The sequence below is a fragment of the Lingula anatina genome, chromosome 7, assembly GCF_051362555.1.
Source record: "Lingula anatina isolate TDL-2025a chromosome 7, LinAna3.0, whole genome shotgun sequence".
Classification (NCBI taxonomy): domain Eukaryota; kingdom Metazoa; phylum Brachiopoda; class Lingulata; order Lingulida; family Lingulidae; genus Lingula; species Lingula anatina.
This window is the reverse complement of record NC_141773.1, coordinates 8,400,110-8,472,198: the sequence shown is the minus strand read 5'-3', so window position 1 is coordinate 8,472,198 and position 72,089 is coordinate 8,400,110. Positions and strand designations below refer to the sequence as shown.

The window sequence follows — 72,089 nt, the reverse complement described above, 5'->3', positions numbered from 1 at the left end:
TTGTTGTTTAGCATCATTTGTGCAAATTTCACAAATATTGGACCAGATTTGTCAAAATTATCATCGTTTAACTATTCTAAGCAGAGTCACTTTTTATGTACAGACACAGATGTGTCTGTACATATAGCCATCATCTGCGTCTGTCGTCGCCGTCGCCGTCGTCGCCGTCGTCGCCGTCGCCGTCGCCGTGCACTTTTACCGATAACACGATAAGTGGAAAACCATTTTGCCTTTTGATTTGAAACTTGCAGAACTGATGAATATTCATAATATGCAGGTCAAGTTCGAAAATCAGCATGATCGGGTCACTCTTAGGGAATTTATGCTGTTTTTTCACTTTTTTCAACATATATGCAGCACCGATAACACGATAAGTGGAAAACCATTGTACCTTTTGGCTTGAAACTTACAGTACTGATGAATATTCATAATACGCAGGTCGAGTTCGAAAATCAGCATGATCGGGTCACTTATAGGGAATTTATGCTGTTTCTTCACTTTTTTCAGCATATATGCAGCACCGATAACACGATAAGTGGAAAACCATTTTACCTTTTGGCTTGAAACTTACAGAACTGATGAATATACATAATACGCAGGTCAAGTTCGAAAATCAGCGTAATTGGGTCATTTTTAGTGAATTTAGGCTATTTTTTCTCTTTTTTCAGCATATATGCAGCACCGATAACACGATAAATGGAAAACCATTTGACCTTTTGGCTTGAAACCTACAGAACTGATGAATATTCATAATACGCAGGTCAAGTTCGAAAATCAGCATGATTGGGTCATTTTTAGTGAATTTAGGCTATTTTTTCACTTTTTTTCAGCATTTTTGCAACACTGATAACACAATAAATGAAGAGCTGTTTTACCCTTTGGCTTGAAACTTACAGAACTGATAAATATTCATAATACGCAGGTCAAGTTCGAAAATCAGCACGATCGGGTCACTTATAGGGAATTTATGCTGTTTTTTTTCACTTTTTTCAGTATATATGCAACACTGATAACACAATATAAGAAAAACAGATTGGCCAATTGTCATTATACTCACAGGAGGGGCCAATCTTACTAAAACGCAGGTTGAGTTTGAAAATCAGCATAATCAGTCCATTATTTTAAAAGGTAATGCTGTTTTTTCACATTTCCTCACATTCAATTCATAGGCATGTTAACAGTCTCATTATTGAACTAATAAGATATGTAAATGTGTTTGTTTGGCATTTCCTGCATCTTTACAACATTGTTAGTTGATTTTGTAAAAATGATGGTAAACTTGTTATCATGTATTGTGTAATAAAGTGTCAAAAATGGAAATAAACTCATATCATTGCAGTTTGTCAGATGCATTCATCCACTATGTTCAGAATCTCAGAATGGAGGAAGTTGGGCATTTAAAACTGTTCTATTGATACTTTTCCCATCTCATCAATTTTCTTCATTGGTCATATAAAAATGGCAGTAAACTGTTTATTTTGTTTTATGTTTAAAAAGTGTTAAAAATGGAAATAAACCCATTTCAGAACAGTGCTGTATTGTTTACATTTTGGCATTTTCAATATGTGACTTTGAAGTTCCATGGGCCTGAAGGCTTTTGCTAGTCACATTTTCTGAATAACCATGATACTAATATTTTATAATTAAAAATTGATGGTCATTATGCTGTAAAACATTATGTAATATTGCATGAAAATTTGAAGAAACCCCTATTTTGGGCACTGCTCCCATGATGACCATTTAAGGAAAATCATGTCACTTACTGTTCTCAAACTTACAGGAAAGAAACATGGGACTAAAATACAGCTCCAGTAGGCAATGCAGTCTGTATGGTAAATTTTTCTGGCAATTAAACAGTTTTTTGTGAAAATTTAATTTTTCACTTATTGGCATTTTCAAGGTGTGACTTTGAAGTTCCATGATCCTGAAGACCTTTGCTTGTCACATTTCCTGAATATCCGTGATACTAATATTTTATAATTAAAAATTGATGGTCATTATGCTGTTAAACATTATGTAATGTTGCATCAAAATTTGAAGAAACCCCTATTTTGGGCACTGCTCCCATGATGACCATTTAACAAAAATCATGTCAATTACTGTTCTCATACTTACAGGAAAGAAACATGGGTCTAAAATACAGCTTCAGTAGGCAATGCAGTCTGTTTGGTAAATTTTTCTGGCAATTAAACAGTTTTTTGTGAAAATTTAATTTTTCACATATTGGCATTTCCAAGGTGCGACTTAGAACCTCCACGGGCTTGAAGACCCGTGCTAGTCACATTTTGTGAAAATCCATGACACTTATATTTTATTATTAAAAATCGATGGTCATTATGCTGTTAAGCATTATGTAATGTTGCATCAAAATAGAAGAAAACACAATTTTTGGTGCTGCTGCCTTGATGACCATTATGGAAAAACCGTGTTACTTATGACTGTCAAACTTTCAAAAAAGAAACACAGGACTAAAATGCAGCCTGAGTTAGAAAAGCAGTCTAATTGGCTTCTTTTTCTGGAAGTTATACATTTTAGTGTTATATTCATTATCTTTTTTGGCATATTCATTGTGGGACTCAGAGCTCCCATGGACATGAAGCCAAATGGTAATCATATTTTCTACATGTCCATCCTATTTATAGTCAATAAACAAAAATTGGTGATAATTATTCTCTAATTTATTATGTAATGTTACATCAAAATTGACAATCTTTTTGCACTGCTACTGCAAACATTATGAAAAGAAAACTGTGCTACTTATTATACTTTTAAACTTACAAGTACGATTTTTAGGATTGGCCTTCAGCTCATGAGAAAACCAGCTCTATTGGATTATCATGTTTATTGTATTTATGCATTTTTTGTGAAATTTTCATTTTTCTCATTCTGGCACTTTCTTAGTATAAACTTGAACTCTGATGGGCCTGAAGCCTTATGCTTTTACTTTCGTCTGTGTTACCTGTTGTGCATAAGTTGATGTTGACTGTGCAGTTAAACATAATGTATTATTGCATCAGGATTGGTAGTCTCCTATTTTGGGCATTATGGTTTTGTGCTTTTCTTAAGGTGTGACTTATGGGCCTGAAGACCTTTGAGTGGGTCAGTCTGTAAATTACCCTTGGGTATCACTAGATTAATTTCAGAGTTATAAAGTCATTTGCTTTAATAGGCCATTAAATGAGATTACGTAAAGCACACTTGTTGATATTTCCCTGTAAACTCCCAAAGGTAAAGCTCTTTGCTAGATTAATAATAAGGAAGCAGTGAAAATTATGCAGGTAAATTTTGTTTAATATTGCAAATAAGTTTTAAATATATATATATATATATATATATATATATATATATATATATATATATATATATATATATATATATATATCAAACTGGAAGATTAAAAGTTTGAATAGCAGCTTCATTGGAATTATATTTACCTCAAGCTCTGCCAAGGAGGTTATATTTTCACCCCTGTTTGTCTGTCATCCACATAACACAAAAAGTTATGGACTGATTTTGCAGAAATTTTCAGGAACTGTCGGAAGTGGGCCAAAGAGGACAATGATTAATTTTTGGTGGTGGTCCGGATCAATAATCAATCAATTATCAATAATAATCAACAATTGCTGCCTTGGCAGAGGTCTGCACTCTCAAAGTGCTTTTCTAGTTTTGTTGTTTTCCTTTATAATTTTTTCTCAAACACTTGCATTTGTGACTTTTAGCCCCAGGCAGGCTCTCATCTGCCTGGGGCTCTGCACATTTTCTGTATTTCTACATAAGCAGTTGTATTGTTTTTTATGTCTTTAAACATTATGTAATATTATTTTATGCACTGTCATCATTTTTCAAATATTGAGACTTTCATAATGTGAATTTGAACTCTCATGGTCCTGAAACTGTAATCTTATTGAAGGGGTGGATTGAGACCATCTTCTGGGTCTTCCGGAAGACAGTCAGGTTATTAAGTTTATATTGACTGGTATCTATTTTTTTCTGTTGGAAGACCATCAAAATGGAGGATGGATCAACATAGATACTTTGTAATACTGTCAGAAAATATCTCTGGGTCCGCTCCTGTTATTGACCATGTTACCTGTTGTGCAAGATTAAAATTCAGTGTTGACTGACAGTGCTATTATAAGCATTATTTATTATTGCATCAAAATTGACAAAATGACCTTTTTTGCATCTTTATTTTCTGTTTTTTGTCTGTACATTTGACAGCTTTGCTGCCTTGTTAAAATTTAATTTTCACATTTTTCAAATTATATATTGTTCTTTTTCCAGGTGACCCTTTCCATACAGCAGGTGGCTTCTTGGTGAACTGATACTTCCTGTCTGGTCATGGCTAATTCCTATAGAAAAAGCAGGCAGTGAAAGACAGCAGCAAGAGCAGCGTTATGTCTCGTCCTTGAGTACAATAGATGGTACGTGGGAAGATTTAGGACATTGTCAAATGGTGCGCTAATCCTGATTCCAGAAACCCACTGTAAGGAGGAATCTGCATGTGGTATTGGTAGTAAGGAGAAGTCTTGAATGGTATATGTTGTTTTCCAGATGACAATTATGGGTAATTTGCCACCTCTAACACAAACAAACACAAATCATAACATTTGCTGTTTCATGTGAGACTGAATTATATGTTGTTAAATTTAAAAAAAACTTTTTGATCATTCTGAATCTTCTCATACAAATTGCCAATAAACAACACTAATATTACACACAGTCAATTGGTAAGTTTATCACAGATTTTTATTGATGTTAAGCATCATTTGTCCAAATTTGACAAATATTGGACTAGATTTGTCAAAATTAACGTTTAACTTTTTTATGCTATTAAATTTGCCCGTCTTTTCAATGTAATTTTCAGTTTTCTCAAATATATTGTCTGATTAAATCTTTTTCATAGGATGCAGTCAACTGATGAGCTTATCACAGATTTTTATTGTTGTTAAGCATCATTTTTCCAAATTTGACAAATATTGGAATAGATTTGTCAAAATTATTAACGTTTAACTATTTTATGCCATGGAATTTGCCCGCCTTTTGAATGTAATTTTCAGTTTTCTATAATATATTGTCCAATAAATTCTTTTTCATGGGACACAGTCACATGATGAGCTTATCACAGATTTTCATTGATGATAGGCACCATTTGTCCAAATTTGACAAAAATTAGAATAGATTTGTCAAAATTATTAACGTTTTCTAAAATATATTGTCTGATTAAATCTTTTTTACAGGATGCAGTCAACTGATAAGCTTATCACAGATTTTCATTCATGTTAGGCATCATTTGTGCAAATTTCACAAATATAGAACTAGATTTGTCAAAATTATTAACGTTTAACTATATTATGCCATGGAATTTACCAGTCTTTTCAATGTAATTTTCAGTTTTCTCAAATATATTGTTCCGAAAAAATCTTTTTCATGGGGCACAGTCAACTGATGAGCTTATCACAGATTTTATTGTTGTTAAGCATCATTTGTGCAAATTTCACAAATATTGGACCAGATTTGTCAAAATTATCATCGTTTAACTATTCTAAGCAGAGTCACTTTTTAAAATTTAATTTTCACATTTTTCAAATTATATATTGTTCTTTTTCCAGGTGACCCTTTCCATACAGCGAGTGGCTTCTTGGTGAACTGATACTTCCTGTCTGGTCATGGCTAATTCCTATAGAAAAAGCAGGCAGTGAAAGACAGCAGCAAGAGCAGCGTTATGTCTCGTCCTTGAGTACAATAGATGGTACGTGGGAAGATTTAGGACATTGTCAAATGGTGCGCTAATCCTGATTCCAGAAACCCACTGTAAGGAGGAATCTGCATGTGGTATTGGTAGTAAGGAGAAGTCTTGAATGGTATATGTTGTTTTCCAGATGACAATTATGGGTAATTTGCCACCTCTAACACAAACAAACACAAATCATAACATTTGCTGTTTCATGTGAGACTGAATTATATGTTGTTAAATTTAAAAAAAACTTTTTGATCATTCTGACTCTTCTCGTACAAATTGCCAATAAACAACACTAATATTACACACAGTCAATTGGTAAGCTTATCACAGATTTTTATTGATGTTAAGCATCATTTGTCCAAATTTGACAAATATTGGACTAGATTTGTCAAAATAATTAACATTTAACTTTTTTATGCTATTATATTTGCCCGTCTTTTTAATGTAATTTTCAGTTTTCTCAAATATATTGTCCGATTAAATCTTTTTCATAGGATGCAGTCAACTGATGAGCTTATCACAGATTTTCATTCATGTTAGGCATCATTTGTCCAAATTTGACAAATATTGGAATAGATTTATTAAAATTATTAATGTTTAACTATTTTATGCCGTGGAATTTGCCCGACCTTTCAATGCAGTTTTCAGTTTTCTCAAATATATTGTCTGATTAAATCTTTTTCATAGGTTGCAGTCAACTGATAAGCTTATCACAGATTTTCATTCATGTTAGGCATCATTTGTGCAAATTTCACAAATATAGAACTAGATTTGTCAAAATTATTAATGTTTAACTATATTATGCCATGGAATTTACCAGTCTTTTCAATGTAATTTTCAGTTTTCTCAAATATATTGTGCCGAAAAATCTTTTTCATGGCAGACAGCCAACTGATGAGCTTATCACAGATTTTCATTGTTGTTAAGTATCATTTGTGCAAATTCCACAAATATAGGACCAGATTTGTCAAAATTATTAACGTTTAACTATATTATGCCATGGAATTTACCAGTCTTTTCAATGTAATTTTCAATTTTCTCAAATATATTGTCCCGAAAAATCTTTTTCATGGCAGACAGCCAACTGATGAGCTTATCACAGATTTTCATTGTTGTTAAGTATCACTTGTGCAAATTTCTCAAATATAGGACCAGATTTGTCAAAATTATTAACGTTTAACTATATTATGCCATGGAATTTACCAGTCTTTTCAATGTAATTTTCAATTTTCTCAAATATATTGTCCCGAAAAATCTTTTTCATGGCAGACAGCCAACTGATGAGCTTATCACAGATTTTCATTGTTGTTAAGTATCACTTGTGCAAATTTCTCAAATATAGGACCAGATTTGTAAAAATTATTAACGTTTAACTATTTTATGCCATGGAATTTGCCTGACATTTCAATGCAATTTTTCAGTTTTCTAAAATATACTGTCTGATTAAATCTTTTTCACAGGATGCAGTCAACTGATGAGTTTATCACAGATTTTCATTCATGTTAGGCATCATTTGTCCAAATTTGACAAATATTGGAATGGATTTATCAAAATTATTAACGTTTAACTATTTTATGCCGTGGAATTTGCCCGACCTTTCAGTGCAGTTTTCAGTTTCTCAAATATATTGTCCGATAAAATCTTTTTCATAGGTTGCAGTCAACTGATGAGCTTATCACAGATTTTCATTCATGTTAGGCATCATTTGTGCAAATTTCACAAATATAGAACTAGATTTGTCAAAATTATTAACGTTTAACTATATTATGCCATGGAATTTACCAGTCTTTTCAATGTAATTTTCAGTTTTCTCAAATATATTGTTCCGAAAAATCTTTTTCATGGGGCACAGTCAACTGATAAGCTTATCACAGATTTTTATTGTTGTTAAGCATCCTTTGTGCAAATTCCACAAATATTGGACCAGATTTGTCAAAATTATCATCGTTTAACTATTCTAAGCCTAGTCACTTTTTAAAATTTAATTTTCACTTTTTTCAAATTATATATTGTTCTTTTTCCAGGTGACCCTTTCCATACAGCGGGTGGCTTTTTGGTGAACTGATACTTCCTGTCTGGTCATGGATAATTCCTATAGAAAAAGCAGGCAGTGAAAGGCAGCAGCAAGAGCAACTTTATGTCTCGTCCTTGTGTACAATAGTTGGTACGTGGGAAGATTTAGGACATTGTCAAATGGTGCGCAAATATATTGTCCGATTAAATCTTTTTCATTGGTTGCAGTCAACTGATGAGCTTATCACAGATTTTCATTCATGTTAGGCATCATTTGTGCAAATTTCACAAATATAGAACTAGATATGTCAAAATTATTAACGTTTAACTATTTTATGCCATTGAATTTGCCAGTCTTTTCAATGTAATTTTCCGTTTTCTCAAATATATTATACCGAAAAATCTTTTTCATGGGAGACAGTCAACTGATGAGCTTATTACAGATTTTTATTGTTGTTGAGCATCATTTGTGAAAGTTTTACAAATATAGGACCAGATTTGTCAAAATTATTAACGTTTAACTATTTTATGCCATGGGATTTGCCTGACATTTCAATGTAATTTTCAGTTTTCTAAAATATATTGTCTGATTAAATCTTTTTCACAGGATGCAGTCAACTGATGAGCTTATCACAGATTTTTATTGTTGTTAAGCATCATTTTTCCAAATTTGACAAATATTGGAATAGATTTGTCAAAATTATTAACGTTTAACTATTTTATGCCATGGAATTTACCAGTCTTTTTAATGCAATTTTCAGTTTTCTATAATATATTGTCCAAAAAAATCTTTTTCATTTTACACAGTCAATTGATGAGCTTATCACAGATTTTCATTGTTGTTAAGTATCATTTGTGCAAATTTCTCAAATATAGAACCAGATTTGTAAAAATTATTAACGTTTAACTATTTTATGCCATGGAATTTCCCTGACATTTCAATGCAATTTTCAGTTTTCTAAAATATATTGTCTGATTAAATCTTTTTTACAGGATGCAGTCAACTGATGAGCTTATCACAGATTTTTATTGTTGTTCAGCATCATTTGTGCAAATTTCACAAATATTGGACCAGATTTGTCAAAATTATCATCGTTTAACTATTCTAAGCAGAGTCACTTTTTAAAATTTAATTTTCACATTTTTCAAATTATATTTTGTTCTTTTTCCAGGTGACCCTTTCCATACAACGAGTGGCTTCTTGGTGAACTGATACTTCCTGTCTGGTCATGGCTAATTCCTATAGAAAAAGCAGGCAGAGAAAGACAGCAGCAAGAGCAACTTTATGTCTCGTCCTTGTGTACAGTAGTTGGTACGTGGGAAGATTTAGGACATTGTCAAATGGTGCGCTAATCCTGATTCTAGAAACCCACTGTAAGGAGGAATCTGCATATGGTATTGGTAGTAAGGAGAAGTCTTGAATGGTATATGTTGTTTTCCAGATGACAATTATGGGTAATTTGCCACCTCTAACACAAACAAACACAAATCATAACATTTACTGTTTCATGTGAGACTAAATTATATGTTGTTAAATTGAAAAAAATTTTTTGGGTCATTCTGACTCTTCTCGTACAAATTGCCAATAAACAACACTAATATTACACACAGTCAATTGGTAAGCTTATCACAGATTTTTATTGATGTTAAGCATCATTTGTCCAAATTTGACAAATATTGGACTAGATTTGTCAAAATTAACGTTTAACTTTTTAATGCTATTAAATTTGCCCGTCTTTTCAATGTAATTTTCAGTTTTCTCAAATATATTGTCTGATTAAATCTTTTTCATAGGATGCAGTCAACTGATGAGCTTATCACAGATTTTCATTCATGTTAGGCATCATTTGTCCAAATTTGACAAATATTGGACTAGATTTATCAAAATTATTAATGTTTAACTATTTTATGCCGTGGAATTTGCCTGACCTTTCAATGCAGTTTTCAGTTTCCTCAAATATATTGTCCGATTAAATCTTTTTCATAGGTTGCAGTCAACTGATGAGCTTATCACAGATTTTCATTCATGTTAGGCATCATTTGTGCAAATTTCACAAATATAGAACTAGATTTGTCAAAATTATTAACGTTTAACTATATTATGCCATGGAATTTACCAGTCTTTTCAATGTAATTTTCAGTTTTCTCAAATATATTGTCCCGACAAATCTTTTTCATGGCAGACAGCCAACTGATGAGCTTATCACAGATTTTAATTGTTGTTAAGTATCATTTGTGCAAATTTCTCAAATATAGGACCAGATTTGTAAAAATTATTAACGTTTAACTATTTTATGCCATGGAATTTGCCTGACATTTCAATGCAATTTTCAGTTTTCTAAAATATACTGTCTGATTAAATCTTTTTCACAGGATGCAGTCAACTGATGAGTTTATCACAGATTTTCATTCATGTTAGGCATCATTTGTCCAAATTTGACAAATATTGGAATGGATTTATCAAAATTATTAACGTTTAACTATTTTATGCCGTGGAATTTGCCCGACCTTTCAATGCAGTTTTCAGTTTTCTCAAATATATTGTCCGATTAAATCTTTTTCATAGGATTCAGTCAACTGATGAGCTTATCACAGATTTTCATTCATGTTAGGCATCATTTGTGCAAATTTCACAAATATAGAACTAGATTTGTCAAAATTATTAACGTTTAACTATATTATGCCATGGAATTTACCAGTCTTTTTAATGTAATTTTCAGTTTTCTCAAATATATTGTCCCGAAAAATCTTTTTCATGGGAGACAGCCAACTGATGAGCTTATCACAGATTTTCATTGTTGTTAAGTATCATTTGTGCAAATTTCTCAAATATAGGACCAGATTTGTAAAAATTATTAACATTTAACTATTTTATGCCATGGAATTTGCCTGACATTTCAATGCAATTTTCAGTTTTCTAAAATATATTGTCTGATTAAATCTTTTTCACAGGATGCAGTCACTTGATGAGCTTATCACAGATTTTTATTGTTGTTTAGCATCATTTTTTCAAATTTGACAAATATTTGAATAGATTTGTCAAAATTATTAACGTTTAACTATTTTATGCCATGGAATTTGCCCGCCTTTTGAATGTAATTTTCAGTTTTCTATAATATATTGTCCGAAAAAATCTTTTTCATTTTACACAGTCAATTGATGAGCTTATCACAGATTTTCATTGTTGTTAAGTAACATTTGTGCAAATTTCACAAATATACAACCAGATTTGTCAAAATTATTAACGTTTAACTATATTATGCCATGGAATTTACCAGTCTTTTCAATGTAATTTTCAATTTTCTCAAATATATTGTTCCGAAAAATCTTTTTCATGGGGCACAGTCAACTAATAAGCTTATCATAGATTTTTATTGTTGTTAAGCATCATTTGTGCAAATTACACAATTATTGGACCAGATTTCTCAAAATTATCATCGTTTAACTATTCTAAGCCGAGTCACTTTTTAAAATTTAATTTTCACTTTTTTCAAATTATATATTGTTCTTTTTCCAGGTGACCCTTTCCATACAGCGGGTGGCTTCTTGGTGAACTGATACTTCCTGTCTGGTCATGACTAATTCCTATAGAAAAAGCAGGCAGTGAAAGACAGCAGCAAGAGCAACTTTATGTCTCGTCCTTGTGTACAGTAGTTGGTACGTGGGAAGATTTAGGACATTGTCAAATGGTGCGCTAATCCTGATTCCAGAAACCCACTGTAAGGAGGAATCTGCATGTGGTATTGGTAGTAAGGAGAAGTCTTGAATGGTATATGTTGTTTTCCAGATGACAATTATGGGTAATTTGCCACCTCTAACACAAACAAACACAAATCATAACATTTGCTGTTTCATATGAGACTAAATATGTTGTTAAATTGAAAAAAAATTTTTGGTCATTCTGACTCTTCTCGTACAAATTGCCAATAAACAACACTAATATTACACACAGTCAATTGGTAAGCTTATCACAGATTTTTATTGATGTTAAGCATCATTTGTCCAAATTTGACAAATATTGGACTAGATTTGTCAAAATTATTAACGTTTAACTTTTTTATGCTATTAAATTTGCCCGTCTTTTCAATGTAATTTTCAGTTTTCTCAAATATATTGTCCGATTAAATCTTTTTCATAGGATGCAGTCAACTGATGAACTTATCACAGATTTTCATTCATGTTAGGCATCATTTGTCCAAATTTGACAAATATTGGAATAGATTTATTAAAATTATTAATGTTTAACTATTTTATGCCGTGGAATTTGCCCGACCTTTCAATGCAGTTTTCAGTTTTCTCAAATATATTGTCTGATTAAATCTTTTTCATAGGTTGCAGTCAACTGATAAGCTTATCACAGATTTTCATTCATGTTAGGCATCATTTGTGCAAATTTCACAAATATAGAACTAGATTTGTCAAAATTATTAACGTTTAACTATATTATGCCATGGAATTTACCAGTCTTTTCAATGTAATTTTCAGTTTTCTCAAATATATTGTTCCGAAAAATCTTTTTCATGGGGCACAGTCAACTGATAAGCTTATCACAGATTTTTATTGTTGTTAAGCATCCTTTGTGCAAATTCCACAAATATTGGACCAGATTTGTCAAAATTATCATCGTTTAACTATTCTAAGCCTAGTCACTTTTTAAAATTTAATTTTCACTTTTTTCAAATTATATATTGTTCTTTTTCCAGGTGACCCTTTCCATACAGCGGGTGGCTTTTTGGTGAACTGATACTTCCTGTCTGGTCATGGATAATTCCTATAGAAAAAGCAGGCAGTGAAAGGCAGCAGCAAGAGCAACTTAATGTCTCGTCCTTGTGTACAATAGTTGGTACGTGGGAAGATTTAGGACATTGTCAAATGGTGCGCAAATATATTGTCCGATTAAATCTTTTTCATAGGTTGCAGTCAACTGATGAGCTTATCACAGATTTTCATTCATGTTAGGCATCATTTGTGCAAATTTCACAAATATAGAACTAGATTTGTCAAAATTATTAACGTTTAACTATATTATGCCATGGAATTTACCAGTCTTTTCAATGTAATTTTCAGTTTTCTCAAATATATTGTTCCGAAAAATCTTTTTCATGGGGCACAGTCAGCTGATAAACTTATCACAGATTTTTATTGTTGTTAAGCATCCTTTGTGCAAATTCCACAAATATTGGACCAGATTTGACAAAATTATCATCGTTTAACTATTCTAAGCCTAGTCACTTTTTAAAATTTAATTTTCACTTTTTTCAAATTATATATTGCTCTTTTTCCAGGTGACCCTTTCCATACAGCGGGTGGCTTTTTAGTGAACTGATACTTCCTGTCTGGTCATGGATAATTCCTATAGAAAAAGCAGGCAGTGAAAGGCAGCAGCAAGAGCAACTTAATGTCTCGTCCTTGTGTACAATAGTTGGTACGTGGGAAGATTTAGGACATTGTCAAATGGTGCGCAAATATATTGTCCGATTAAATCTTTTTCATAGGTTGCAGTCAACTGATGAGCTTATCACAGATTTTCATTCATGTTAGGCATCATTTGTGCAAATTTCACAAATATAGAACTAGATTTGTCAAAATTATTAACGTTTAACTATTTTATGCCTTTGAATTTGCCCACCTTTTGAATGTAATTTTCAGTTTTCTATAATATATTGTCCAAAAAAATCTTTTTCATTTTACACAGTCAATTGATGAGCTTATCACAGATTTTCATTGTTGTTAAGTATCATTTGTGCAAATTTCTCAAACATAGGACCAGATTTGTCAAAATTATTAACGTTTAACTATTTTATGCCATGGAATTTGCCTGACATTTCAATGCAATTTTCAGTTTTCTAAAATATATTGTCTGATTAAATCTTTTTCACAGGATGCAGTCAACTGATGAGCTTATCACAGATTTTTATTGTTGTTAAGCATCATTTTTCCAAATTTGACAAATATTGGAATAGATTTGTCAAAATTATTAACGTTTAACTATTTTATGCCATTGAATTTGCCCACCTTTTGAATGTAATTTTCAGTTTTCTAAAATATATTGTCCAAAAAAATCTTTTTCATTTTACACAGTCAATTGATGAGCTTATCACAGATTTTCATTGTTGTTAAGTATCATTTGTGCAAATTTCTCAAATATAGGACCAGATTTGTAAAAATTATTAACGTTTAACTATTTTATGCCATGGAATTTCCCTGACATTTCAATGCAATTTTCAGTTTTCTAAAATATATTGTCTGATTAAATCTTTTTCACAGGATGCAGTCAACTGATGAGCTTATCACAGATTTTTATTGTTGTTTAGCATCATTTGTGCAAATTTCACAAATATTGGACCAGATTTGTCAAAATTATCATCGTTTAACTATTCTAAGCAGAGTCACTTTTTAAAATTTAATTTTCACATTTTTCAAATTATATATTGTTCTTTTTCCAGGTGACCCTTTCCATACAGCAAGTGGCTTCTTGGTGAACTGATACTTCCTGTCTGGTCATGGCTAATTCCTATAGAAAAAGCAGGCAGTGAAAGACAGCAGCAAGAGCAACTTTATGTCTCGTCCTTGTGTACAATAGTTGGTACGTGGGAAGATTTAGGACATTGTCAAATGGTGCGCTAATCCTGATTCCAGAAACCCACTGTAAGGAGGAATCTGCATGTGGTATTGGTAGTAAGGAGAAGTCTTGAATGGTATATGTTGTTTTACAGATGACAATTATGGGTAATTTGCCACCTCTAACACAAACAAACACAAATCATAACATTTACTGTTTCATGTGAGACTAAATTATATGTTGTTAAATTGAAAAAAATTTTTTTGGTCATTCTGACTCTTCTCGTACAAATTGCCAATAAACAACACTAATATTACACACAGTCAATTGGTAAGCTTATCACAGATTTTTATTGATGTTAAGCATCATTTGTCCAAATTTGACAAATATTGGACTAGATTTGTCAAAATAATTAACGTTTAACTATTTTATGCCGTGGAATTTGCCCGACCTTTCAATGCAGTTTTCAATTTTCTCAAATATATTGTCCGATAAAATCTTTTTCATAGGTTGCAGTCAACTGATGAGCTTATCACAGATTTTCATTCATGTTAGGCATCATTTGTGCAAATTTCACAAATATAGAACTAGATTTGTCAAAATTATTAACGTTTAACTATATTATGCCATGGAATTTACCAGTCTTTTCAATGTAATTTTCAGTTTTCTCAAATATATTGTTCCGAAAAATCTTTTTCATGGGGCACAGTCAACTGATAAGCTTATCACAGATTTTTATTGTTGTTAAGCATCATTTGTGCAAATTTCACAAATATTGGACCAGATTTGTCAAAATTATCATCGTTTAACTATTCTAAGCCTAGTCACTTTTTAAAATTTAATTTTCACTTTTTTCAAATTATATATTGTTCTTTTTCCAGGTGACCCTTTCCATACAGCGGGTGGCTTTTTGGTGAACTGATACTTCCTGTCTGGTCATGGATAATTCCTATAGAAAAAGCAGGCAGTGAAAGGCAGCAGCAAGAGCAACTTTATGTCTCGTCCTTGTGTACAATAGTTGGTAAGTGGGAAGATTTAGGACATTGTCAAATGGTGCGCAAATATATTGTCCGATTAAATCTTTTTCATAGGTTGCAGTCAACTGATGAGCTTATCACAGATTTTTATTCATGTTAGGCATCATTTGTGCAAATTTCACAAATATAGAACTAGATTTGTCAAAATTATTAACGTTTAACTATATTATGCCATGGAATTTACCAGTCTTTTCAATGTAATTTTCAGTTTTCTCAAATATATTGTTCCGAAAAATCTTTTTCACAGTATGCAGGCAACTGATGAGCTTATCACAGATTTTTATTGTTGGTAAGCATCATTTGTCCAAATTTGACAAATATTGGAATAGATTTGTCAAAATTATTAACGTTTAACTTTTTTATGCCATGGAATTTGCCCGCCTTTTGAATGTAATTTTCAGTTTTCTATAATATATTGTCCAAAAAAATCTTTTTCATTTTACACAGTCAATTGATGAGCTTATCACAGATTTTCATTGTTGTTAAGTATCATTTATGCAAATTTCTCAAATATAGGACCAGATTTGTAAAAATTATTAACGTTTAACTATTTTATGCCATGGAATTTGCCTGACATTTCAATGCAATTTTCAGTTTTCTGAAATATATTGTCTGATTAAATCTTTTTCACAGGATGCAGTCAACTGATGAGCTTATCACAGATTTTTATTGTTGGTAAGCATCATTTTTCCAAATTTGACAAATATTGGAATAGATTTGTCAAAATTATTAACGTTTAACTTTTTTATGCCAGGGAATTTGCCCACCTTTTGAATGTAATTTTCAGTTTTCTATAATATATTGTCCAAAAAAATCTTTTTCATTTTACACAGTCAATTGATGAGCTTATCACAGATTTTCATTGTTGTTAAGTATCATTTGTGCAAATTTCTCAAATATAGGACCAGATTTGTAAAAATTATTAACATTTAACTATTTTATGCCATGGAATTTGCCTGACATTTCAATGTAATTTTCAGTTTTCTGAAATATATTGTCTGATTAAATCTTTTTCACAGGATGCAGTCAACTGATGAGCTTATCACAGATTTTCATTCATGTTAGGCATCATTTGTCTAAATTTGACAAATATTGGAATAGATTTATCAAAATTATTAACGTTTAACTATTTCATGCCGTGGAATTTGCCCGACCTTTCAATGCAGTTTTCAGTTTTCTCAAATATATTGTCCGATTAAATCTTTTTCATAGGTTGCAGTCAACTGATGAGGTTATCACAGATTTTCATTCATGTTAGGCATCATTTGTGCAAATTTCACAAATATAGAACTAGATTTGTCAAAATTGTTAACGTTTAACTATATTATGCCATGGAATTTACCAGTCTTTTCAATGTAATTTTCAGTTTTCTCAAATATATTGTTCCGAAAAATCTATTTCATGGGGCACAGTCAACTGATAAGCTTATCACAGATTTTTATTGTTGTTAAGCATCATTTGTGCAAATTTCACAAATATTGGACCAGATTTGTCAAAATTATCATCGTTTAACTATTCTAAGCCTAGTCACTTTTTAAAATTTAATTTTCACTTTTTTCAAATAATATTTTGTTCTTTTTCCAGGTGACCCTTTCCATACAGCGGGTGGCTTTTTGGTGAACTGATACTTCCTGTCTGGTCATGGATAATTCCTATAGAAAAAGCAGGCAGTGAAAGGCAGCAGCAAGAGCAACTTTATGTCTTGTCCTTGTGTACAATAGTTGGTAAGTGGGAAGATTTAGGACATTGTCAAATGGTGCGCAAATATATTGTCCGATTAAATCTTTTTCACAGGTTGCAGTTAACTGATGAGCTTATCACAGATTTTTATTGTTGTTAGGCATCATTTTTCCAAATTTGACAAATATAGAACTAGATTTGTCAAAATTATTAACGTTTAACTATTTTATGCCATTGAATTTTCCAGTCTTTTCAATGTAATTTTCAGTTTTCTCAAATATATTATACCGAAAAATCTTTTTCATGGGAGACAGTCAACTGATGAGCTTATTACAGATTTTTATTGTTGTTGAGCATCATTTGTGAAAGTTTTACAAATATAGGACCAGATTTGTCAAAATTATTAACGTTTAACTATTTTATGCCATGGAATTTCCCTGACATTTCAATGCAATTTTCAGTTTTCTAAAATATATTGTCTGATTAAATCTTTTTCACAGGATGCAGTCAACTGAAGAGCTTATCACAGATTTTTATTGTTGTTAAGCATCATTTGTGCAAATTTCACAAATATTGGACCAGATTTGTCAAAATTATCATCGTTTAACTATTCTAAGCAGAGTCACTTTTTAAAATTTAATTTTCACATTTTTCAAATTATATATTGTTCTTTTTCCAGGTGACCCTTTCCATACAGCGAGTGGCTTCTTGGTGAACTGATACTTCCTGTCTGGTCATGGCTAATTCCTATAGAAAAAGCAGGCAGTGAAAGACAGCAGCAAGAGCAACTTTATGTCTCGTCCTTGTGTACAATAGTTGGTACGTGGGAAGATTTAGGACATTGTCAAATGGTGCGCTAATCCTGATTCCAGAAACCCACTGTAAGGAGGAATCTGCATGTGGTATTGGTAGTAAGGAGAAGTCTTGAATGGTATATATTGTTTTCCAGATGACAATTATGGGTAATTTGCCACCTCTAACACAAACAAACACAAATCATAACATTTACTGTTTCATGTGAGACTAAATTATATGTTGTTAAATTGAAAAAAATTTTTTGGGTCATTCTGACTCTTCTCGTACAAATTGCCAATAAACAACACTAATATTATACACAGTCAATTGGTAAGCTTATCACAGATTTTTATTGATGTTAAGCATCATTTGTCCAAATTTGACAAATATTGGACTAGATTTGTCAAAATAATTAACATTTAACTTTTTTATGCTATTATATTTGCCCATCTTTTCAATGTAATTTTCAGTTTTCTCAAATATATTGTCCGATTAAATCTTTTTCATAGGATGCAGTCAACTGATGAGCTTATCACAGATTTTCATTCATGTTAGGCATCATTTGTCCAAATTTGACAAATATTGGAATAGATTTATCAAAATTATTAACGTTTAACTATTTTATGCCGTGGAATTTGCCCGACCTTTCAATGCAGTTTTCAGTTTTCTCAAATATATTGTCCGATTAAATCTTTTTCATAGGATGCAGTCAACTGATGAGCTTATCACAGATTTTCATTCATGTTAGGCATCATTTGTCCAAATTTGACAAATATTGGAATAGATTTATCAAAATTATTAACGATTAACTTTTTTATGCCGTGGAATTTGCCCGACCTTTCAATGCAGTTTTCAGTTTTCTCAAATATATTGTCCGATAAAATCTTTTTCATAGGTTGCAGTCAACTGATGAGCTTATCACAAATTTTCATTCATGTTAGGCATCATTTGTGCAAATTTCACAAATATAGAACAAGATTTGTCAAAATTATTAACGTTTAACTATATTATGCCATTGAATTTGCCAGTCTTTTCAATGTAATTTTCAGTTTTCTCAAATATATTATCCCGAAAAATCTTTTTCATGGGAGACAGTCAACTGATGAGCTTATTACAGATTTTTATTGTTGTTAAGCATCATTTGTGAAAGTTTTACAAATATAGGACCAGATTTGTCAAAATTATTAACGTTTAACTATTTTATGCCATGGAATTTGCCTGACATTTCAATGCAATTTTCAGTTTTCTAAAATATATTGTCTGATTAAATCTTTTTCACAGGATGCAGTCAACTGATGAGCTTATCACAGATTTTCATTCATGTTAGGCATCATTTGTCCAAATTTGACAAATATTGGAATAGATTTGTCAAAATTATTAACGTTTAACTTTTTTATGCCATGGAATTTGCCCGCCTTTTGAATGTAATTTTCAGTTTTCTATAATATATTGTCCAAAAAAATCTTTTTCATTTTACACAGTCAATTGATGAGCTTATCACAGATTTTCATTGTTGTTAAGTATCATTTGTGCAAATTTCACAAATACGCAACCAGATTTGTCAAAATTATTAACGTTTAACTATATTATGCCATGGAATTTACCAGTCTTTTCAATGTAATTTTCAGTTTTCTCAAATATATTGTCCGATTAAATCTTTTTCATAGGATGCAGTCAACTGATGAGCTTATCACAGATTTTCATTCATGTTAGGCATCATTTTTCCAAATTTGACAAATATTGGAATAGATTTATCAAAATTATTAACGTTTAACTATTTTATGCCGTGGAATTTGCCCGACCTTTCAATGCAGTTTTCAGTTTTCTCAAATATATTGTCCGTTTAAATCTTTTTCATAGGTTGCAGTCAACTGATGAGCTTATCACAGATTTTTATTGTTGTTAAGCATCATTTGTGCAAATTTCACAAATATAGGACTAGGTTTGTCAAAATTATTAATGTTTAACTAATTTATCCCATGGAATTTGCCTGACATTTCAATGTAATTTTCAGTTTTCTCAAATATATTGTCCCGAAAAATCTTTTTCATGGCAGACAGCCAACTGATGAGCTTATCACAGATTTTCATTCATGTTATGTATCATTTGTCCAAATTTGACAAATATTGGAATAGATTTATCAAAATTATTAACGTTTAACTATTTTATGCCGTGGAATTTGCCAGTCTTTTCAATGTAATTTTCAGTTTTCTCAAATATATTGTCCGATTAAATCTTTTTCATAGGATGCAGTCAACTGATGAGCTTATCACAGATTTTCATTCATGTTAGGCATTATTTGTGCAAATTTCACAAATATAGGACCAGATTTGTGAAAATTATTAACGTTTAACTATTTTATGCCATGGAATTTGCCTGACATTTCAATGCAATTTTCAGTTTTCTAAAATATATTGTCTGATTAAATCTTTTTCACAGGATGCAGTCAACTGATGAGCTTATCACAGATTTTTATTGTTGTTAAGCATCATTTTTCCAAATTTGACAAATATTGGAATAGATTTGTCAAAATTTTTAACGTTTAACTATTTTATGCCATGGAATTTGCCTGACATTTCAATGCAATTTTCAGTTTTCTAAAATATATTGTCTGATTAAATCTTTCTCACAGTATGCAGTCAACCGATGAGCTTATCTCAGATTTTTATTGTTGTTAAGCATCATTTGTGCAAATTTGACAAATATTGGAATAGATTTGTCAAAATCTTTAACGTTTAACTATTTTATGCCATGGAATTTGCCTGACATTTCAATGCAATTTTCAGTTTTCTAAAATATATTGTCTGATTAAATCTTTTTCACAGGATGCAGTCAACTGATGAGCTTATCACAGATTTTCATTCATGTTAGGCATCATTTGTCCAAATTTGACAAATATTGGAATAGATTTGTCAAAATTATTAACGTTTAACTTTTTTATGCCATGGAATTTGCCCGCCTTTTGAATGTAATTTTCAGTTTTCTATAATATATTGTCCAAAAAAATCTTTTTCATTTTACACAGTCAATTGATGAGCTTATCACAGATTTTCATTGTTGTTAAGTATCATTTGTGCAAATTTCTCAAATATAGGACCAGATTTGTAAAAATTATTAACGTTTAACTATTTTATGCCATGGAATTTGCCTGACATTTCAATGCAATTTTCAGTTTTCTGAAATATATTGTCTGATTAAATCTTTTTCACAGTATGCAGTCAACTGATGAGCTTATCACAGATTTTTATTGTTGGTAAGCATCATTTTTCCAAATTTGACAAATATTGGAATAGATTTGTCAAAATTATTAACGTTTAACTTTTTTATGCCATGGAATTTGCCCGCCTTTTGAATGTAATTTTCAGTTTTCTATAATATATTGTCCAAAAAAATCTTTTTCATTTTACACAGTCAATTGATGAGCTTATCACAGATTTTCATTGTTGTTAAGTATCATTTGTGCAAATTTCTCAAATATAGGACCAGATTTGTAAAAATTATTAACGTTTAACTATTTTATGCCATGGAATTTGCCTGACATTTCAATGCCATTTTCAGTTTTCTGAAATATATTGTCTGATTAAATCTTTTTCACAGGATGCAGTCAACTGATGAGCTTATCACAGATTTTCATTCATGTTAGGCATCATTTGTGCAAATTTCACAAATATAGAACTAGATTTGTCAAAATTATTAACGTTTAACTATATTATGCCATGGAATTTACCAGTCTTTTCAATGTAATTTTCAGTTTTTTCAAATATATTGTTCTGAAAAATCTTTTTCATGGGGCACAGTCAACTGATAAGCTTATCACAGATTTTTATTGTTGTTAAGCATCATTTGTGCAAATTTCACAAATATTGGACCAGATTTGTCAAAATTATCATCGTTTAACTATTCTAAGCAGAGTCAACTTTGAAAATTTAATTTTCACTTTTTTCAAATTATATATTGTTCTTTTTCCAGGTGACCCTTTCCATACAGCGGGTGGCTTCTTGGTGAACTGATACTTCCTGTCTGGTCATGGCTAATTCCTATAGAAAAAGCAGGCAGTGAAAGACAGCAGCAAGAGCAACTTTATGTCTCGTCCTTGTGTACAATAGTTGGTACGTGGGAAGATTTAGGACATTGTCAAATGGTGCGCTAATCCTGATTCCAGAAACCCACTGTAAGGAGGAATCTGCATGTGGTATTGGTAGTAAGGAGAAGTCTTGAATGGTATATGTTGTTTTCCAGATGACAATTATTGGTAATTTGCCACCTCTAACACAAACAAACACAAATCATAACATTTGCTGTTTCATGTGAGACTAAATTATATGTTGTTAAATTGAAAAAAATCTTTTTGGTCATTCTGACTCTTCTCGTACAAATTGCCAATAAACAACACTAATGTTACACACAGTCAATTGGTAAGCTTATCACAGATTTTTATTGATGTTAAGCATCATTTGTCCAAATTTGACAAATATTGGACTAGATTTGTCAAAATTATTAACGTTTAACTTTTTATGTACAGACACAAATGTGTCTGTACATATTGCCATCACCTGCGTCTGTCGTCGCCATCGCCGTCGCCGATCATGTCGCCGTCGCCGTCGCTGTGCACTTTCAGCGTTAACACCATAAGTGGAAGACAGTTTTACTTTTTGGCTTTATATTTACAGAGCTGACCAATATTTATAAAACGCAGGTCAAGTTCGAAAATCAGCATGATCGGGCCATTATTGTAGAATTTATGCTGTTTTTTCACTTTTTAGCATATATACAACACTGTTAACACATTTCAAGGAAAACCGATAGGCTTATTGTCATGAAATTCACAGGAGTAATCAATCTTACTAAAACGCAGATCAAGTTCGAAAATCAGTATGATCGGGCCACTATTTTAGTAGTTATGCTGTTTTTTTCACTTTTCAGCATATGTGCAACACTGTTAACACATTTCAAGGAAAACCGATAGACCTGTTGTCATGAAACTCACAGGTGTAATTAATCTTACTAAAACGCAGGTCAAGTTTGAAAATCAGCATAATGAGGTCATTATTTTATAAGTAATGCTTTTTTTCACGTTTCCTCAGATTCAATTCTTAGGCATGTTAACAGTCTCATTATTTAACTAATAAGATTCGTAAAAGTGTTTGTTTGACATTTCCTGCATCTTTACAACATTGTTAGTTGATTATGTAAAAATGATGGTAAACTTGTTATCATGTATTGTATAATAGAGTTTCAAAAATGGAAATAAACTCATATCATTGCAGTTTGTCAGATTCATTCATTCACTATGTTCAGAATCTCAGAATGGAGGAAATTGGACATGTAACACTGTTCTATTGATATTTTTCCTATCTCATCAATTTTCTTAGTTGATCATATAAAAATGGCAGTAAATTGTTAATTTTGTTATATGTTAAAAAATTGTTAAAAATGGAAAAAAAAACACATTTCAGGACAGTGCTGTCTTGTCTACATTTTGGCATTTTCAAGTTGTGACTTTGAAGTTCCTTGGGCCTGAAGACCTTTGCTAGGAACATTTTCTGAATATCCATGATACTAATATTTTATTATAAAAATATTGATGGTAATTATCCTGTTAAACATTATGTAATATTGCATCAAAATTTGAAGACACCCCTATTTTGGACACTGCTCCCATGATGACCATTTTAGGAAAACCATGTCACTTACTGTTCTCAAACTTACAGGAAAGAAACATGGGACTTAAATAAAGCTTCAGTGGGCAATGCAGTTTGTTTGGTAAATTTTTCTGCCAGTTAAACTTTTTTTTTTTTTTTTTTTTTGGTGAAAATTTAATTTTTCACATATTGGCATTTTCAAGGTGTGACTTAAGAACCTCCACGAGCTTGAAGACCCATGCTAATCACATTTTCTGAAAATCCATGATACGGATCTTTTATTATTAAAAACTGATGGTCATTATGCTGTTAAGCATTATGTAATATTGCATTAAAATAGAAGAAAACACAATTTTGGGTGCTGCTGCCATGATGACCATTATGGGAAAACCATGTTACTAATGATTGTCAAACTTTCAAAAAAGAAACAAAGGACTAAAATGCAGCCTGAGCTGGAAAAGCAGTCTAATTGGCTTTTTTTTCTGGAAGTTATACATTTTAGTGAAATATTCATTTTTATCATGTTGGCATATTCATTGTGGGACTCGAAGCTCCCATGGACATGAAGCCAAATGGTAATCAAATTTTCTACTTGTCCATGCTATTTATAGTCAATAATCAAAAATTGGTGATAATTATTCTGTAATTTATTATGTAATGTTATATCAAAATTGACAAAAATCTTTTTGCACTGCTACTACAAACATTATGAAAAGAAAACTGTGTTACTTATTAGTATTTTCAACTTACAAGTATGATTTGTAGGATTGGCATGCAGTTCAAATAAGAAAGCCAGCTCAAATGGGTTATCATTTATTATTGAATTTAAGCAGTTTTATGTGAAATTTTCATTTTTCTCATTCTGGCATATTCAAAGTGTGAACTTAAACTCCCATGGGCCCGAAGCCTTACGCTTGTTACACATTTCACTTACATTGGTATTACCTGTTGAGCATAATTATACTTTGATGTTGAATTTGCAGTTAAGCATAATGTACTTTTGCATCAGAATTGACAGTAGCCTGTTTTGTGCATTGTTATTGTCTGCTTTTTGTCTGTACATTTGACAGCTTTGCTGCCTTGTTTATGCTATTAAATTTGCCCATCTTTTCAATGTAATTTTCAGTTTTCTCAAATATATTGTCCGATTAAATCTTTTTCATAGGATGCAGTCAACTGATGAGCTTATCACAGATTTTCATTCATTTTAGGCATCATTTGTGCAAATTTCACAAATATAGAACTAGATTTGTCAAAATTATTAACGTTTAACTATATTATGCCATGGAATTTACCAGTCTTTTCAATGTAATTTTCAGTTTTCTCAAATATATTGTTCCGAAAAATCTTTTTCATGGGGCACAGTCAACTGATAAGCTTATCACAGATTTTTATTGTTGTTAAGCATCATTTGTGAAAGTTTTACAAATATAGGACCAGATTTGTCAAAATTATTAATGTTTAACTATTTTATCCCATTGAATTTGCCTGACATTTCAATGTAATTTTTAGTTTTCTCAAATATATTGTCCCGAAAAATCTTTTTCATGGGAGACAGTCAACTGATGAGCTTATCACAGATTTTCATTGTTGTTAAGTATCATTTGTGCAAATTTCACAAATATAAGACCAGATTTGTAAAAATTATTAACGTTTAACTATTTTATGCCATGGAATTTGCCTGACATTTCAATGCAATTTTCAGTTTTCTAAAATATATTGTCTGATTAAATCTTTTTCACAGGATGCAGTCAACTGATGAGCTTATCACAGATTTTTATTGTTGTTAAGCATCATTTTTCCAAATTTGACAAATATTAGAATAGATTTGTCAAAATTATTAACGTTTAACTATTTTATGCCATGGAATTTGCCCGCCTTTTGAATGTAATTTTCAGTTTTCTATAATATATTGTCCAAAAAAATCTTTTTCATTTTACACAGTCAATTGATGAGCTTATCACAGATTTTCATTGTTGTTAAGTATCATTTGTGCAAATTTCACAAATACGTAACCAGATTTGTCAAAATTATTAACGTTTAACTATATTATGCCATGGAATTTACCAGTCTTTTCAATGTAATTTTCAGTTTTCTCAAATATATTGTCCGATTAAATCTTTTTCATAGGATGCAGTCAACTGATGAGCTTATCACAGATTTTCATTCATGTTAGGCATCATTTGTCCAAATTTGACAAATATTGGAATAGATTTATCAAAATTATTAACGTTTAACTATTTTATGCCGTGGAATTTGCCCGACCTTTCAATGCAGTTTTCAGTTTTCTCAAATATATTGTCAGTTTAAATCTTTTTCATAGGTTGCAGTCAACTGATGAGCTTATCACAGATTTTTATTGTTGTTAAGCATCATTTGTGCAAATTTCACAAATATAGGACTAGGTTTGTCAAAATTATTAATGTTTAACTATTTTATCCCATGGAATTTGCCTGACATTTCAATGTAATTTTCAGTTTTCTCAAATATATTGTCCCGAAAAATCTTTTTCATGGCAGACAGCCAACTGATGAGCTTATCACAGATTTTCATTCATGTTACGTATCATTTGTCCAAATTTGACAAATATTGGAATAGATTTATCAAAATTATTAACGTTTAACTATTTTATGCCGTGGAATTTGCCCGACCTTTCAATGCAGTTTTCAGTTTTCTCAAATATATTGTCCGTTTAAATCTTTTTCATAGGTTGCAGTCAACTGATGAGCTTATCACTGATTTTCATTCATGTTAGGCATCATTTGTGCAAATTTCACAAATATAGAACTAGATTTGTCAAAATTATTAACGTTTAACTATATTATGCCATGGAATTTGCCAGTCTTTTCAATGTAATTTTCAGTTTTCTCAAATATATTGTCCGATTAAATCTTTTTCATAGGATGCAGTCAACTGATGAGCTTATCACAGATTTTCATTCATGTTAGGCATCATTTGTGCAAATTTCACAAATATAGGACCAGATTTGTGAAAATTATTAACGTTTAACTATTTTATGCCATGGAATTTGCCTGACATTTCAATGCAATTTTCAGTTTTCTAAAATATATTGTCTGATTAAATCTTTTTCACAGGATGCAGTCAACTGATGAGCTTATCACAGATTTTTATTGTTGTTAAGCATCATTTTTCCAAATTTGACAAATATTGGAATAGATTTGTCAAAATCTTTAACGTTTAACTATTTTATGCTATGGAATTTGCCTGACATTTCAATGCAATTTTCAGTTTTCTAAAATATATTGTCTAATTTAATCTTTCTCACAGTATGCAGTCAACCGATGAGCTTATCTCAGATTTTTATTGTTGTTAAGCATCATTTGTGCAAATTTGACAAATATTGGAATAGATTTGTCAAAATCTTTAACGTTTAACTATTTTATGCCATGGAATTTGCCTGACATTTCAATGCAATTTTCAGTTTTCTAAAATATATTGTCTGATTAAATCTTTTTCACAGGATGCAGTCAACTGATGAGCTTATCACAGATTTTCATTCATGTTAGGCATCATTTGTCCAAATTTGACAAATATTGGAATAGATTTGTCAAAATTATTAACGTTTAACTTTTTTATGCCATGGAATTTGCCCGCCTTTTGAATGTAATTTTCAGTTTTCTATAATATATTGTCCAAAAAAATCTTTTTCATTTTACACAGTCAATTGATGAGCTTATCACAGATTTTCATTGTTGTTAAGTATCATTTGTGCAAATTTCTCAAATATAGGACCAGATTTGTAAAAATTATTAACGTTTAACTATTTTATGCCATGGAATTTGCCTGACATTTCAATGCAATTTTCAGTTTTCTGAAATATATTGTCTGATTAAATCTTTTTCACAGTATGCAGTCAACTGATGAGCTTATCACAGATTTTTATTGTTGGTAAGCATCATTTTTCCAAATTTGACAAATATTGGAATAGATTTGTCAAAATTATTAACGTTTAACTTTTTTATGCCATGGAATTTGCCCGCCTTTTGAATGTAATTTTCAGTTTTCTATAATATATTGTCCAAAAAAATCTTTTTCATTTTACACAGTCAATTGATGAGCTTATCACAGATTTTCATTGTTGTTAAGTATCATTTGTGCAAATTTCTCAAATATAGGACCAGATTTGTAAAAATTATTAACGTTTAACTATTTTATGCCATGGAATTTGCCCGACCTTTCAATGCAGTTTTCAGTTTTCTCAAATATATTGTCCGATTAAATCTTTTTCATAGTTTGCAGTCAACTGATGAGGTTATCACAGATTTTCATTCATGTTAGGCATCATTTGTGCAAATTTCACAAATATAGAACTAGATTTGTCAAAATTATTAACGTTTAACTATATTATGCCATGGAATTTACCAGTCTTTTCAATGTAATTTTCAGTTTTCTCAAATATATTGTTCTGAAAAATCTTTTTCATGGGGCACAGTCAACTGATAAGCTTATCACAGATTTTTATTGTTGTTAAGCATCATTTGTGCAAATTTCACAAATATTGGACCAGATTTGTCAAAATTATCATCGTTTAACTATTCTAAGCAGAGTCACTTTTGAAAATTTAATTTTCACTTTTTTCAAATTATATATTGTTCTTTTTCCAGGTGACCCTTTCCATACAGCGGGTGGCTTTTTGGTGAACTGATACTTCCTGTCTGGTCATGGCTAATTCCTATAGAAAAAGCAGGCAGTGAAAGACAGCAGCAAGAGCAACTTTATGTCTCGTCCTTGTGTACAATAGTTGGTACGTGGGAAGATTTAGGACATTGTCAAATGGTGCGCTAATCCTGATTCCAGAAACCCACTGTAAGGAGGAATCTGCATGTGGTATTGGTAGTAAGGAGAAGTCTTGAATGGTATATGTTGTTTTCCAGATGACAGTTATGGGTAATTTGCCACCTCTAACACAAACAAACACAAATCATAACATTTGCTGTTTCATGTGAGACTAAATTATATGTTGTTAAATTGAAAAAAAATTTTTTGGTCATTCTGACTCTTCTCGTACAAATTGCCAATAAACAACACTAATATTACACACAGTCAATTGGTAAGCTTATCACAGATTTTTATTGATGTTAAGCATCATTTGTCCAAATTTGACAAATATTGGACTAGATTTGTCAAAATTATTAACGTTTAACTTTTTTATGCTATTAAATTTGCCCGTCTTTTCAATGTAATTTTCAGTTTTCTCAAATATATTGTCCGATTAAATCTTTTTCATAGGATGCAGTCACCTGATGAGCTTATTACAGATTTTCATTCATGTTAGGCATCATTTGTCCAAATTTGACAAATAATGAACTAGATTTGTCAAAATTATTAACGTTTAACTATTTTATCCCATGGAATTTGCCAGTTTTTTCAATGTAATTTTCAGTTTTCTCAAATATATTGTCCCGAAAAATCTTTTTTAATGGGAGACAGTCAACTGATGAGCTTATCACAGATTTTCATTGTTGTTAAGTATCATTTGTGCAAATTTCACAAATATAGGACCAGATTTGTAAAAATTATTAATGTTTAACTATTTTATGCCATGGAATTTGCCTGACATTTCAATGCAATTTTCAGTTTTCTAAAATATATTGTCCGAAAAAATCTTTTTCATTTTACACAGTCAATTGATGAGCTTATCACAAATTTTCATTGTTGTTAAGTATCATTTGTGCAAATTTCACAAATATACAACCAGATTTGTCAAAATTATTAACGTTTAACTATATTATGCCATGGAATTTACCAGTCTTTTCAATGTAATTTTCAGTTTTCTCAAATATATTGTTCCGAAAAATCTTTTTCATGGGGCACAGTCAACTGATAAGCTTATCACAGATTTTTATTGTTGTTAAGCATCATTTGTGCAAATTTCACAAATATTGGACCAGATTTGTCAAAATTATCATTGTTAAACTATTCTAAGCCGAGTCACTTTTTAAAATTTAATTTTCACTTTTTTCAAATTATATATTGTTCTTTTTCCAGGTGACCCTTTCCATACAGAGGGTGGCTCCTTGGTGAACTGATACTTCCTGTCTGGTCATGGCTAATTCCTATAGAAAAAGCAGGCAGTGAAAGGCAGCAGCAAGAGCAGTTTTATGTCTCGTCCTTGTGTACAATAGTTGGTACGTGGGAAGATTTAGGACATTGTCAAATGGTGCGCTAATCCTGATTCCAGAAACCCACTGTAAGGAGGAATCTGCATGTGGTATTGGTAGTAAGGAGAAGTCTTGAATGGTATATGTTGTTTTCCAGATGACAATTATGGGTAATTTGCCACCTCTAACACAAACAAACACAAATCATAACATTTGCTGTTTCATGTGAGACTAAATTATATGTTGTTAAATTGAAAAAAATTTTTTTGGTCATTCTGACTCTTCTCGTACAAATTGCCAATAAACAACACTAATATTACACACAGTCAATTGGTAAGCTTATCACAGATTTTTATTGATGTTAAGCATCATTTGTCCAAATTTGACATATATTGGAATAGATTTATCAAAATTATTGACGTTTAACTATATTATGCCATGGAATTTGCCCCACCTTTCAATGCAATTTTCAGTTTTCTCAAATATATTGTCCGATTAAAACTTTTTCATAGGATGCAGTCAACTGATGAGCTTATCACAGATTTTCATTCTTGTTAGGCATCATTTGTGCAAATTTCACAAATATTGGACTAGATTTGTCAAAATTATCTTCGTTTAACTATATCATGCCATGGAATTTGCCTGACATTTCAATGTAAATTTCAGTTTTCTAAAATATATTGTCCAATAAATTCTTTTTCATGGGATACAGTCAACTGATGAGCTTATCACAGATTTTCATTGTTGTTGAGTATCATATGCAAATTTCACAAATATATTACCAGATTTATCAAATTTATTAACGTTTAACTATTTTATCCCATGGAATTGGCCTCACATTTCAATTTGATTTTCAGTTTTCTCAAATATATTGTCCAATAAATTCTTTTTCATCGGACTCAGTCAACTGATGAGCTTATCACAGATTTTCATTGATGTTAGGCACCATTTGTCCAAATTTGACAAATATTGGAATAGATTTGTCAAAATTATTAACCTTTAACTATTTTCAGTCTTCTAAAATATATTGTCCTAAAAAATCTTTTTAATTAGACATACACAACGGTTAAAGATGCATACAAAGTCAATTTTTTGTCACAAAAACCAACCAAATGCCAGCATATAGTTTCAAGTAGTATAACTAAGGGAATTACCAAAAGGCATTGTTTAATTTTACCCGAAAATGATGTTTGAACAGATTTTTCTGCTGGCATTCTAAGCTGTATGTCAATGGGGCAGGAAAGTAGGTCATGGAAGTAGGTTAAATTTACAACCATAAATTTAAAGAAAGGAGCAGTCTAAAGGTCTTTTATGGCTGATCGAGGGATCTATTCAGTTTATCCCTTGGTATGTCGAATTTATTTGAGTTATATAAGAATATAGTAGAAGTGGTTTACATGTGTTACTCGGAATCCACACTCCACCGATGCTCGGTTCGTATGTACCTTTAATCTTAACTTTATCAAAATTATTAATGTTTATCTATTTTAGTCTGGGAAATTTGTCACTTTTTTAAATTTAATTTTCATTTTTTTTTTTTTTTTTTTTTTCAAATTATATTTTCTTCTTTTTCCAGGTGACCCTTTCGGTACAGCAGGTGGGTTCTTGGTGAAATGATACTTCCTGTCTGGTCATGGCTAATTCCTATAGAAAAAGCAGCAGTGAAAGACAGCAGCATGAGCAACGTTATGTCTCATCCATGTGTACAATAGATGGTATGTGGCAAAATTTAGGGCATTGTCAAATGGTGTGCTAAACCTGATATCAGAGGCCCATTATAAGGAGCAGTATGCATCTTGTTTTGATAGTAAGGAGATGTCTTGAATGGGCATATATATATATTTTCCAGATCAAAATTTTGGGTAATTTGCCACCTCAACACAAAGAAAGAAATCATTAGGTTTCATCATGTTTCATTGGAGAGTGAATGCTATATTCAGGCATGAGATTTTTCCGTCTTTTGGCGGAATTCCGACTTTTTCCTTCAAAAATGTCATTTTTTATATCATTGCAAATCCGTTGAGAAAATTTCAGGGGGGGGGGGGGGGTAGGGGTACCCTTCCCTTCCCCGGCGAGACCCTTCACTCATCGGCACTCGCATGTTTTCAATTTTTACCTTGCCGAAAAACGTTACCAACCGTACATATATATCAATTCTGGGACGCACTGTTATCAAAGGGGAAACTTTTGCGACATCTATACGACATTTATACAGTCATTGAATGCAATTACCGTAAAACGGCCTGTATCCTGTTCATATAGCGCTGCGCGGTTTTTTCCATGTGGTATCGTGTGTCGCTTTTGCGTTTTGGAAAATGAAGCTACTAGATCGGTTGTGTGTATGTCGTATGAAGACATTGAACTTGCATTTGAAAATTTTCATGTTTTGAGTTGCAGGGTTCTGCCCAGAGCGCGACATTGCGACATTGTCGCCCAAAAATTGAAAATGTCGCCAAAAAATTCCTAGAGATGCGCCCTCGGGCGCACTCCTAAAAGGGGACCTCGTTTCCATGGATGCTGTTGTAATAAACATACCCAGTACGCTTATTAATTTTTCAAAATTCTTCCACCCGGTATGTTTATTAAATACCTATCGTACCGGTGGGAAATTATACAAGTCAATTAAGTTTTTTATTTTCTAAAATTGAAGTATAATGAGAAGAAATACCGGTGCAGCTACGTACTGTTCAACATACAGCACTGGAAAGTAGGTCAAGTGAAAGTCGCTCTCTGAACACAACAATACATTGCGTCATCTGATTTCAGTTTCTATAAATAGACGTGCTTTCCCTTCAACAGTGACAACTACTCATGTATATGGATCAAATGATGTCACGTGGCAAGGTGAAAGGATCATATTTATAGCTAACGAGGTCATTTCAAGTGCAGCAAAGAAGTTGTGTACGTTTTCAAAAGTCAATTATTTCATGCCGATTTATGATTTACACGATGTTAAATCACACTTCTATGTAAGATAAACCCTTAGATCTAGGAGTTTACAGGCATGCAAAATGAACCTTAATTATATCTTAGAACAAATTTACTTTGAATAACGTCTCCTAACAGCATATGGCTACCGGGGGCGGCTTAGGTGCGATATATCTGGGTTTTCCGACCCTGACGTTTATGAAATTTAACCTCGTTTCCATGGATGCTGTTGTAAATTTGTATGAAATTTTCATGTATTTTTACACATTTTTTTACACATTTTTGCCTGATAGAAAGTTCATTTTGTGGGTCTTAAATGCAAGGAAAGTGCACCAATCATAATGCAAAAGTAAAAAAAAATTTCCATAGATAGATTGTATTATTTATTCTATTTAAATAATGTTCTTGTGTAAATTTGTATGAAATTTCATGTATTTTTACACATTTTTGCCTGATAAAAAGTTCTTTTGGGGGATCTTAAATGCAAGGAAATTGCACCATTCATAATGCAAAAGTCAAAAAATTTTCCAAGGCTTAAGTGGGGCGCACCCCCCTTAACAACCCCCCCACGCACACTACGTGTGCGTTAAGATTTTTCTTCGAAAAATCTTTCAGACTTTTTTATCAAAACCAAATCTCATGCCTGTATATTGCATTATTAAAATATTTGTTTTCAGTAATTCTCCCTCTTGTCATATCAATTGCCAATAAACTACACTTCAGTTACACACAGTAGTCAACTGAGAAGCTTATCACAGATATCTGCAGTTGGTAAGCTTTGTTTTTTCAAAATTGAAAAATATATATATAATTGACAAAATTATTAATATTTAATTATATTCATGATGGTAATTTGGTACATTTTAAGTCTTATGGTACATCCATTGCGGAGCTCTGCCATTCTATAGATGGCTGGAAGTGATATGTAGAGATTTAAAATATGCCCTTTTTAAGTTCAAAATTTTCTTAAAATGGGAATTTTTTGCAAAAAAAAATTATATATATATATATTTGTGCTGGTTTTCAGAAATTACACATACCTAACCTATAATATTTTGGGCAGGTATTACCCTTAGGGTCATCTTTCATCTTTGTGAGTTTGGGGTCAATTGGTGCATTTTTATAGGAGAAGTGGAGATTACTAAACTGAAAACTGTAATCCTGGAACCATACATGCTACAGACCTCGTTTAGTGCATTTTATAGAGCTTGTCAAGCACAACACTAGGGATGGTGTCTGTTTTTTTTTGTTTTCCATATGGTATATGAATTGCACCATATCAAATAATACAAAGTCGCAATATTCATTGGTAAAAATGAAATGTGAAATAACAAAATTAGCGGAGATACACTCATAGTTACTATAGAACTTCAATAGGAAGTCATACTGGCAATCTGTCACTTTGAAATTGACATTTGACCTACTTTTTACCTTGAACTGAACTTTGCAAAAATTTCCATCCCTAATATATCTTCAAAACAGATACTATCAGTGTATATGCCCATAGTTGGTATTGAACTTGAATAGGAAGTCATACATTGGCAATCTTTGACCTTGAAATTGGCCTTTGACCTTCTTTTCACCATGAACTGAATTCCAAAATTGGCACGCATAAGATACTACCAAACTTGAATAGGAACTCGTATTTTGATAGTATTCCTGTGACCTTGAATTTGACCTTTGACCTACTTTTAGCCATTAACCGCACTTTCTAAATTTCCAAGCTCCAAGACCACATTCCCATAGATTTTAGATCGATCTATCCCTGTGGGGAGTCTCACTAGATTACTGTCAGCTTAGCTGGCTTAATTAAGCGTCTGAACTGCCTACTAAAAGCTGTAAGGGGTTAATTAACTATGGTGCATGCTCGGCTGACTGCAATTTAGCTTGAACACCCAGAGAGTTAGGTCAATCTAAATCTCTGGATCGATCTAAATCTCTGGGAATGCACTCTAATATATACAATTGAACTTGGATGGGAAAAAAAGTCTTATATTCTCATTCTAACTGCAACCTTGGATTTGAACTTTTACTTTTTCCCACAATTTTGTTAAAATATTCTTCAAAAAATTGAGAACTCTTGTTTACTGCATTTTGTAAAGTTTGTCAAGCAAAACACTGGAGGTGGTCTCCCTTTTTAGTTTCTATAAGAATTCGCTTTCTCCAGTCGGTGATACAATACCCAGAGACGGTATCCATTCTCTGATACTGTAGTTTTCATCTTTCTCAAATAAATTATGAAAGAAAACACTTCAATTACACATACCAGATTAACTTGTTTCTTTCTTTTCTTTTCTTTTTTTTTTTTGTTGTTGTTAAGCTTAAGTGGTATACATTTCACAAACTTTGGACTAGATTTCAGTTGTACAAATGTCACAAACATTGGATTTCAGTTGTACAAGTGTCACAAACGTTGGACTTCCATTGACTTATCCATGGACTTTGCCAGTATTTTAAGTTCGGTTTTCACTTTTCTCAAAAATTCACTTCAATTACATACAGTCAACAGATAAGCTTACCTCAGTCATAATTAAGTTGCTCTTTCTAGACTGAAACACAGATGTAGTTCTAACGTTTAAAAACCAACCTTATTAGATTTTTGCTCACTTTCACTATTCACAGTTTGGCATATTTCAGTTGTGATTTAGTAAGTATTTACATGGGCCTCAAATCCTGTGCTTACTATATTTTTAATATCCACAACACATGTATTTCTTTATTGAAAACAGGTTATCATGTTGCTGTTAAGCATTGGGTAACAGAACATAAACATTATACTGTATAAAACATTTTTGCACTTCCATTTTTAAATGGCTTCCTTAATTTACCCCCAGTACAGCGACAGTAGACTGTTTTCATGTCATTGTTTCCACCATGTGTTATATATCTGTCTGTATACCAAAGTACATGACAGCTTTTCTGCCTTGTCACTGGTGTACAGTTTGTCCTCAGAAAAAATCATCCTCCTTAAGAACTCCAATTTAACCGGCGTGACGGGAAAAGTACGTTACATACACCTGTACATACACTGTAGATTCATGTGTGGACATACAAAGACGTAGATGTCATATACGGATACATGTAGTATGTTGATATCATAATGTGATAGGTACTTATAATTGCAACAGAGACGATCATATTTTCCTCCAGGTGGCGTTATAGTACTGCCCAGTTTGTCAAACGTGGCGAAAACTGTTCAGATAAAAGCAGTGGACCATTTTAGAATAGCCAGTGACCTACATAATATTTTTTCATTTTGGGTGTTTTTTTCTGGTTTGTTTTTGAAATATATTCAACAAAATGCACTATATATATATATATGTACATGCATTTTGATTTTAGTCAATTGTTAATCAAGTTTTGCTTGTCAGATTAGGATGAGGGTTGGACAGAAAAGCTTTAGCCCCTCCCCCATAAATTGAACCTACCATCTGGGAAGAGTTGTTACACCCCCCGTGATCAGTGAGTGGACGCAAGGCGGTCTGGAAACTAAGTATACCAATATTTATGTTGCGACCTATTTAGTATAATGTTTCAATGTATCAGTATTAGGGATTTAATGTTCACTTATTTGTTATTAATTTTATAAGAAATACTGTGACGCGTGCATGCATAAAAATAGCTTGGCCATTCCCCAGTGTTTCCCCCATAGCTTTTTGCTTCCTCCATAACTTCACCTTATCACGTCCTATGGAAATGAAAACTGTTTCGAACTTCGTTGGTAGAAAAAGTATCAGCAGTTGAAGACGTACCAGGAGAATTTTTACAAGAAGCAGACAAAAAAGGGGGAAATGCTGTGGAATCTTCCATTTAAATTACTATTTACTGACATGTAAATATTTGTAGTAAGCGGTTGGTGGTCGAAATAAAGAGCATAACACTCAGTGGGTGCACAGTATAAGTATTACACTTCCATTTCTAATTTCGGCACGATTTCACTAGTCCAGTTGTACTATTTCAGTCCGTTGAATATATAAGTTGAATTATAGCTACACTGTACAGATTTTTGTATGACGGGAGCTTTAAAAATTGTGGCTTCACTGGCCAACGATGTCAACCCTTCAAGGCATAGGGGGCGAACTGATAGGGCTAAATACTGTTTCAAACATATGTTAATCGTTCTGTCGATACCTTTAAAATAAAGCATTGGTTACTAGAAACATGGCATGTTTAAGACTGCGTGGTCATCAGATACAGGTTTGGTTTATTTCAGTAAAGATATCTTCCCCTTATGCCTTTTAAAGTGCTCTATTCTCGTAAGACTTCAAGTTTGCCGCCGTGGCCTTTGTTAAATGGTATTACAATAATGATTACCCTCTGCCAGGGCCACAGGTTGATTTTTCACTAGATACACATTTTCACAGATATGTCTCTAGTTAATTTTTACATGAAAGAGAAAAGTGCACATGAAACCAGCGGCCCTGGGAGAGTGTAGGTTATGATACACGCGAACAAGAAAGTTCGGAAACGTGAAATTGTTTTTCAATAATCAAAAAGATATGTAATGTGTTGGGAAAATCTTCTGTGTAAATAAAGATTAACAAATGGTGGGTTTATTATCCATCAATATTTGGTTAAAATATTTACCGTAACTAATAATGATTATTTTATAACTATTCAAAATAACGATGTTTCCGAACTTTTTGGGTCGAAAGTAGCAGTATGGTAACGAGTTGTGATTTGGCGTTACGCTGTCGTGTGAATAAAATATGCAGAAATATGGAAACTTTTGATCGTCCAGAAAAGCTTAATTGGCTCAATTTTGCAGTTTTTTTCATAAGGCAAAGGTGTGTGTTTAGAAAGATCATTTGGAAGATACAAAATTTACAGATATTTTTTCCCGACAGCGATTTTCATGATATGTTTCTTTTTCCACGTTTTATACTGTCGTAATAAATCAAATAAATCATGTAATTATAGAAATAGCCACAAGTTATTGATCTTATTAGTCAGTGACGCACACATTCTGTGTGATATTTGATGAACTGCTTTATATCTCTTTAATTAGTGTCAGTTTCTCAAATTTGTTCTGAATTTTTTTTTTTGAAATGCTTGTAGATATATATATATAACACCAAACCATAAACGAGTAGTTTAGTTGACCGTTTATTGGTGAAATGTAATACATTTGTTGTATATGTTACACCTTTAAATCAACAGATATAACTTTGTCTATTACATGCATGTCTTACGGATATTCAAAGTGATTAAGTAGTGATTTAAGTGTTTAACTTTGTAGTTTTACATAAAAATGCTTAAATATATATAATAAGTTGTTGTTGGGCAGTGAATAAAGACTTTCCAAGTATACAAAATGTCTTAGTTGTTTCTTTGACGGTTGCATTGCTCAGCGGCAACCTGAGGTTGGGCTTCGACCTTGGCTTACGTTTCTAATTTTTTTTTAATAAATTGGGATTTTTTTTTAGAATTTTGCTTTGGTAACTACAAGAACTTCATTGATTCAGTGGCACCCCTCGGGTTTGGGTCGTTTCCTGGTTCGGGTACTTGGAAATCATTGAATACTTTTCAAGGGGCTTTACAGAATTTTCCCTTTGGTTACTATAAGAGGAAAGTTTTCCCGAGCAGGGTGGGTGGGAACAGTTAGAGGAGTAGGTAACGCGCTTGCCTCCGACTCAACAAGTCCCAAGTTCGAATCCTGGTGCTCCTGGGTCCCAGCAAATTACCTTTTGCAAAAAATTCAAATAAGCAAGGTAAACTACCAATATAAGAGGATCCCACATTTCACAAGAAGCTAGTGGAGTTACATGTAGTAGTTCAAATCGAGCTAAAGGGAACAGGTGAATAATGAAATGGAATTCAACATACAAGTTTCTGTAAATTATTTTCATTATTTATTGTTTCAACAAAGTCCAAGTAATTTCAACATAGTTTCATACAAAACAGAATACATGAAATTACATTTTTCTACATTGATAGCAATCTTTATAAAAGCGTCAAATTTCTAAAAAAAAATCTATAAATTATGCTTTAACAAAAAAAATACAAGAAGTCTACTACATACATAAAAAGTATTTTATGCACTTTGGAAATTGCTGCTGAAACAACGAATTCTTTTATTTATATAAGAGAGAATTTCGACATAATGCTTACCAAAACAAAATTCATTAAAAAAATTGACCAAAACTGGTAGATAAATTGAAAGTACAACCATATCATACTTATCAACTTTTGTTCGAAGTTGACTTTAATAGTTGATTACTAATTCCATCGAGGAGCAGTGTCCAATTTCAGTGTTGTGAACGAAATCAAAATTCCAAAACGAATGTAATCTCACATGGGCGTCGTCCCCTCACGTGCACTCGCACTCACGCACACCTTGTTCTATGCCGTCGTGCTGATTCTCGCACAGAAAAAGGTAGACAAAAATAGTCATTTTTAAGAATCGAGTGTTTTACATCATTTTGTTTTCATTTCATTTTATCCTAATATTGGTAGATTTGTGACACGACTTTGAGCGAAAACTAAAATTTGCACACATGCGAATCAGGAACGGCATAAAAAAACATGGTTAATTTACAAGCTTATTCTGGTCATAACAATTTAAGAAAAATATACAAACAAAACTGAAAAGATTACGAAAAAACGGTGACTTAAGATTCATTAATTCGTAAATGCTAATACCCTTACTCTGGTCTCCGGTGCTCAGTGATCAAGAAACACTTAGCAAAAAATACCCCAACAGGACGTGCTGGACTGGCATCTTATCAGACCTTTTCCTCTCAATGACCCCTTCATCACAACCAAAGAAATATTGATTAATAAAACACTGATAAATTTTGGTGGCCCTAAGAAGGGACAATTTGTATCACGTGGGTAACATATATTCCCCTACTGCAATAACGAATGCGCAGTAATTTCGTGAAAATCTATTCCTCTCCTGGTTTCATTTTCTTAACATTGTTTTAAACCCTCCCAGCACAGTAAATGTGTATCTGTCACTGACCAGACACAATATCAAAACACCAAAACCAAAGTAAGTTCATTCTTAACATGCGTCACAAACCTATATCCACACTTTAAAAAAGGATCGTTTCTTATACATGGGCAATTCTGCAATCACGTGGACAAATTTTATCATTTTCTTAACGCTGTGATTTCCAAAGCATTATAACTTGAAGAACAGTTTGTAAGTTATTTTAAATTAACAACTTGTTCTTTTTTCAAACTTAACGGTCAATATATGTAACCGTTAGTCTCTCAAAAGTTTCATGTAATAAAGTTGAGATATTTTTCTTCTCGGAATTTCTCAGAATTCAATTCAATTCAAAACAAATATTTAAAATATCTTCAAATGCGCAGCTAAGTGGCTAACTGAAGATTTGCCCACAGAAAAAATTACCTACAACTAGAAAATCAATAGTGCTGGCACAGTACTCTACCTAAAAATCGCCTTATAATTATAATAATTGATAACTATCATTTTTGTTTTCATCCATCTCTTCAGCAAAATACTTTTTGCATTAAAATTAGTTTGTTACGAGTGAACCTCAAAAAGTGGCGTATTTTTGTTTGAGAACTGATGGGTTCCTCCTCCTGACACAATAATAAATATATACAATAAATAAAATACCGCGGAAAATGAGCGGATAGAGTACAGTACTACGATTTAGAAAAATTTATAATATATAACCAGCAATATGCAGGGTCGACGCCAACCATTTCTTTCTTTTTCTCTGATTAACAATTAAATTCTGCAACAATTAATTCTATACACGTTTTATGCAAAATATTATTATTCAAGGCAAAGATTACATTTCAAATTTGAAAGATTACATATCAAATGTCAACCCTGCAAGACAAACTTCAACAAGCGAGACAATCCGGGCGCGAGCGATGTCCAACATGAATCTGATGTCTTTGATCGGCGATGCATCCAATTACCCCGTAAACAGCAGTTCGGAGCCACTGAAATAAACAAAGAAAATAACATTCACGACACGGTTTGATGAAGCAGTATTTGCATATTTTTACAGCATGCTATTTTGGAATAAATGCGATTATGTTAACAAAACACTATTGTGCCATTCCTGTTCTTTTCTACCCTGTGCACACTGTTTAGTGACAACATACTTCTTTGCATTCATATGTAAGATGCGATATGAAAGGACCAGGTGCCCGGATTACGGAAATTATTCAATGAAAGCCAGTGAATGAAAACATTTGGCATATGGGCCCAATTTGTATAAAATTGACAGGATCTAAAAAAAACTCATCTAGGCACGTTTTCACTTACCAAGCCAGGGTTTTCAGTGGGAGGGGGCGAGTGAACTAGGATACATTAGCTGTATTTCGTCTAGTTTCGTGCCATGTACAATTTTTTTTTTTTTTTTTTTTGCGCTTTTGATATGTTCTTGTTACTGTTTTGATTTGTTTATTTGTTATGGAGAAGGAATACCTCTTAAACTAAGGGAGGGACACTGTAGCCCAGTCCACCTCCCCACCCACGCCTCAACTCCCCAACCTGGTCCCGTCGTCTCCAGGAATACAGTGACACAATAGTTCAACATCTTATTAATGAATGTGCATTTGTTTGTTTAAAGTTTACTTTCATAAACAAGATATTTTGGATACTTTGAAAACTGGCCAGTGACCTCGCCAATAAAACAATTAGGAGAAAGTAGATACCTGCCCAGTGGTCTTACTTGTTGAGGACTTGTTCAGACCTTTGGACAGCTGCAATAAGCCCCTCACTTCCTGATTGGCAAGTGCGTTCCTTCTCTGAAATTACAGAAAAACAAAGCCTTAAAACTTTGAACTGATTTTGAAATTTTAATGGAGTATGTATTGGACATAAGTGCAATGTTCCCACAGTCATAAGGACTAAAATGCCCCAGTGCGAAACGCATCATTTGGGCAAACGTCGTCTACACAAAATACACAACGTTATCTTATATCACCTATACAATACTACGGCATCTTCCTGTCATTTTCTGTGCTAAATTTTTGGCCTACATGTGGAAATTGCAGCAACGTACCATGAACCTCTGTCTTCTCCATCTTCTACTGACCTTGGTCCTACTTGAACACCTCTCACCGAAATGCTCACCTGTATTACATAATAATGTACAAGGGCACCCGCTTTTCGTACGCAAGTTTCGATTTAAACTTGTTTTTGTAATTTGATATAGCACAATGGGTCCTAGTCCGGGATGGTTATATAGGCTTTCTACCATCATAAGGATAAAAATAATAACATCTTATCAACCATTAGGTTTGATATCAAATTATTTGGCTATGTTTCACCTCCCCCCCCCCCCCAAAAAAAAAAAAATCACCTGTACCGGTTGTGTTAGAGAAGACAAGATGCGTTTTTTGTTTACCCGATTTGTATGTTAAACGTTAAAATAAGTGGCAGCGTTCAGCGTGAGTACAGCTTATTTAACTGGAGCTGTCACAGCTAGGATTGACTTAACAGATGTGTTTAATAAAGTACATAAGAAACTAATACTGACTCAGACTAGTTGTAAATGTTCTCACCTCCCTCGGGAGGATACAGCCCAGCTGCCGTATAATAGGGTACCATTGGGGGGGGGGGGGGGGTGATCACAATTCACGGGAAATAAAATCATCAATTCAAAAATCACAGTAAATAAAACTTTATTTATATTTCACTTAAAATGCGCGTCAAAGATCACGAATCACGAATCATCGGGTATAACGGCTTTCTTTCACGAATAACGGAGAGTAAAAAGACAGTTTTATAAATAAACGTCAATCACAATCATTACGCAGTTGATAACTGCAGTTGTCGAACATGCAATGTTCCAGCTTCCTTCACCATTTGATTGACAACGTGCCAATCAAATCATTCAGTTTTGACAGATCCCGTCAAGTAATAACAGTTTGATTGACAGGTTATTTTATCTTATTTGTTATTTTTTTCCGTACCGTGTTGTTTGCCGTGCGTGGGAAGTTGCGTGCGTACCTCACATCGCTCGATCGTTCAGTAATTTCTCTCCTACAAAGTTGCCTAGTTTTTTTCAGTCTTATCACTGGTGCGTACATTCCAATTATCGGCATATATAAGGAATGACAGTAAATAAAACATAATTTATAAAGTTTTAAAACTTTTCAAACTTAGTAAGTACTGTTAAAATTAATTATTGAAAATTTTTCTTTATTACATTCATCTACATGACTTTATTCTTTTTCCTGTCACAAGAGACTCTTTCAAGAATACATCTGTAACGGTCTAGTTTGTTCCTGTTATTTGAAAGCATTTCCCCTTAGGTAATATAATACTTCTTTCTCTTTTTCGAAAATCTTTTTTTTTTAATTAAAGAAGTTCCACTATGCATTCATTCCGGAATTTCTTCAAGTAAGGCCACACTTTTGAAAAAGAACGGGAGCGGGACAGGGACAATAGAGACAACCGGTGAAGCAGAACAGGTAGAAATGGAAGCAGTAAATATATCTATATTTATATATTCGTTTTCATCAGATTTAGTCAGTTTTACATTCACATTGTTTTCAAACATTATTTTATTTATAATTCCCCCCATCATACTGTCACAGTATTCAAAGTAAAGAAACCGGTCCCACCGTCAGTGCGTGCTCATCCCAGCTGTCCAGATTGTCTTTGCACGTATGTTCGTGAAAAAATATTTTTGAAAGCCTTAGCTGCTGACACTACGTCAATTTGGCTTTACCTGTACTTCACTAGTAAACTCGGTATGATACAATCATCAAAAGCAATATCGCCTGTATTACCAGAAGGTCACAAAGATTAATTTTGATAAATTGCGTTTTAACCCCAGAACTATTTTATTACTTACGAAAGTGTGTGTGTGTGTGTGTGTGTGTGTGTCCAAAGATCAAATAAGCTAGAAAGGATATATGATATATATCGAATATATATAGATCAAAATATGATAATATGCCTAGATGGCAATAATAACCATAGATGGGGCTGACTTTAGAAATAAGTATTCTTATTCCACTCGAATATAGTACATACATTTTAGCAATTATTGGCCAATTAGGGAAAGAACTAAAACGGAATCTTTCCTATGGAGTGATAATTTGGCCTTATGCTTTTTAGAAATGCATAGATAATCATCACAATCTCTTCTTAGTTGACATGGGGAAAGAAATCAGTCAGCATTTTCATGGCCCATGGAGATTCTCCAACATCCAATTGTGGCGCATACTTGTTAAATGCGATATGGTTAAGATTGGTCGACGTTGGAGTGACCGTCACATTCTGGTTTAAAGCCCATCGTATCATTATTGTTCCAGGGGTTGTGCGGTATTTTTTGGCTGCAAGGTCCAACATTTTGTGGCTTAATAGAGGGCTTTCTCGTGTACCATTCTCAGTTTCCAAAACCCCCATCAACCCATGCGCCATGAACGTGATGCCGTTGTCTTTGCAGAACTGACGCAGCTTAGTTTTCCTGTTGTACAAGTTGAAATTATTTTGCACAACGGAGAGAGGAACTTTAGCAAAACCAATCAATCTTCGAAGCTGAGACATCTTAAAGTTGCTCACGCCTAGAGACCGAATTTTACCACCTTCGTTCAGTTCCTCCAAAGCTTCCCATGATACCTTCCAAGTGCCACGGTTATCGTTTGCTTCGCACTTGAATTTCATACCATCACAAGAGGGCGCTTTAATCAGTACCAAATCAATGTAGTCGGTTTTCAGTCTAGTTAGAGATCTTTGAACAGAAGCGATAGTTTTTTCCCTTCCTAAATTTCTAGGATGGACCTTCACGACGATAAAAACATCCTCTCGCTTGACATCTGGAGCGGAAGCTAAAATAGTCCCTAGAATCTCCTCGGATTCATCATCTGGGTCCGTGTCAAAGAGTCTGTAAAATAATTTTAGTTTTGCAGTGGTAAAAAATACATATAAATCAATAATACCGAGCAATAACAAAGAGTTCATCTTTCATATTAAATATAATAAGGGATGATTTTTTTAAGCATTTTGTCAGAATATTCGAGTAACTGTATGGAATTTGGACCACTTAAATAGGATTTAAACTATGCCATCATGTCAGAAATTATCTTTCAATCTATTTATGGTTCACTACACAAGACTTCGCAATATCGTCTCGGCATTAAAAAGAGGCCAGTAACACAAGGCACCATTCATTTCCTACTGAATGGTTCCATTAGGGTGCTCTAACGCATAGATTACCTACGGTATATGTGATTTCTTTGATATTCACTGGTTGTCAAATGGATTTAAATGGATTTTAAAAAAAGCTAAAACCCCCCACCTTTTACCTGTACCCCCCTTTTACCTGTAGCCCATTCGCATAGCGTGTGAAGCAGCTGGTTTAGCCTTATCGACCGGTTGGCCGCTCAATCCAAATCCAAGTGACGGCACTAGAATATTAATAAAAATGTGTCTACCTTACTGTATATTGTAAATGTTTAATTGACAGCTTTTGGACGAGAGAGAGAGAGAGAGAGAGAGATTAAAGTCAAATTGTACATCCAACTTTTATCTAATTAGTGTGTCCATTTGATTGTAATTGAAGCGTCACCGGTATTCCTGCCAAAAAGCTTTTCATAACGATTTACACTCTTTTTATATTGAGTTTCGTCACCTGATTATTAAAGACACATAACAGTCATTAGGTATGTCATTTGTTACGTAGACTTAACCCAGGACTAATACTCACTGGCAAAGCCACTTTTGAGTGTGGTCGAAAAGAAGTTATAAAGCCTGTCTGCTGTCTCGAAGTCGTGCACCAAAGTCAAGACTTTTGGATTAAGATGACCATATTTTTCGATGAACTCTTGCATTGGCATATCTTCCATGCGTTCTTGGCAGGTAATTTCTGAGGGAAAACATGGCTGTTTATGTGTATAAAGATGACAGAAGTTGTAAGAACCTATAAGTTAATAAGGCCGAATCAGATGTAGGCGTTATTATTATTATTATTATTATTACCTCCGCCAAGGAGGTTATGTTTTCAACCATGTTTGTTTGTTTGTCTGTCTGTCTGTCTGTCTTTCTGTCTGTCTGTCTATCTGTCAGCAACATAACTCAAAAAGTTATGGACCGATTTTGATGACATTTTCAGGAACTATTGGAACAGATGATTAGTTTTTAGTGGTGATCCGGATCAATAACCTATCAATAATCAATAAATAATCAATAATCAAAAATAAAAAACTACATCATTATAGAATGAAAATTTAGGTGTGAAACGGCATTGGGTGGAGACTTTGTTGCCTTGGCGGAGGTCTGCGCTCTCGGAGTGCTTTTCTATAGTTATGATTATGATTATACCGATGCTTGTATGTTTATTTATTTATCTACATTGTATCACTTACCTTTTGGTGTGGCCTCTCTCATTGCAATGCACATCTCTGTTAACATTTCCTGTGTTTTATCGACGGGGTATCCTTTCTCCATACAACTGATGAAGTCCATAAAGATCGTCACAGCTATGTTAGGTGGACCGCCCATGGTGCGAACTTGGTGGTACCACCCCTCGGGCACGTAGATAATATCCCCCTCATACAGCGTGATATTGTAGATGTCGACTTTGGAAACATTGGGGAATTTGATGAGGTCCACGGCTTCCGGTTCAACTGGAGAGATCCCTGGAATATTGCATGGAATGAGAGACGACTTTAAAAGAAACAGCGAGGAATACATACGTGTATGAATACATGGATGCGAAAAATAACACCGCTATCATGGAGGACAAAAAAATCCGTCAGAATTACACTAACTGATGAATGCAGTATATACTGTTTTCCCAGATAATTGATGATGCTTCAAGGCAATGATAAAGTTACCGGTGTAGGCGTATCTCTATATATTCAGAAGTCATCCACGCTGTCTGCCTGGCCCAAAATCAAATGAAGTATTAATAGCACGTATTACTTAATTTACAAAAAAAGAAAAATTGATCGTAAAATCTGATTAGTTTATCGTCTTATAACCTGGTGACTGGTTCTCTGGTGTCTAAAGAACCGCTTTCCTAGATAGAAAGAAAACGCATTTGTGCTATTTTCAATTCAAAATAACTTAACTTTGAAATTTATCTATAACAAGCCTGGGCAAATATCAAATGTATTCAAACTCTAAACTCCAGAAACAAGCCCCAAAGATCCTTCCATTATTTTAATTTTTCATACTGATCCATCAAATCCCTGGCTGTGGCCCTGTTATATATGTTTATATAATATCAACAGAGATCCCACTTTCCTGTGTCTCGGCTCCCACTTCCTCAAGTTAACATTACCTCTGTGATAGTTAAAATCGTCCACGTGCAGGTATTTCCCGTGGGTCGGCGGTATCAGGATCCACTGCCGTTGTCCCGTGATTTGAGTAAACATGTTTTCTGTTCCGTCTACGTGGACGAATGTGCTAGACCAGGCAGCGTTGAATAACAGCGAAAACTGTGTCGCCTGGGGAAAATTGAAATGCATTGGTTTTGGTCAGTATTGTTCAGTGTACCGATTTATTCTGTACAAAATTGTTGAATCATAACACCACATTGAAATAAATTTGGACGTTTCTGTTATTGATAAAATTTATAATAGAAAAATATAATGCGCTGATATACCGTAGCCAGCAATTTCAGAAGGGGGGTTCGTTTTCTGAAAAAGTGGACCTTTTACCATAAAATCCTAAATAAAACCAAGCAAAAAGGGTGGTTCTTTCGAATCCTCCGAACCCCCCTGGCTACGGGCTTGCGTAGATGGTTTACCCTCTAGAAATTACCAAATACGAATGTAAATAACGTGTAAGGGCACTTAAAATAAGACAAAGAAATTAAACTGAACAGATATTGAAAACTAATGTTGATTCCAAGATTCCAACAAGACAAGTTTTATTCATTAAACAAGGAAAATTACTACGCCAATCAAATTTTCAACAATACACCAAAAATAACATTTATCAAACGATACCCTTTTAATTATGGCGTCGCAACCAAGGAATTTTGGGATAGTCAGATCTTTGGACATTGCCGGAGACACGAAGCCATCCAGGTATATATGCTTATCGCGGTACTGGCTAAAATGAAGGTTTGAAAATAATAAATAAATATTAATTTTTTCATCGACAAGACATCCAATTTACAATCTGTGTGTTTACTTGAATTTTTCACCGTCAAAAATCTAGTCACTTATCTTGAAGTACTTATCTTTGAATGAAGGACAGTGCTTTCCTCATGATGGAATTTTAATAAAATGCAGTACCTCTCTCCCCTTCCTCGATCACAACCAGACCCATATACGAAAAGATATCTGAAGCAATCAATCAGTCACATTTTGTGAAAGTCTCCATCTGCAGTCTCAATCCCTTTTCGAGCAAAATACTCAAGCCAAAGTATTGAAGGAGAATCTCCCTCTCTCTCTCTCTCTCTCTCTCTCTCTCAACATAGTCACCCACATACAACATACATGTACACACACGCACATACGTGACCGTGTACACGCAAGGCTGCCTATTTATAAAGGTGTGTATTAGAGTTCTTCCTTTGTGTTTCTATTAAAGCGTGTATTCGCGTGCATAACACGCACGTGCGGATAAATAAATGTGTATCACGCAAAAATTCACACTAATGCACGCGACATTATCGATAGGAGAGAGACAACAGCTTAGTGCGTCAAGTGTGGCTGAAGTCAAAACTCAACAATGATATTATGACTTTTCACGAGACACCGACTGTATGGCATGAACTGACAAAAAAAAAAAAAAGAAAGAAAAAAAAAAATCCTCGCCCTGTAAGCAGCATAATGCATAAACGCTTTTAGTGGGCTGAGGTTCTCTTATATAACATCATTCAACGGATTTTTATTCATGTTTGAATGAAGGAGCGCATCAGCCTCTTAAATGGTATTGTGAGTTACTCATTACGAACTCGTGTCGTGAGCTGGGAAGTTTCTGTTCAAATAGATCGGGAGATGGACTGTGAAATTACTATAAACCATGCGTTGATTAACAAAACAACCAAAACAATCAAAATTCCATAAAGGAACAGGTGTAAGCTTGTCGATATGGGCTCTAATTAACCACTATTATGAATAGATGAGGTTGGATTAACATATTAAATGCACGCTATATCAAGCCAGAAAGGAATGCTTATGTCCGGGATTGAAGTCCTATATTCATAGAAAAATTACCCCAAACAGATAAAATGCTCTTTACACAGAAATACTTGCCACTCACTCCAAAAATTCATTCATACTCATCATCATGGCCGACTTGTGTCTGTGGTCAGTGATATTATTCCACATAACAACAAAATCTTCGTGACCAAATTTCTCTCGTAAATAATCTTCATTCTTCCATTTCTCCACGGCCGGCCAGTGTTTCAGTGATCCTCGAACCACGAGGGGGACTGACTGTCGCATGTGGTCTCTGTAAAAATCTTCTGGACTCGGGAAATGGTCCATCACGATCAGCTCCTTTTCCTTGTCCACGTGAAGTCCAAACTTCTGCATGTGACCCTTCGGTGGCGTCTGGGTCGCATCTCCGGCGTCTCCATCGCTCCAGATGCTGTGTATGCCCGAGAGAACCTGAGTCAGATCGGACCTGAAGTACCCCAAAACCAGGGCCAGAAGGATGGGGAGAGTCCCCACGTAGAACGTCTTTCTAGTGCCCATAGTGTTAACTGTTCCGCCTTAGCTGCATGAAGGACTAAGAGTATAGCAAGCATGCTCTAGTTACATGTACTTATTCTGGAAAGTACAAGTTTATATGACGTTCCACACCGCTGTTTCTGAAAAGGACTTTGAGTGAAGGACTGTGCCCATTTATTCATCAAAAGACAGGATTGCCGAAGTGTGAAATAGTGCATCTTATTTCCTTTTCAAAGACACTCGGTGCGTTCTGCGGGTAAATGTGGTCGTGCCGGTGTGGCGTGTACCGCTCGGAGCGTGAAGCATCCGTTCTGCTCATGCACACAAAGCGCAGGCAACTCTGAGATACTTCCGGCGTGTACAGTCCGTCTCTATATAGAGTCATCAAAACATTCTTAACCTTTAATAAACAAACATACTGCAAATTCAAACGTAATCTTTAGAAGTATTCATATCTTATAGATGTTCACCTCTACTGCGGTTTCCCTCAGGTGGTCATATCAACACACTAGCCTAGTAAAATCAATACTAATATAGTAGGTAGCAGCTGAATAACGACGGCCCGTCCACGGTAGGTTCATCCATGCGTCGAACTGTAATTTGACGCTGATTCTCTATCAAAATTATCAATTAACACGTGAATTTTATCCCTATCATAGTAAATGTATAATGTGGTAGGAAATGAACTAGCCGATGTAACAGTACTGGTGAATAACAACGGATCATTCACGGAACGGCTCATACACGCGTCTGCTGCGTGTACAATCGGTCAGGACGGATGGTTCACGCAGAACGGACCGTACACGTGACACCGGCATTGCGTTAGTAATAAAATTTCCAATTTGATCGTTTTAACGCACAATTATATACATAGATAATGACAAAATTAAACTAATACTGGATCTTACGTTGGAATGGAGATCACGACGTTTCGACCGCACTATAGCATAGACTGAGCCTTCTTCGGCTGAACTGAGACTGTCACCACGTGACACCGATGGCAACGCCAAATCAGCTCAACTGAAGGTCTTTTGATAAGGTTGGAACGTCGTGATCTCCGTTTCAACGTAAGATCCAGTATCTAATTTCATTTTTTTCTCATGATCTTACTACAATATAACTGGATAAATCAAAACAATCACTTTGATACCATAAACATGTTCTGTTCTGTGTTTTTATAGTGCCTGAACACAATGTTTTAGTTTTAAAAAAAGAGATGGTGTTATTGATTTATAAATTCAAAATGAAATTTAATTCCCATTCACAGACTGCCAACATAACTCCACGGAAGCATTTTGTACTGCAAATACACCGAACAGTAAGCGTGTACATATATTGTTGTTGTCTTCTGACTAATCAATATAAACTATATATCATTGAAAAATATGCTGATCGCGCTTTCTATACTTCCCTATTTTATTCACTGTTTAATCCATTTTGAATCTAAAAAAAATTATCCAAAAATTACCGCCAATACATCGGTTTCAATTGTTTTGTGATTGATATATAGGCCTACCAGGCCTTGTAAACGATAAATTCCGTTTGCGATTTCGAGTCTTGAGTTTATGATTCGAACGCCAAAATAACCTCTAAATCTGCGATTTAATGTTATGAATGTAAACATACTATTTGAGGCTTTCAACAGTCTTTTCTCGATTCCGAAAAGAGAGCAGAAACCCCTCCTTGAATGCACACTCTTCTGAGTCTCTTAAAGGCCTCAGTTGTCAAGAACCCCCTCGTCGCACTTGAGTTCCAAAAGAACTTCCATAGCTGGAGCCTTTTTGGAATGAGAGATTCGGATGAGGCCCGAATGGGCATTGGATTAGACAAGGTTACCATAAACCTATTGTACTACTAGCAGGATCGATCTAACTCCGAGGGGATCCTCGCTAAATTGCATTTAGTTTAAGCGACTTAAATTTCTGTCACGCCCACTGAAGCTGCTAGGTGGGTTATTAACTTTCGTCCACGATTAAACTGAATGCAGTTTAGCGAGAATCCCATCGGAGATAATCGATTCTGCTAGTACAATAGGGTTACGGGAATGGTCCCTTAAACACCACCGCTGGAAACTCAGTATTCGTCCAAATCTGCTGTCAGTGTTACTTTGTACCGTTTTTATATGAGCACAATGAAATCTCAGGTTAAGACGTAAATTAGGCGTTGTTAATCAAATATCCGCGGCTCGAAAAGGCAATTTCGTTTTTAAGGCCCAATACCTTAGCAATCGGTGAGTGCTTATAGTATTACGTATCAACTGTTCAGCAATTTAATGCTTAGAATATTTAATTCTCGAGACTGGCTTAAGATATTGACCACAAAAATCAGGATCCAATAGAGAGGCTCACAACAGAAAAAGATTAGTAAAATGTGCCGGTACAGGCTGTATCGCTGCAGTAGGGGGCCCATATCTTTCGATGTTAAAAAGACCTAAGAAACGAATTTATTTCAGCCATTAAAGTATGAAATATATCATGATACTTTGTTGTTAGTGTATGAAAAGACTGAAGTTGATACAAGTCATGAAGAAAAAAGTATTCTTAACGCTTTCAAACTCCGTACTTTTTACCAATTTTGCACTTTTATAGAAAACACAACAGAAAGTAAGCGATGTGAATAGCAAGGATAGCTTTTCAATCTTATCTGTTTATTGAAAATAGAAATACATGAATGAAATGCGTTAATCATTTGGACCACAGATTAAGGAAATTTCCGATTAATGACCTTTCAGATTACGGCATTTAAAAAATCCAGCAAAGAACCCTTTTAAAGCAAAATTTAAAAATGCGTGTATGTGCAACGCGAATGAAACAATAAAAACTTTTCAAGCTAAGTTGCTAATGTTTCTTTTTATATGCATTATGTCTGAATAGCGTGTTTATTTTTCGTACGAACCGTTTTTTTCTTTCGTTAACTTTAAGGGCAGTTGGAACATGTTCCATTTTGCAAGGAAGCTCTTATCAATCTCATCTGAAAAGTATGCTTAAAGTTCGACTTTTTTTTATCAAGTCCAAATTATATATTAAAATTATGAATGCCGAAAGCTCTATAATTTGAAAAGTAGCTGCAAATATACGTTTGTGCGATGGCGTATTGAGCACGTCCCTCTAGAATGAGAATAAATACCACAGAAATATGGTTATCCGGGACCGCCAAATGACCTGTGCCATAAGCTCATCTCTGTGCAATGACGCAACCACCTCTGCTTAATCAACATGAGGGAAGTTTTTAGTAAGCATATCAATAGCCCAGGGCGAATCTGCTATATCTAAGACTATTGCGTGTCTGTTAAATGCAATGTGATCCAGATTGGTCGACGGTGGAGTGACCGTCACATTCTGGCTTAAGGCCCATCGTATCAGCATTGTTCCAGGGGTTGTGCGGTATTTTCTAGCTGCAAGGTCCACCTTAGGGTGGGACAGTAGAGGGCTTTCGCGTGTGCCGTTCTCAGTCTCCAAAACTCCCATCAATCCATGCGCCATAAACGCGATGCCGTTGTCTTTGCAGAACTGACGCAGTTTAGTTTTCCTGTTGTACAAGTTGAAGTTACTTTGTACAACGGACAGGGGGAATTTAGCAAAACCAATCAGTTTTCGAAGCTGAGACATCTTAAAGTTGCTCACGCCTAGGGACCGAATTTTACCGCCTTCGTTCAGTTCCTCCAAAGCTTCCCAAGATTCTTTCCAAGTGCCACGGTTATCGTCTGCTTCGCACTTGAATTTCATACCATCACAAGAGGGCGCTTTAATCAGTACCAAATCAATGTAGTCAGTTTTCAGTCTTGTTAGAGATCTTTTAACAGAAACAATAGTTTTTTCCCTTCCTAAATTTCTAGGATGGACCTTCACGACGATAAAAACATCCTCTCGCTTGACATCTGGAGTGGAAGCTAAAATAGTCCCTAGAATCTCCTCGGATTCATCATCTGGGTCCGTGTCGAAGAGACTGAAATAAGAAATCGATTTTGAAGTTTGTGATTCCCCGAAAACATTTTAAGTCCAATGTACGTTAATTTTTAATGTTGGAAATAAAGTGCATACGTTTGCACGCCAAGCTCTTAAATCTGTTTTGTTGATTTAATACTAAAATTGTAAATTAACATTTTTTACAATTTAAAACAGCTATAAATCCAATAACAGAGATACGTTAGACCTACCACTGCCATAAAAATGTGCATACTTGTGCAAATCTAACCCTAAATATCCTAAGTGATAAATATTATACATTATATTCTCAATGACAAAAATCTATCATAACAAAATTAATCAAAAGATTTCATTCACCTGTATTGCAGTCGCAACGCATGCGCGGTGGATATTTTCGCCTTTTCAGTCGGTTGACCCCTCACGCCAAACCCCAACAAAGGCACTGAAAATACAAATGCAATTTCCCATTGGAATTTGAAACCAAGTAGCCCTACCCTTACGGCGAACTGGAGCCATCGGGTCAGTGTGGATCACCAAATGGATCCCGGCTGACGCAAGTCACATTGTCCATATGATCTGAGGCAAACATTTTGTCTTTGACGCAGTATTTTGAATATATATATATATATATATATATATATATATATATATATGCTGTACTCACTTTCAAATCCGCTCTTGAGTGTGCTGTTGTACGTCCTCAATTTTCCGTCTGGGGATTCGAATTCTAACGCCACATCAATCGCGTCTGGGTTGATATAACTGTACTGGGCGATAAATTCGTGCATTGGCATATCTTCCATGCGTTCCTTACAAGTGATTTCTGAAATAAAGTACAAGGATGTGCAACTAGGGTTCTACCAAATTTAAACAAACTTTCCTCATTAGATTGATGCTTTTTTTTTCAATGCAGTCACACTATACATGTACATAAAAAACAAGTCTAAACTCTGGTAGTTATGGGAAAAACTACTTCACGTTTTTCACCACTATTGTAGTATTGTATACACCAGTGTCCTGGGTTTAACAAGACTGCCAATAGGATGATTACTACATCTAGTTGATATACCAAGTAAGGTTTTCAAGGCCTCTAGTAAGGATGTTAAACCGAGCTTCTCTAGAGACTAAATTACGGAAATCATACACTACTTGTACGTTTGAAAGCAGTTTTAGTCCATTATCTAAGGACCCTGATCACATAATGAAGATTTCGCGCCAAACACTAAAGTGATCAAACATTCCCATCCCTATATGACTGTTAGTTGACATGTAGATGGGTATGTTTAATGACATCTTTATCCAACCTTCAACCCACCTTTGGGCGTAGCCTCCCTCCGTGCGATGCACGCCGTTGTCGCCGCCTCTGCTACATCTGACGTGTCTCCTCCCTCCGAACAAAGTAGATAATTGACAAAAATAGCCATCGCCATGTTAGGTGGACCGCCCATGGTGCGAACTTGGTGGTACCACCCCTCAGGAACGTAGATAATATCCCCCTCATACAGCGTGATATTGTAGATGTCGACTTTAGAAATATTTGGGAATTTGATGAGGTCGACGGCGTCCGGTTCGACTGGAGAGATCCCTGGAATATCAAATGGTGTATAATAATTATGGGGGTGATATTCTTGTCAGTATGTGCTAAAATTGAGTAAACAAAATTGACCTGCATATTAATGAATGAATGAATTCACAATCAGATCGACAGTCAGGCAATTAGACACAGACAGAAAAATAAATAAATAGACAAAGAAAAGTACATGTAGGGTTATTCAAAGCCAGATTTTAGAGGGGAACCCTTGCAAATATAATTCTATTCTTTTTTAGAAAATGGAGGTTTTCATGCATTCGAATGAGAGAGTTTTCCCATCTATTTCAATTCTAAACTGACAAATTTTCTGCAATTCAAGGACATATAAATGTGTCATATTTTAAACGTAGTTTCTGAAAATTTGTGAAAGAACATAAGGAAGATTCTGCATTTTAATGTCCAGAGTATTACCTGCGTGATAGTTAAAATCGTCCGTATGCAGGTATTTCCCGTGGGTTGGCGGAATCAGAATCCATTGTCGTTGTCCCGTGATTTGCGCAAACAGCGTCTCTGTGGCGTCCACGTGGATGTAGGTACTGGACCATCCGGCGTTGAAGAAAAGTGCAAACTGCTTCATCTAAGAGTGAAATAAAAGATAGATAATGAGGCTTAATCTTAGACCCCTTTTAGTAATTAGAAACTTTAATAAAAATACTTACAAAAAGCATGCTTAGTTATTGTCATAATATTTTTAATCGCTTTGTTTAAGTTTGCAGAATATCGCCTGAGGTATGTTTGCCTATCTTTCAGTTACTTGTGACGAATGATAACAAATACAATTTTTTTCTTTCATTTTTTAAATAGCAAAGGCAACAAAAGGGAAAATGAAGTTCTGTCTGCATTTTCCTGGGGCTGTCAGTTTTCGATAGAAAACCACTCATTTAGCTGTTCACCACAAAAATTTCCTGATTATATATTATCCTCTCTCTGCTGACTGCGACTGTGTTGTTTCCTCTATTAAGGATGCAGAGAGGGGGTTGTGGTTTTCTTCTTAAACGACCAAGAAATACAGACATGTTGCATATCAATAAAACGCCTATTTCAACAGCTTCTCATTCCATATAGTCACCTTATTACGTAGTAGTTATGTAAGGAGATATAGCGTTTCGTGGGATTTCTAAGCCTGCTCTTTATACCTTAAAAACTAAAACTCCACTACAAATGCACATGTGCAGACAACATGTTCTGATAGCCCCCTTGAGCATCAACAAGAATGTCTCAAATTCTTGATATGTGTCTATAATTAAGAAAGATGTCCCAATGTAGGTATATCTTGGTCTGTAAAGAAGATAGCCACGTTCATGCCACACCCTCTCTCCGCATCCTTAATGCATTTATTTTAACACAACTCGTTCTAACCTTCAACTAATAAGTATTATTACTGATGCATTTCTGAAGATCTACTTTACAGATGTCATATATAATCCAAGGTTTCGGCCTCTAGGCCATTTTCGATAATCCCCGAAGGTGAATTGATATGAACCTTCCACTAATAAAACGTTCCATTCACCCAGGTTGTAACATTATTCTTCTAAAAAATTCCCTTGGGGTTCGCTTTTTTTATTCAAGTTGTTCATTTAGTCGGAACTGGAAAAAATTGAGCAATTACTTCTAGATCTGACATGTTTTGATATCATCATATAATGTCTATCCCCAGTATTGCGGACGATCCTAACAAAAAGATAAAAAATTCATAAAAATACCAAAGTTACAAACTTAACCCAGCTTTCATAAAAAAAAAAGAAATTATGCACAGCAGACGATACCATTTTCATGATGGCGTCGCAACCAAGGAATCTTGGGATAGTCAGATCTTCCGTCATCTCTGGGGAAAGTGTGGCGTCCATATAGATATGTTCATCGCGGTACCGACTGAATTGCAAAAAGAAAAACTAAATAGCATTATATATTCATCCAAAGTCTTCTTTTGTCCTACGCCCAATGTTATTCGATGCCATTTACTGAAAGCATTCTTTCTTTTTGTAAATATATATAGAGAGACTTACACGCTCACGTGCTTACGCAATGAGCACACATATAGTCTTTGTATAAGAATAGAGCGTGAATTCTAGAATAAGAGTGCAATTACATTTACACAATGTCATTCAAATAAATATTATCATCACCTGCGCCTTACGCTCACCTACAAAATTATTTACTAAGCTGTTTTCTACATCACAATGTCTATCCCTTCATCAGACATAATGTTTTGTTACGGAAAATTACTGTTCTTTGTAATCCGAACATACAACAGGACCGTATTAAAATTGCTTCTCGCGCCAAAATAGTCGATAAGGAATGTTATTTACACTTACACGACGCGTATAAGTCATATGTCGTTTATTAATCAAAATAAGGAAATCTCAAACATCTTCAAAGCCGAACAAACTAAGACCCGAAAAGAGCCTAATAACACCAGAGGACGACTAGGCTAATTATTATACAATGTTGTGATCCCTTGTTTCGTAATCTGATCGTCTGATGACATCACTGGGTCTATTTCCGGGTCGTGTCTTGAACCCGCCTACAGTGCAACGCTTTACGTAAAGAAACTTGGCCATTGGCACTGGCGGCTACAGAATTTTTATTTTTCTGTTGGGGGAGGGGGGGGGGGGGTAGTTTTGCCATGATGTGTAGCACAGAAATAGAAAAAGGGCTAATATTTGTCATTGCCTTTTGTTCGTAATGCTATTTTGGGAAGAGTTAGAGCAGGGGGAAGGGGTGTACTCCGTTGATCCGCGGTGTACTCCGTTGATCCGCCATTGAACAACTGCTGCCTAATTTAGGTCGTTGTTAAGGAAGTATGTCTTTAAAAATTAAACTAGACTTGTGAGAGTAGAGTGGGGTGACAATAGTATTGAAAAATTTTGCTTAAAGGTGAACAACAGCTGGATTTGTCAGGTTTTTCAATTGGTATTTTATTGAAAAGTGGTTATGCCAAGTTAGTATCATAAGTACAGATTTACAGAACAGTGCTTTAATTTTTCCAACAAAACGCATGTTATTATGTTAGTATTAACTTTTTATAAGATAGCTAATATGGCCACCACCCTTCCCGGCATAGATTGTTAAAGGTTCAGTTATATTCTGGGGGTTATGTTGGCCCAGGCTCTAAAGGTACTTTGGATCAGAGCATTACTGGCAAAGGGACCATCCTTTGCCAATTGATTTTCAATTTCATTTAACAGGTTTTCAATGGGGTTTGCGTCTGGTGATTGGGCAGGTGATTATGCACTGAGTATATGCTTCACTTGTGAATACAAAAAGGACTTACTTCAAAAAATCTGTCATGCTCATTGTCATATGTGACTTGTGCCTGTGATCGTTTGATTTTTTGAACATCACTGTGAACTCTCTGTTACCAAATTTCTCTCGTAAATAATCTTCATTCTTCCATTTCTCCAAGGCCGGCCAGTGTTTCAGCGACCCTCGGACCACGAGGGGGACTGACTGCCGCATGTGGTCTCTGTAAAAATCCTCTGGACTCGGGAAATGGTCCATCACGATCAGCTCCTTTTCCTTGTCCACGTGAAGTCCAAACTTCTGCATGTGACCCTTCGGTGGCGTCTGGGTCGCATCTCCGGCGTCTCCATCGCTCCAGATACTGTGGATGCCAGGGAGAACCTGAGTCAGATCGGGCCTGAAGTACCCCAAAACCAGGGCCAGAAGGACGGGGAGGGTCCCCGCGTACAACTTCGTCCTAGTCTCCATACTGCATGTAAACATCATCGAGGAATGAGAACACACCCGCCCACCTTATGCTTGATATTCCTTGAGTGACACTTGAATAGACGTTCCACACCGCTGTTTCTGAAAAGAAAACCTGCCAATCTAATTTCACGGGTGATGACTGTATGTAGCAAATACACCTGAGTGTGTATTGCTGTTGTTCTCGGACTAAAGGGTAAAAAAGGTACTGGAGCCGACTTACTGTGCAAAATACACCACTGAAATTCTTCCACCGTATTTTATCCGCACTTCCATATTATTCCGACAAAACTGCTTAACCCAAACTTGTGCTTAGATTTTGTACTACTTTCATCACTTTTTGTAATCAAGGTAAGACTGAGCACTTGCCATGGTAATCTGTGCTGCACACTAAGCACCGTGCGGTTTAAATGGCGTTAACTGAAGATTGGAAATTATCCGCGCATCCTAGCCAGCTTTAAAGGTCAACATACATGCGCAATAAAAATATTCATACTTCCATCGTGTAGAAAACTATGGATTTGTTTTTTAAAATTCTTTAAATATTTTTTATCCAATTCAGTCCATCGTTACAATGCAAAAACAAGTGCTAAACAAAATAAAAAATAAAAAATAATCGGTTTCTTTATTCAAAGCAAGTGGCATTTTTACTGATATTGATTAGCATTATTCACCAAGAACACAGTAAACTAGGACGCAATATTGCGTCCTTGTGAAAAATATACCGCGTGTTTCCTCTATGCACAGTCCTGTGAGAGAGAGAGAGAGAGAGAGAGAGTGTGAGAGAGAGAGAGAGTTCATATGAATGTACTACAGAAAAGGGCTTCATAAACTTCACTCATTTTTTTTCAAAATTACTACATCGTTCCTTTTTTTCTCATATACTTGACACCCAGAAATGTCATCTCCATACACATATGTAACAATGACTACTTAATCTACGTGAGGAAAGTATTCAGTAAGCATATCAATAGCCCAGGGCGAATCTGCTATATCTAACATAAACGCGTGTCTGTTAAATGCAATGTGATCCACATTAGTCGACGGTGGCGCAACTATAACATCTTGTTCTAAGGCCCATCGTATCAGTATTGTTCCAGGGGTTGTGCGGTATTTCTTGGCTGCAAGGTCCACCTTAGGGTGGGACAGGAGAGGGCTTTCGCGTGTGCCGTTCTCAGTCTCCCAAAATCCCATCAATCCATGCGCCATAAACGCGATGCCGTTGTCTTTGCAGAACTGACGCAGTTTAGTTTTCCTGTTGTACAAGTTGAAATTACTTTGTACAACGGACAGGGGATATTTAGCAAAATCAATCAGTTTTCGAAGCTGAGACATCTTAAAGTTGCTCACGCCTAGGGACCTAATTTTACCATCTTCGTTCAGTTCCTCTAAGGCTTCCCAAGATTCTTTCCAAGTGCCACGGTTATCGTCTGCTTCGCACTTGAATTTCATACCATTACAAGAGGGGGCTTTAATAAGTACCAAATCAATGTAGTCAGTTTTTAATCTAGCTATAGATCTTTGAACAGAAGCGATAGTTTTTTCCCTTCCTAAATTTCTAGGATGGACCTTCACGACGATAAAAACATCCTCTCGCTTGACATCTGGAGTGGAAGCTAAAATAGTCCCTAGAATCTCCTCGGATTCATCATCTGGGTCCGTGTCGAAGAGACTGAAATAAAAATTCAATTCTAATAAAACTTTGATACACCTAAATGTCTTAATTAGGCTTAAGAAGCTCTGGTAATCATCATATACACTTCCAAGTAATCAGTGATAATCATTTTGTCAATATAAGAAATGATAAAAAGGCGCATTAAAATAAATATTAAATTTTCTCCCATTTAATTCACCTGTAGCGCAGTCGCAGCGCATGTGCAGTAGAGATTTTCGCCTTCTCGGTGGGTTGGCCGCTCACTCCAAATCCTAAGCTAGGCACTGATAAAAAATAGTATATATGTTAAGTAGATGTTAACTTTCACATATAATCAAAAGAAAATCGTGAAATCAGGCGGAGTTTGCGCGGGTTCAAGTGTTGGGTTTTAACGTAGTGGTTCATATTTGGGTCGGTATGATTTGATTCCTGCATATCTAGGCTTGCAGATAGGCGGAATTTCACAACTGGGTTATAAGAAGACCCACATGAGACAAACACTGCACCCAAGGCCAAACAAACACAAAAATCTATTTATTTGCATTTATTTATTTATGTGCTGAGTGAGAGAGATAGAGAGAGGGAGAGAGGCCATAATTTAATAGTGCGTGTGTGAGTGTGTTTTGCAGTGTTGCGAGGGTGCAGAGTCTAGGCACGTGCTTAAAAGTAATATAAGGTTATCTTTGAAATGTTTATTGAACTCACTGTCAAACCCGCTGCTCAGTGTGCTTATATGTGACCTCAACTGCGCCATTGGTGATTCGAATTCTAACGCCACATCAATCGCTTCTGGGTTGATATAACTGTACTGGGCGATAAATTCGTGCATTGGCATATCTTCCATTCGTTCCTTACAGTTAATTTCTGAAACAGAGTTAAAATGTGAAACTTATTCATTTTCATCTTATTTTTCTTATTCATCTCATTTTTCACGTGTCTATTAATGAATTAATCTATTTATCTATACTTTTTACTTCCCACCTTTGGGCGTGGCCTCCCTCCGTGCGATGCATCGCTCCATGACCATTTCGTCGGTTCTATTTGGTGGATGCCCTCCCTCCGAACAAAGTAGATAATTGATAAAAATAGCCATTGCCATGTTAGGTGGACCGCCCATGGTGCGAACTTGGTGGTACCACCCCTCGGGCACGTAGATAATATCCCCCTCATACAGTGTGATATTGTAGATGTCGACTTTAGAAATATTCGGGAATTTGATGAGGTCGACGGCTTCCGGTTCGACTGGAGAGATCCCTGGAATATGAAATGGTGTCTAAGTTGATCGACACGGTGCATATTAATAAATAAATGCACAAAAAATGAATTCACAAACAAACATGTAAATAAATAAATATAAAGGGCAAGGCTATACTACCTAGTGTCAAATTTTAGAAAAAAAATGGAAACAGGCAATTCCCAAACATTTTTAAATTAGAGAAAAACACCTAAAGAGGGGCTTTAATTCAAGATTATTTCCGCTATTCGACCACTTCAATTATTAATCATTCTAAATATTAGGGCATAAAACCATATATATTTTACGGGATGAAAAACATGTTAAAACGAATTGAACAAATTTTGATATTTCATTTAAATAATTTTACTTAATTATTGAAAAAAATTAACATAAATTTTATTCTATGATGTATTTTTTAAACAAGGCTTCTGTTTGATTTTGTACCGTGGTAATGATTCTGTGTGTTAGGAATCAGGCGGTACGTGTCCGTCATGAGACCATGCATGTATATATCGGTAAGCCAGAAGAGAAAAGACTTTACAATATGTATCACTGTGTCAATGGGTGATCCATCCCAGATAAAAGGACATTTTCTCAAATATTACCTCTGTGATAGTTAAAATCGTCCACGTATAGGTATTTCCCATGGGCCGGCGGTATCAGAATCCATTGTCGTTGACCCGTAATTTGCGCAAACAGCGTCTCTGTGGCGTCCACGTGGATGTAGGTACTGGACCATCCGGCGTTGAAGAATAGTGCAAACTGCTTCATCTAAGCATGAAATAAAATAGATCAATCTAAGAGGGTTTTAGATTTTAATGTTAAAAGATCTTAAATATAAACTGAATAGTGATTTCAAAAATCTCAAGTTTGCTAAAAAAAAAAAAAAAAAAAAAACACACACACAAACACAAAGTTGTTGCTCAAAGATTTGCAAGCATGTTTAATATCATTCGTTCAAATAATGTTTTGAATCACATTGGTGTCAATTGAACATGGTAAATGCTAACACTTTGCAAAAAATTGCACTTGAACCGTAGCAGTTAATGTTTTACAACTCATAAAGGAAGCAAAAGATTGAAAGTGGTTTTCATTTCTTTTTTTCTTAAGTATCACTTCTGGCATTTGCAGCCGTCACTTTCTATGGAAACCCGTATTTCTCTGGACCGCTATCATTTCTTATGTTATTTACGCACCGCTGATTGCGGGATATTATTTTCAAAACAACGCCCTGTGACATGAAGCTACTAAAGAAGGATAAACATATTTTCTCAAGGTGCTTTGTTATTTATAGGCCTATAGTGAGACATCTCGTTTAAGCTAAGGAATTTTTAAAATATGATTAATTATTATAATTAATATGACGTCTTTTGCAAATTGTGAGCAACTATTGTACACAGATCCAGTGGTCTTGAAAAAAACTAATAATAATAATAAATTAATAAGCTGTATGAAGGATGGCCACAATTGAAAAAATAGTCGGGCGTATCGTTCTGTACCGCATATATGTCGATCTAATCAATATGCTAATGATAAGGTTCGTAAGACAAAACGAGTATATTAACCTAATTTTTATTTAAAAAAAGAAATAATACACAGCAGACGATACCATTTTCATGATGGCGTCGCAACCAAGGAATCTTGGGATAGTCAGATCTTCCGTCATCTCTGGGGAAAGTGTGGCGTCCATATAGATATGTTCATCGCGGTACCGACTGAATTGCAAAAAGAAAAACTGAATAGCATTATATATTCATCCAAAGTCTTTTTTGGGTGATTAAGTCCTATACCCAATGTTAAGTGTTTATTCGGTGTCAATTACTGAAAGCATTCTTTTTGGAGATGAAGAGAGAATTATATGCTGATGGGTATAAATAACAATGTGTATGTGTGTGTGCGTGTACGTGTGAGTGTGTGTGCTTAATTTAAAGTTCTTCTATTTACCTCTGAACACACACATACACAAACTCAAAGAATAAGAGAGAGAGAGAGATTTTTTAAAGACCAAACCCTCTTGAAATCCATACAAGGAAATGTATAAAACTGCACATAGAATACCCATAACCATTAAAGTTACATTCGACACTGCCGTTTTTTAATTGACAATGGCCGTCTGTTTAAATTTCCTTGGTGGTTAAATGTACATCATGATGGAATGATCAATTACTCTCTCACTCTCACCCAACAAACTGTTAAATGCATAGCATCCAATCAGTGCCTACAACAAAAATTCTAGTGTCTCTTTTCTTATCCTCCCCCCCCACACACTTCGTCACCATACATATTTCTTTAGAAATAATAACATCTTAAGGCGACAGTAGGCCACTAAACGGTTACATACAATATATGTGGACGCACAAACAAACAAGCTGTGAATCGAGATAGACTCAATGACGTCATCAGATGACCAAGTTAAATAAGTATCTCATCGTGACATATTATTCAGCATACCGAATCACGGTTAAGTAATTCGGAGATGTAAGCGTAACTGTTGTTGTTATAATGCTCTGTTAACAAACCAATGAAACGTGCAGGAAACAATTTATAAAATCACTATGCGCATATATAACCCCTCCCCCCCCCCAAAAAAAAAAAAAAAATACACCCAAAAAGACTTACTCTAGAAAATCTGTCATGCTCATTGTCATATGTGACTTGTGCCTGTGATCGTTTGATTTTTTGAACATCACTGTGAACTCTCTGTTACCAAATTTCTCTCGTAAATAATCTTCATTGTTCCATTTCTCCACGGCCGGCCAGTGTTTCAGCGACCCTCGGACCACGAGAGGGACTGACTGCCGCATGTGGTCTCTGTAAAAATCTTCTGGACTCGGGAAATGGTCCATCACGATCAGCTCCTTTTCCTTGTCCACGTGAAGTCCAAACTTCTGCATGTGACCCTTCGGTGGCGCCTGGCTCACATCTCCGGCGTCCGGTGGCGCCTGGGTCACATCGCTCCAGATGCTGTGGATACCAGGGAGAACATGAGTCAGATCGGGCCTGAAGTACCCCAAAATCAGGGCCAGAAGGACGGGGAGAGTCCCCAGACACAACTTCGCTCTAGTCTCCATATTGTTAACTGTTCCGCCTTTCTGATTTTTGAAAACTGAGACTTACACGTACACCCCTCCCAGCATAAAGTCACAATAATATATAGTAGTCACTGTTTTGTGGCGTTCCGCATCGGTGTCCTTGAAAAGCCTTCATTCGCCCATCAATCTCTAGGTTTTCCACCCTTCAACGTGCATATAAACTGTGACCCGTGCAGCAGTATTGTAGCTCTCTCTTTCAGTTAATTTCAATGCGTACTTCAGGGCCCCAGTGAATTTAAACTTACTGCTGGAAGAGATATCCTGACAGAAAAGAGGGTGTAGGGTTTGTAGGATTTAATAACAAAACATCGCTTCTGCTTTCACCCCGTACAACACAAAAAATAAAAAAGTGAAAGAATTATCTCTTTATGTTACTACCCAAAGGAACCTGACATTTTACCAACAGTCATCAGAACATAATGAACACTTATGGTGTCTGCCTTTTTCTGCCTCCCCTAGAGCGCCGCGACAATTGACTGTCTTGCTTGATCAGGCCTACCCAACTACCATACTCGGCACCTAATGATCCCGCATTCACCGGTAGATCGGACCATACTACCCGTTTTCAAGGTGTGCGTAAAGACGCATTTCACAGTATCATGTCCCCGAACAAGTTTTGAGATGAGATGCACTACTTTCCAATCCTGCTGAGAATCATCACTATTACATCATGTAGACTACTAGGCAAGAGCAGTGTCTCGTCTGATGCTTCGAAGCGCGTACTGATACACACCTTGCAAACGGGTAGTGTGGTCCGATCTACCGGTGAATTCAGGTGCCGAGTCTGGTAGTTGTGTAGGCCTGTTGATGACGAGTATGACAAATAGATCACGCGCATTATACCCTGTTAAGTCCGTTGAGACTTTTCCATCATACGCAAAATTAAATAAGTAAATAAATAGGACGGGGAACAATTTATCTGTATGGGTGTTTTTTTTCTTTGACAGGAATAAAGGTCGATAATAGAGACAGCAAGGCGGTATTATGCCAGCATGAAAAACAATCCAGACACAAAGTATCTCATGGTCCAATAATCGATAAAATCAAGGTGATTGACAGTGAACCTGAAAATTACAGGAAAGTCCTAGAAGCCATCCACATCAAGAAGACAGGTGCCAGTCTCAACAGAAATGAGGGTACCATCCTCCCTGACCTCTACCTCCCTTTTACTAAGACAATAGGTAGCTATAGGGGGAGGGCAAGTATATCTCCTGAATAGAGGCTATTCACCTGGATAGCCTCATTCCCTGATGAAGATGTTCTGTCAGACATCGAAATATTGGAGATAAAAACTATCTCAATATTAGCTGCTGACCGAAGAAAAATTACTTCATTCTTAAAACATGACACAGCTGATGAAATTCTTCTCTGATTTGAAAGGGAAGCGTTCAGGCCATTAAAATGTAACGTATTTTGGAGTTTTAATATATCTTTATCCACCTGGCAGCTTCGCTGCTTACTGTTGACAGTTTCCGAAAAATGTTATATTCACATCAACTACGCTCCATGAAACATCACCGATTCAGTACTTATCTTGCTGGACAATGAGCTATACCATTACGTATCCTCATTTCGAGAGGTGTTTTCACCCGATTGCGACAGTTGAGTAGTACTTGAAATGTCACCTCAGTGCTTCGTTTCGGGAAATGTGAATCGGCATATTTTATCATTGTATTCAAATAAATGTAAAACTTTTATAAGATTTTCAGATCATAGTGGTGTTTTAAAAATAGTTAAGTTCATTTAGAACAACAAAAGTACCAAAAGTGCATAAAACACTTTTAGAGGATAAACTCGCTTTTTATGTACAGACACAGATGTGTTGTTTTTTCGCTTTTTTTCAGCATATGTGCAACACCGATAACGCGATAAGTGAAAAACCTTTTTACCTTTTGGCTTGAAACTTACATATATAACTGTTGAATATTTATTATAGGTAGGTCAAGTTTGAAAATCAGCATTATCGGGCAATTTTTATAAAAGTTATGCTGATTTTTCACTCTTTTCAGCATATATGCAACATTGATAACACAGTTTAAGGAAAACCAATCAGCCTTTTGTCTTACAACTCACAGGAGTGATCAGTCTGACTAGTATACAGATCAAGTTTGAAATTAAGCTTGATCAGTTGAGTTTTGCTGAAGTTATTAGCCTTTTTTGTATATAAATGGTTTTTCTTCAAATTTAATTCTTAGGCATATTAACACTCTCATTATTGAACTAATAAGATACCTAATAGTATTATTTTGACATTTTCTGAATCTTAACAATATTGTTAGTTGATTACATAAAAATTATGGTAAACCTGTTATTGCGTATTGTGTAATAAAGTGTCAAAAATGAAAATAAGGTTATATCATTGAAGTTTGTCAGATTCAATCATTCACTATGTTCAGAATCTCAGAATGAAGAAAATTGGACATTTAAAATTCTTCTATTGATATTTGGAGCCGAGATTTAATTACTGTACCCCGCAGGGACGACGTGTGGGGAGGTGTGTGAGAGGCGGAGAGACTATTAAAAGATTAGGCGGTTTTTCTTTCATGTACGTCCGCCATTTTTAGTTCTCAGGATTTGTAAAGCCTGACTCAATTCGTTGAGAATGCGGTCTTAGGATTAACATAAAGCTCAAATTAGAAAACCAGCTCTATTGGACTATCATTTTTTTAAAATCCAATTTATAATTTTTGTGAGGTTTTATCATCCTGGCATTTTCAAAGTGTGGGCTTGAACTCTCATGGGTCTGAAGCCAGCCTTATATTTGTAACAGTTCACTTTTATTGATACTACCTGTTGTGGAATATTTGCAACTTGACTTTGCAGTTAAATAATTACTGTTCTTTTTGGCCAAAAATGAATTATCCTGGAGTAAACCATATATCCTTTAAGCATAATGTATTGTTGCATCAGCATTGACAGTATCCATTTTGTGCATTATTATTTTCCGCTTTTTTCTTGAATGTTTGTGAAAGTTTCATGTTTATCATTCTAGCACATAGTTTGTGGCATATGGATAAGATTGGTGTAATATTCCCTTGGGTAATCATCTTGTCTAATAAGGTCTGAACTGGCCATTAAATGAGCTTTCATAAAACACACTTGTTGAGATTTCCCTTTTTTAATTATCTCCAAACTCAATCATGGTAAAACAGCTAGACTGAATGGCAGCTTTAGTGGAATATTTTTGTAATTTTTCCTTTTTTTTAATTTTTCATTTTTCAAACTGGCATTTTCAAGATGTGACTGTTCACTCCCCTCCACCAGGAGCCCTGTACTGTTACTCTGTAACATTTTCTGTATTTTTTTTAACTTACAAGAATGATTCTTAGGATTGACATACAGCCCAAATTAGAAAAACAGCTCTGTCGAATTATATATATATATATATATATATATATATATATATATATATATATATATATATATATATATATATATATATATATATATATATATATATATTATTGAGTTTAAGCAATTTTTTGTGAAGTTTTCAATTTCACAGCGAGGGGATTCTCGCTAAATTGCAGTCAATGTAAGTGGCTTAGCTGTCTGTCATGCCTACTAAAACTGGCATGCCAGAATCCTAAGTCACATAAGCTGAAAGCAATTTAGTGAGAAATCCCTTGGAGTTGGATTGATCCTGTTAGATTGATCTAGGTATGGGAACTCAGTCTATTGCTTGTTACACATTTTACTTTCCTCCTAATCAACTGTTGCGCAGAATTAAAATTTGATGTTGGCTATGCAGTTAAGTATAATACATTACTGCTACAGAATTGACAGTATCCTATTTTCTGCATTTTTATTTTCTGCTTTTTGTCTGTACATTTGACAGCTTTGCTGCCTTGTTCTCTTTTAAAGGTTTGAAAACATTTCCAGTGAGAATTTTTTTCATTATACATTAACTTCCTTTGGCATAAGTGTATTTTTCATTTAGTCATGGATCTAGTTTTAATAAGTTTTAATAAGAAATTTAGGATTTTATCTTTTTATTTTCTGCCTTTTTTTTTTAGATAACAGTGATGATTGGAATATGTATATATGAAGTACCAAATGATTTTTTTCAATAAAAATAGAATACCTGAAGCAATATTGATTTAAAAAATATATTGTATAATCTGGTTTTCTTTCATTGCTAGCTGACTGGATATCTCTAGAATATCGCGGGTAGGGGGAGAAAACTACAGTTGCCACTGTACACATAAGAACAAAAAAGCTATCATCATGATTGTCTGCGATCCTAATGATAGTGAGGTGGTTCTTTTATTGAATGATTGATATACATGTATTCTTTTGAGTTGTTTCCATGCAAACATGTTCTATCAACATCTTCAATTTCCCTGCAAAAAGGGGGCATGGGGTGGATTTGGGGGGGGGGGGGTAAATGTGCATCGTCCAATGTTGATATTTCACACAGCTGACCAAAAGGCAATGTGTCTGAGGCGCATAATTGACAAGTCAATCTGTTGTTTATTGTCATAATTATTTGAAGGCTGTGCGTACACCTGTTTGTCATGTAAAATTCTAGTGTCAATGACTCAACATGCACACATATGCATTTGTGCACACATATGCACAAACATGTATGTAAACACAAGTGTAGACTAGGCAGAAATGCCCTCTTCAACTCACTAATGCCAAATCCAGTTGTATTCTATATTAGTTAATCTAAAGAAGATGAATGTTAAATATGACCTCTAGTCTTTTCCTTTTCAGGGTCATGGTAAAGTTGTAGAAGAAAATAACCAGAAGACAGATGAGTGTATTACCTGTTCGAATACTACCACAGCGCTGTGTGCACAGAAGTTCCGTCGTTCCAGCTACTGCAGGGGCTAAGTGCTGGATCTGTCATCATATTCATGTTAGTACTTATGATAAATTTAAGGCTTGGCACTGGCATAAAGATATCAAGAAGTGGGGGGAGGGGGTTATTATTGAACCCACAAGACATGAATTTATGGTTACTAAACTGCTTTTTTGCCACTTTGGTGAACACAAGGACATTTTATGTTTAGTAAAACCTATAGATGGACTTTCAGTGGACACAAATATTAACCAAGATCAATAACTGACTTGATTTAATTTTAGATTTATTTCTCTTAAGGCCTTGTACTGCATAGTGGGCTTATCATACCAGAGGTTTGTGCGGGGTGCTAAAGGCATGGAGCAGATTCCAAACTATGCATTCTGGCAAGATTTTGGCAATTTACAAGCAGTAAGTGTGCACCTGCTTTGGGACGCTCACACACTTGCACATGTGCAAGCCAGTGAGCAAGTACAAATGCATTCAGTCATACATTCTCCAACCCCTTCTCTCTCTCTCTCTTTCTCTCTCTTTCTCTCTGTCTCATACTGTATATGCAAAGTTATTTTGGAATTAAACGTGAAAGAGTGTAAATACTAAATACATTGCCGTAAGAGTAAGTACTGGTATCAATTCTCAACTTATTGTGATATGGAGAAGAAAAAAAAAGAAAAACCATTGCGGATGCCTCAGTGTTATATCTACAAATAGGAAACCTCTTATTCTGCTGTACATTATTATTATTATTATTATTATTATTATTATTATTATTATTATTATTATATCTTAGCAGTCTGCGTGTCTTAGATTTAATTTTCTAATGTTTTGCAAATGAGCAATATTAATCAGAGGCTCTATTAGATCCAGACCTTAGGCTAGTTGTACCCTCTGTTCTAGGATGGCTGTGACCTCGTCTGCCGTTCAGGCCAGAGATTTAGTTCAAGGGCGTACAAAGGGGTCGGTGATGACCAGCTAGGGGACGACGAACAGGATATAGACTATCACTTACTACCAATGTGAAAGGTTAAAGTTGAGAGGAGGAAACTTCTTTATCTTGTACAGTGTTTGTGAATTTCATTGCTCTTGCTCACATTCTTGCTCTCTCTCTCTCTCTCGTGGTTATAATGTCAGTAGTTTCGTTATATGGGGGGTAGAGAGTTTTTTAATAGAGAAAGCGTTCCGTGTTTCTGAAATGTTCTCAAAGCAAGCTCATTTCCCCAAAATGGGTTGAATGTTAAAGCAGAATTAAGTTTCAAACATGTTACATGCAAGACTCTTGGTTACAGGTCGTGGTAGCTTCTTAGTTTTTAAAAACCATGAGTGTTAATGAAAAAAGTGCTCTTCCTCTATGCTGGAATGGATAGGCTCCATGTACAATCGAGTGATTCACTACTGACATTACAAAATTGTTTCTACAGGTAGCACTGTGTACATTTTGTTTTATTAAAGAGAGTATATATTTGTATAAAACGCAAACATCAGAGGTTCATGCTGCCCTATTCTCAAAGCACATGAAAGTTACACCTTTTGCAAATGATCATTAGTCAAAATATTTCTTCTCCATCAGTGACTGATCAAACAAAGGGTCGTCTAGGCCATGATTGCGCTCTTTCACATCTGACACAATTGCTCGAAAGGCGACTGTCTTGGAGGAGACGACACGTAGACACAGTTGTAACATTCCAGCTACAATAAAGCTAAGAAGAAAGATTTTGCAAGGTGGATTTTTTTCACGTTTTAAACTCCATTTGTAGTTGAGCTTTTCTTCACCTTTCGAACTTTTTGGCTTTGTGTTGTTTGTTGCACTGAACGAAAATTTGCTTGTTTTTGTATTGCCATTTTAAGTATCGTTAATTACTATAAATAAGAATCAAGTTTTCTCAATTTCTAGAGAAAGGAAGTGCTTTTATATGCTGAAATTTATCAGTAAGCGTGGCTATTTTGTCTTAATGAAGGTTTCTGTAGCTTTACAGAGCTCTTGTGATAAATTTAACATTATCCGGGATAAACTGGTTCCTATTAATTGTTGCATAGTAGACAAATGGTCATGTTCTGGGTAGATATGACATGCTTGTGTAACGTTTAGCAGTCCATACGGGGACTGTGTGTGGACGCCAGCACTACCTAGTGGTAGAAAGTAAGGGGTGGGACGCAAACTTTCTTGCTCTTTCAATCCTTGAGACTCAGTAACCCTCAGGGACAGCTTTCAGTATTCTACAATCATGTTTATGTATTAGAGTTGTAATTTTTTCCTAGTGGCTATTTATTAATAGGTTCAGTTCTTAAGAAAGACAGAAATAAAATGGATAATAAAAACCTCACTGGTCTTGAAAGGTTTTTTGCTGCAGTGTTGGTTCACAATCTTTGGGATGGAAAATATTTTTCTCTGTTATTTAGGAATCTTATTTATTATTTTCCACTTAACTGAAATCGCCTTCGTATTGTATACGTAAAATGTGGTGTTTATCGCCCAGTGCCTTGCTTCGGAAATTCAAATAACTGCGTTGAAGAAAGAAAAAAAAAAGCGGAAGCGAAATTGACGGCGCTTAACCATACTACAGACTTGACATTTAATATGGAATATTTTTTCCAAGTAATTTTTTATCAGTTTTTCCTATTTTACTGACTGATAAATGAAAATAAGGATTAAAATCGTGTTTTAATAACTTTAAATTATCTCTCTGATGTCATTGTGACATCAATTCATTAATGGAATTCGCCAGAGATACAAACAAAAACACATTGCCTATTCTATGTCATACGACTTCCATTAAAAGAGATATTTTTGATCTCCATGTTTTCCAAATTATCATCTGTAAAAGATTTATACGCTCCACAAAAGACCCTCATGTCAGTTGCTAGTCACAGTAATGTTCGCTGTTACGCCTGGCCTCCTCTGGCTGTTGCCAGCTCTCTCAAGCGGCAAGGCATTCCTTGGGGTAGGTTTTTAGAGTTCAATCTGGAATAATATTCC

General features: G+C 34.6%; 5 protein-coding genes across 10 annotated transcripts; 1 reads left to right on the top strand and 4 right to left on the bottom strand.

Annotated features, from left to right (window-relative positions):
• Window positions 1–38,357: 38,357 nt before the first annotated feature.
• LOC106174631 (uncharacterized) lies at window positions 38,358–41,786 on the bottom strand. Of its 5 annotated transcripts, none has more exons than XR_001239615.2 (3): window positions 41,441–41,784; window positions 41,186–41,261; window positions 38,358–40,448 (listed from the first exon to the last, which is right to left on the bottom strand). XR_001239615.2 is itself a non-coding variant. In XM_087018355.1 (3 exons), the coding sequence occupies exons 1-3, from the start codon at window positions 41,717–41,719 to the stop codon at window positions 40,421–40,423; spliced, it is 318 nt and encodes a 105-aa protein (XP_086874481.1). In that variant the 5' UTR covers window positions 41,720–41,786; the 3' UTR covers window positions 38,358–40,420. The 5 variants fall into 5 exon arrangements, 1 of the variants encoding a protein (XP_086874481.1); XR_015335562.1 differs by having other exon boundaries at window positions 41,169–41,261; window positions 41,441–41,775; XR_001239614.2 differs by having other exon boundaries at window positions 41,519–41,771.
• A 1,136-nt stretch (window positions 41,787–42,922) lies between these two features.
• Window positions 42,923–49,262, bottom strand: LOC106181661 (uncharacterized). The gene is made up of 7 exons (XM_013566108.3): window positions 48,688–49,262; window positions 47,424–47,529; window positions 46,754–46,919; window positions 45,834–46,106; window positions 45,176–45,334; window positions 44,792–44,876; window positions 42,923–44,353 (listed from the first exon to the last, which is right to left on the bottom strand). The coding sequence occupies exons 1-7, from the start codon at window positions 49,122–49,124 to the stop codon at window positions 43,615–43,617; spliced, it is 1,965 nt and encodes a 654-aa protein (XP_013421562.2). The 5' UTR covers window positions 49,125–49,262; the 3' UTR covers window positions 42,923–43,614.
• A 2,464-nt stretch (window positions 49,263–51,726) lies between these two features.
• On the bottom strand, window positions 51,727–58,773 carry LOC106181670 (uncharacterized). 2 transcript variants are annotated; one of them, XM_087017857.1, is made up of 8 exons: window positions 58,695–58,773; window positions 57,892–58,427; window positions 56,384–56,489; window positions 55,029–55,194; window positions 54,342–54,611; window positions 53,691–53,849; window positions 53,384–53,468; window positions 51,727–53,045 (listed from the first exon to the last, which is right to left on the bottom strand). In XM_087017857.1, the coding sequence occupies exons 2-8, from the start codon at window positions 58,344–58,346 to the stop codon at window positions 52,307–52,309; spliced, it is 1,980 nt and encodes a 659-aa protein (XP_086873983.1). In that variant the 5' UTR covers window positions 58,347–58,427; window positions 58,695–58,773; the 3' UTR covers window positions 51,727–52,306. The 2 variants fall into 2 exon arrangements, with proteins under 2 accessions (XP_086873983.1, XP_013421573.1); XM_013566119.2 differs by having other exon boundaries at window positions 58,549–58,733.
• A 156-nt stretch (window positions 58,774–58,929) lies between these two features.
• LOC106181669 (uncharacterized) lies at window positions 58,930–64,479 on the bottom strand. Its single transcript, XM_013566116.2, has 7 exons — window positions 63,836–64,479; window positions 62,826–62,931; window positions 61,822–61,987; window positions 60,961–61,233; window positions 60,685–60,843; window positions 60,179–60,263; window positions 58,930–59,997 (listed from the first exon to the last, which is right to left on the bottom strand). Exons 1-7 carry the CDS (start codon window positions 64,285–64,287, stop codon window positions 59,259–59,261), a joined length of 1,980 nt encoding a protein of 659 aa, XP_013421570.2. The 5' UTR covers window positions 64,288–64,479; the 3' UTR covers window positions 58,930–59,258.
• Window positions 64,480–69,412: 4,933 nt separating this feature from the next.
• Window positions 69,413–70,883, top strand: LOC147760703 (cation-dependent mannose-6-phosphate receptor-like). Its single transcript, XM_087018387.1, has 2 exons — window positions 69,413–69,526; window positions 70,013–70,883. Exons 1-2 carry the CDS (start codon window positions 69,473–69,475, stop codon window positions 70,133–70,135), a joined length of 177 nt encoding a protein of 58 aa, XP_086874513.1. The 5' UTR covers window positions 69,413–69,472; the 3' UTR covers window positions 70,136–70,883.
• The last annotated feature ends 1,206 nt before the right edge of the window (window positions 70,884–72,089 follow it).

Bases quoted from the DNA above. Each gene is read 5' to 3' on its own strand.
- LOC106174631 (XM_087018355.1), bottom strand. From the start codon at position 41,719: ATGATGGTAGAAAGCCTATATAACCATCCCGGACTAGGACCCATTGTG. The intron at 41,262-41,518 runs GTACGTTGCTGC...CTGTAATTTCAG, and splicing joins GGAGAAGACAGAGGTTCATG to AGAAGGAACGCACTTGCCAA. The intron at 40,449-41,172 runs GCAGGTATCTAC...TGTTTATTTCAG, and splicing joins TCAACAAGTAAGACCACTGG to TGGCTCCGAACTGCTGTTTA.
- LOC106181661 (XM_013566108.3), bottom strand. From the start codon at position 49,124: ATGGGCACTAGAAAGACGTTCTACGTGGGGACTCTCCCCATCCTTCTG. The intron at 46,920-47,423 runs GTATCGTTTGAT...AATTTTCCCCAG, and splicing joins GCGACGCCATAATTAAAAGG to GCGACACAGTTTTCGCTGTT. The intron at 44,877-45,175 runs GTGAGTATTAGT...TTAATATTCTAG, and splicing joins ACTCAAAAGTGGCTTTGCCA to TGCCGTCACTTGGATTTGGA.
- LOC106181670 (XM_087017857.1), bottom strand. From the start codon at position 58,346: ATGATGTTTACATGCAGTATGGAGACTAGGACGAAGTTGTACGCGGGG. The intron at 54,612-55,028 runs GTAATACTCTGG...TTGATATTCCAG, and splicing joins CGATTTTAACTATCACGCAG to GGATCTCTCCAGTCGAACCG. The intron at 53,850-54,341 runs GTGGGTTGAAGG...ACTTTATTTCAG, and splicing joins GAGGGAGGCTACGCCCAAAG to AAATCACTTGTAAGGAACGC.
- LOC106181669 (XM_013566116.2), bottom strand. From the start codon at position 64,287: ATGGAGACTAGAGCGAAGTTGTGTCTGGGGACTCTCCCCGTCCTTCTG. The intron at 61,988-62,825 runs GTATCGTCTGCT...TTTCATGCTTAG, and splicing joins GCGACGCCATCATGAAAATG to ATGAAGCAGTTTGCACTATT. The intron at 60,844-60,960 runs GTGGGAAGTAAA...ACTCTGTTTCAG, and splicing joins GAGGGAGGCCACGCCCAAAG to AAATTAACTGTAAGGAACGA.
- LOC147760703 (XM_087018387.1), top strand. From the start codon at position 69,473: ATGGAGCAGATTCCAAACTATGCATTCTGGCAAGATTTTGGCAATTTA. The intron at 69,527-70,012 runs GTAAGTGTGCAC...CCTCTGTTCTAG, and splicing joins ATTTTGGCAATTTACAAGCA to GATGGCTGTGACCTCGTCTG.